At 41.9% G+C, this 72,089-nt stretch overlaps 1 protein-coding gene and 1 long non-coding RNA gene across 2 annotated transcripts; one reads left to right on the top strand and one right to left on the bottom strand.

The window, feature by feature from the left end:
• Positions 1-6,614: 6,614 nt before the first annotated feature.
• Positions 6,615-20,960, bottom strand: LOC146767231 (uncharacterized). Its single transcript, XR_014955281.1, has 3 exons — positions 15,228-20,960; positions 15,083-15,146; positions 6,615-14,967 (listed from the first exon to the last, which is right to left on the bottom strand). It is a non-coding gene; the product is annotated as an uncharacterized LOC146767231 (long non-coding RNA).
• A 132-nt stretch (positions 20,961-21,092) lies between these two features.
• On the top strand, positions 21,093-34,168 carry RCN1 (reticulocalbin 1). Its single transcript, XM_021536711.4, has 6 exons — positions 21,093-21,330; positions 26,041-26,234; positions 27,807-27,985; positions 28,515-28,575; positions 31,164-31,363; positions 32,252-34,168. The coding sequence occupies exons 1-6, from the start codon at positions 21,119-21,121 to the stop codon at positions 32,357-32,359; spliced, it is 954 nt and encodes a 317-aa protein (XP_021392386.3). The 5' UTR covers positions 21,093-21,118; the 3' UTR covers positions 32,360-34,168.
• Positions 34,169-72,089: the final 37,921 nt, after the last annotated feature.

The following is a 72,089-nucleotide window of genomic DNA, read 5'->3' on the forward strand; positions in this document are numbered from 1 at the left end:
TGAGCCCAACTAATCCAGACCATCACACCCCACAATGCCTGTCCCTACAATGACTGAGCTTAATTTTGAAAGTAATTTGGATTTTTCTCTTCTTGAGGATTTACATGTTTGGTGTCACAGTTTCTTCCATGATTTGGTGTTCCCTCAAAGCTAAGCGGTCACTGTCCCTGCAGACTCCAAAGGGACACGAGCAAAAGAGGTGGCAAGATGTTTAACACGCCTGCATGGGCTTGTGGGGGTCTCACCAGTCACATTTCAGACACAAATACATTGCTGAAAGTCTTTTGGCTGTTATTTAACCACCCAGAGCTGCAGCTCAGTTGTAGTTTAAAACCTAAGTTAGTGCAGATGCCTTGAGTTATTTATATTTGAGATTGGGAATGAGCCTGGTTAACAATGTTATAACATTTTTTAATCTCAGCTGAACTATTATGGGTTGACCAGATGATTCTGTACATTTTTAATTGCAGACAAGAACATATAGTCATGGTTTCTCCACTCTAAAACCTTTCCTTTAATTCCTCAGACCATCTTTCACACTACCATTCTTTCCAGACTGATGAACCTTCATTTCATCATTTATTAGAGTTTTTCCATCTTCAGTTATTTCCGAGAGTTTTCTTGGTGTCTAATCACAGTTTCCTTCACAATTTTTGTAAAGCTCTCTGCATAAGGTCCAAAGACAAACACTGCTTCTAAAAGTCCTAGTGCTTTGCCTTGTAGATATCTCTTTTATAGACTCCATTGTAGACAGCATTCACACGATCATTCTGGGGTGAAACCCCAAATGGCTGCTCACAGTGTGCTGGCATGGTGAATTCAGCTTATTCCACAAAGTCTGCCCCCTGTAAAAGGGGCAGAATAGTTACCTACCACATAGGATGTGGTAAGGCTTAATTTATTAGTGCTGTAAAGCATTTTAGACCCTTAGAAGAAGGGTGTTACCAAAACAAAGCGCTATTGCCATAAAACATTTGTCTGGCTGAAAGCCCTCACTGGTCTGCTTGAGGAACAAAGAGGGATGTAGGGAACCAGAGCATTTCCCATTTAGAAAAAAAAAAAGTGCTGCTTTCATTTATTTGGTGTCAGCATACATATTCACAGACTCCTGGTGATGGAGGAGGAAGAGCAGTAAGGCTACTGCATGAAACATTACTATTTGATTAAAAGATTACTAGGACATGGAAAAGCACACAACCTATCTCCTGTCACCCAACCACATTTACCAAGAGAAACAGATCTGCAAATGTAGGAACTTTAAAAGTTTTAAGTCCTCCTGATCAAAGCAATTCATAATGAATAATGCAAACTGTGTAAGGAATGCTGTGCAAGGATGTGAAAATGAAGAAAGGTTACAATATTTTTGATGGCTCATTGTTGGCAACTGCTTTGTTTGGTTGGGATTTTTGAGAAGCAAGAATTCCAGCAGTAAATGCAATCATGTTCACTGGCTGCCACCAAAGCTCACTGTGTCTGAAATCCTTTCTTACATGCTTTGCTGAATCAGGACCCCAGTACATGAAATATACTTTGATCTTGACAGTGGTTCAAGTATTTTCCTTAAAGTCAAAGCTCATTTTGGCTTTTTTGCTTTGATGCACTATCAAGCTCATGCACATCCTTTGTCAAAATACATTCACATAATAGGGTTATAATAAATAGTTCTTTTAACAGTTCATTTAGGATTCCAAAATGATGAGGTTTGCAAAATGCAAGAAAAAAACACACATTTTTTTAAAGCAAACAAACTGTAGCAACCCCTGAATTAATACTAGAACCGAAAGAAAATTAAATCTGAGATAAGTTTACGTGACCAAAAGGCTTTGGGGCAGGACACTGCAATATGCTAAAGACACACTCATAACTACAAGCTACATCTAGGACTCAAATCACATATGAGTGGCACATTTCAGATGTTCTTCTACTACTTAAAATAGATATGAACTTCCCAGATGCTGACAAATGGCTACAGAAAGATTTCTTCTTGTTCATAGTTCATTTTCTTTTCCATTCTATGTCATGTCCAGCTCCTGCTCATTTGCTACTGAGTCAAAAATAGAGTTACTCCATGAGAAACGCTGATATTTTTGATCTGCCCAGAAGAAAACACAACATGTGACAGCACATATTTCATACAAGACTTTCATTGAGTTCACTGGAAATCTCCATATAGGTGGTCATAATTTGGGCTCTACATTTCAATTCCAGGAATCAGAGGTTGTAAGCCTCAAATGGACCTTTAAGACCTTTTTACCCTTCAGCAAAAAAACTCCATCACAATATTCCTCCAGCAAATTGGAAAGATTCAGAGGAGCATCTCAACTTTTGGGAATATACTTAGATCAAACTTCCAAACCTCTTCCAACAATATAAAAACAGAAATAAAACTGGCAGGTGCATCTTCTGCTATGTCCTATAACATAAAAATCATGGGCCACTCCATTGAAGTGATTGGAAGTCAAGAAGATAATCTAAATATATGTTATATAAATATATTTATCTACAGCGATTCTGTGATGTCTGCTATTTGCAGCTGGACTTCCAAAACTTTGCTAGGAAACTGGTAAAATTAAAAAGCACAAAACGAGCTTTACTTTAAATTAAATTTAAATTAACCAATTATTGCAATAGCTCAGGTGAATTCACTGTGCAATGACCAGCTGCACAGCAACCCGTGCTCTGCTCTCCCTCACTGGAATTGTGCTAGTACTGCTCTAGGAATTTATATAAATAAATGTGTAATACTCCATACCTTTCCCTGCTGCACAGCAATGTATAAAGGTGCCTGGAGAAGGGATTATCCTCACAATCCCACGGACAGACACTGACCTCAGGGCATGGACATGGAGCTACTCCTTGCCAGTAAAACCATGGCTGGCTCTAGGTTGAACACGGGTTTTGCTACCAGGGAAATGCAGCACCAAGTTCCCAGGGAAGCTGCAGAATTGATGTCTGTGTCACACCGCTCAGCAAGTGTCTGCCTCAGTGACAGCAGATCTCTGACAAGATTCTAAACCATGCAAGGGGGGCAATTCTGCCCCCATGGCACAGCTCTTCCCCTCAAAGTATTGTTTACATAAATAAATTTAGCCCCTGATTTGACCTGCCCCGTATCACCAGCCTTACAGTGTCATTTCTGCTCTCATGCGGACTAACAAATTTAAGAACCGCCCCCCCAACTGACTTTAGCCTTGAAAATCTCGATCTTAACAGAACAGTTTCACTGATTGCAGAGTGCAAATGGGAAATTGTCACTTGTTTTTAAAGTGCTTGCTTTTTACAGTGAAGAGCATGAAGTGCACCAGCAACGTTAACCTTCCGGAAACACACAATATTTAAATTACACTGCTCAGAGCGCAGTAATTGAGCCAAACAGACATAAGTTCACATCCACTGAGCTTTCAATGTAGCAAATGCTGCCATCAATCCCTCTCAAGTGCCCAAAGGAGGGCTCATATGCCCAGAATGCTGTGTATTTTTTCCCCAACCCTAGCTGTAGATTTAATAAACTAAAAACTTCCTCTTGCAAATCTTACCTCAGCCATGTAATCTAGGCACAGCCAGATTGTTGGCCAACTCAGACCTTTCTAACATGCTTAGCTGAAACCCTGGGCAAACAATGAAATACCACTCAACACACTTTCTTTGCCACATTGTTGAGCGAGCAGACTGACAGGAGCTCGTGCATAGACTTGATCATACATTTGTTTAACTGCCATGTTTATAAAAAGTCTCCAACTTATTAACAAGCATTTGAAGAAAAGATTAACCAATCACTTCAAGTCCTCTGTTTGGTTCCGAGCTGTGCTTAGTAACAGAAACAAGACTTCCCACAAAGGCTGTCATGAAGCTTCATCCTTCAGAGGTCCAGACTCCTGCTCATCAGCCTCTACTACATTACTTACAACTATAGTAAAGGATGACCCGCTTGCCTAATGAATTCCTTGCAAAAATGTACTTTTTTCATCCCTTTTGCCATTTCCCGAACATCTGAATCTACTTTGCACTCATATAGGAATATTACAGACAAAACACGGAGTTGCCACATAGCTGTTGCTGCCAGATGTCTCAGCCTGGGTGCTGCTGGATCTCAAGATAAAATAATCTAATATTCCTAGAAAGGGAAGGACTGTCCTGCCTGTAAGGTAAAGCCAGGACAAATACTTTTACACACCACTGCAATGACTCTGGCAATCAGAGGTACCCAGGAAGATCCTTTATACTAAGGAAACAATTCAAATTCCAGTAACCTAGTACTGAGTGAAATATTCTATATATCTATATGGGTCTATCATAAGTAATTTCTAATGTGTAAATGTGACCTATGGTCATATTTCAAAAGGCACCAAGAAAAGCAGCAGCTACATGTTTCCCTCTCCTCTTTATTTGGTACATCTTGCACTGAGTTTCTGGACTCGCTGCACTTTGTGGCAGTTGTGACATTTGGAGTTCTCACGGGGTGAAGTGTAACCTCTGTGGAGAACTTGCACATGGCACACAAACCACTGCTGTGCCTCCCTCATCTTCAAAGCAAGGTGCATTCACCCTGTCTGAGAACACCGAAAGTGCTGTGCTCTCCCTGCTGGGTTACACAGGCACAAAGCAGATCAGGCAGAGATGCTGGCAAAAACATTTACTCATCTAAGAAATCCAAACATCCTTTTTAAAAATTAAGGTCTAAACTGTCTTTTGAGAGGAAGTGCCTTATATTCATGAATAAAAGAAACACCTTTGTTATGTGTTCAGAACCTGTGGTTAAGCATTTTTTGTTTTACAATATTTTAAAATCTGGCTTCACTGATTAATCCAGCTCTCAATATGCAGAAAATGAGCAGATGCTCAACACTGTCTATTAACTGTCCTATCAACCCATCAAAATGACATATGGAAGCTTAATAACAGATTTTTATAAAAATTTTATAAGTCCAGGTGTAAAACACATGCTATAATACAAATAAAAAGGGTTTCCCAATGTCAGCTGGAGCCTGCTCTGCTGTGTTTTTGCAGATTAGGTATCCTGGAGGAAGCTTCATCCATCTCAGATAATGCCTGAATTTTAATTCTACTTGCTTTGGAAACAAATTATATCAATTATCCCCACACTCCAACCTAAATAACAACACTTTTTCACTCTACTTCTACCCTTGAATACCATATCCTACAAGAAGGAAAAACAACACGTGCCTCCACTCTCAATTCCACATTTCTAATGCACGAATCTAAAGTATCCTCATAAACAAAGTGTTTGGAATCTCATTCTAGAGGCAAGCATTGCTGGCTCGAATCTCTCCCTGCTCTCAATGCAGTATGCCTCACTATAGGCTAACAAACTCTTCTAAAATACGATGCTTGGGGAGATAGTGATCATTGGAGCTATAAGGCTTTTTTTCCTAGGGGAAGTAAAGTTGATGGTCTAGATCCTGACCCAACAATATCCAAATTGACTAAAACAAAACTGTTGTTGAAAACAGGCATGAGCTGAAGTATGTTGTGGAATTTATCCTTAAATATATATAAATTATATATACACATATATATAAAAGCCTGTAGACATAAAAATCCTTTCCTCCTCCAAAAGCATCCTCATCTCAAAGTAAATCTGTGGTGTAAATCAGACTTATTCTTGATCACTGTACTCATCTCAAATTCATAAAAGCAGTAGTACAATTTAGGAAAAAGTACCTTAATGCATCGTTTATCACCCTATACTTTTTACAAGCACTGTCAATCTGTCCAGGTTAAGAAAGACAATAGAGTTTTTAGTTAAGTAGTGCAGTGTTCTCATTCCCAAAGAGGAAAAAACTTCAAAACACATGAAGTCACCCTCCCCAGTTTAGAATAAAACCATCTCAGGAGCCTTAGCTATATCTTTGCCTTCGTAACTTTTTCTTCACGGAGAGCTCTTGAAATCAAATGCTAGTAAAACACAAGATTAGCGTTGTTATCACTATCGAGCACTCGGGGCGTGTGCAAATTTACTTAGCGCTTTACAAGCGGAGATAAGATATCCTTAGAGTCAACACAAGCGATGACAAACACGAGGGCGGCAGGGAGGGTGGCAGAGGGCGGCAGGGAGGGTGGCAGAGGGCGGCAAGAGACGCGCAGCGAGGCGGTGCCACGGCGGAGACAGGCGGCAGGGAGGGAGGGAGCGCGTCCTGCCCGTCCGACAGCAGGTGGGGCTGCTGCAGTGCGGCTGCCGGCTCCGGGGAGAGGATGGAGAGAGGGGCATGGAGAGAGGGATGGAGAGAGGGATGGAGAGAGGGATGGAGAGAGGGGCATGGAGAGAGGGGGATGGAGAGAGGGGCATGGAGAGAGGGATGGAGAGAGGGATGGAGAGAGGGGCATGGAGAGAGGGGGATGGAGAGAGGGGCATGGAGAGAGGGATGGAGAGAGGGATGGAGAGAGGGGGACGGAGAGAGGGATGGAGAGAGGGATGGAGAGAGGGATGGAGAGAGGGATGGAGAGAGGGGCGGAGAGAGGAGGATGGAAAGAGGAGGATGGAAAGAGGAGGATGGAAAGAGGGGGATGGAGAGAGGAGGACGGAGAGAGGGGGACGGAGAGAGGGGGACGGAGAGAGGGGGACGGAGAGAGGGGGACGGAGAGAGGGGGACGGAGAGAGGGGGACGGAGAGAGGGGGACGGAGAGAGGGGGACGGAGAGAGGAGGACGGAGAGAGGAGGATGGAGAGAGGGGGATGGAGAGAGGAGGATGGAGAGAGGAGGATGGAGAGAGGAGGATGGAGAGAGGGGGATGGAGAGAGGGGGATGGAGAGAGGGGGATGGAGAGAGGAGGATGGAGAGAGGGGGATGGAGAGAGGGGGATGGAGAGAGGAGGATGGAGAGAGGGGGATGGAGAGAGGAGGATGGAGAGAGGAGGATGGAGAGAGGGGGATGGAGAGAGGGGGATGGAGAGAGGGGGATGGAAAGAGGCTGGGGGCTCTGGAGCTCCCAACCTCCAGGGAACTGACGTCTCCAGCTCAGAACCAGCCTGGTTTTCTCACAGCTCCTCTTGGCCTCGGCAAGTCTTAGCCAAAGTCCCGAGTGTTTTTATGTGTGTGACTAAAATACTGATTCAGAAAGATCCAGGCCAGACAGTTTCCCCCAATCTGGATCACATCTTCTGTGGAGAGCTAGTGACACACAGCCAGCCTACGCCTATGGGGAGCACACTTGAATGTCGCTGTTGGGGCAGGACAGGAATGAGAAGACTGACTCAGAAGCTGCTGAGAGTAAAACTCTGGTTTATTCAAAATACACCTCTCTTTTATACAGAGCTTTGTGAGGACCAATTCCTTTGGTCCTGAAGTGAAAACAACCCATACTATTGGTGCACAGTGCTTGACAAACAGTGATGGAACTTAACTATAAACAATGTGAACAACAAGAGATAAAGAATTATTTACATTCTTCAACTCTTTCCCAGGCTTCTGCCTGGCTAGAAACTCTCCATTTCTCTCTTTGACTGAATCTGAGACCCACATTTGAATGACTCCTGAAAAACTGCACTGCATCTCATTTAGAGAACATGGTAGACCAAAGCCAGATGTTTTTAATACAAGGGCCATCTCCATGTGCAGGTCATTCCCACTGCCCTATCAAATTTAGGATCATGTAAAAACGATGCTCAAAGTAGAATGCACGGAAAAGTCCTGAAGACAAATCTTGTTAACTGAAAGTCTGATATTATTTTCGAGTTCAAAGGTCCAGTTATGCTGGACTGAACAGGAAGCTGACACTTTTTTCAGGAAAGAGAATGGGGATAGAAAGTTGGTGCCTGGTTTAGCATCCCAAACCCACTGCAGAGACGAGGGAAGCAAGCTCTGGGCTTCGGCAGGCAGGCAGAGCTCAGTGAGAAGCACTGGCTGGCAGAGGAGAGCCCAGGCACTGTGCTCAGCTCTCATTACCCTGGCAGGTTACATGAGCCATGGCTCAGGGAACACCAGGAGAGCCCAGGATCACTCCATGCCAGGTAACAGCCACACAGCATCAGGTGGGCTTGGAGGCCTACTTTTCATGCTCTACTTCTACCACTTTTGAGGCATTGGCAGGATGTTCTGCAGCATGACACAGGCTCTGCCAGCACTTTGTATCTTCCAGAATCAGGCACCATGGGAGGGCTTCTGTCGCAGCATAGGTTGCAGTTGAGATGGCCTCCGCACACAGAGTGTCAGCACACATTTCAGAAAGCTTTAAGCACTCCCCAGACACAGTAACACCTTACCTCAGCAGAAGGCTTCAGGCATCTGCCCACACAGATTAACCCCACAGCACTTGAGGAGGCTGCAGGCTCTGCTCCCTTGTCCTTCAGCCCAGCCTTTCATCCCCTCCTGTTGATGCACTGCCCCTGTGTGCCTCTGGGCCCTGTGTGGTTGCCCAGCACACCTGGGCACTCCCTGGCTCCTTACCTGCAATTTTATTCACCTGTCCTGCACAGCTGTAGCCACTGGGGATGGGGTACAAACTGTGTACCTACAGGTTTAAACAGTTCTGGTCATCATTTTTCTGGCATGGACTCATACTTCCAGCACTGCAATGGAAACACTACTTTGTCCCCATCCCTCCCCTGACAGCAAAGTTGCTCTAGATAAAGCTGCTTTTCTCTATGTGTGCCTCATTTTCCATCTTTAGACTCTTAGCATTGGTTCTATGTGTGCTGAGGATGTGACTGGATGGATATTCATATTACCCATGTAAAACACTATCCCTGTTTCCTAAACTAAATGAGGGCACCCCATCCACAGCAGCATGGTACTCGGGACAAGCTGCAAAACTCACCCAAGGCACAGAATAAACCCTGTGACAATTCTTGAACTCAGTCATTGCTAAGTAACCATTCAGTCACCGTGAAATTATTAACAGCTATCTCAAGGTATCTCTGCAAGCAGCAGTTGCTGCAGTGTCAACATATCTTGAGATACACACATGAGGTCTCAGGGGACTTTATAAATGGGTTGCTGGCCAGTACTGCTGCCTCTACCTCTGATGGTTAAATTAAGACAGACCAACATGCTACAATCACACTTCTATTCTGTCAGGTAGGCCTATGGTGATAAAGACAGATCCAAACCAAAAAAAGAGTCTGATCACAGCAAGAGACAAATACATAAAGACAGGCCAAACTGAATTTTTTCCAGAGAACCTAATAATTCCACTCCTTGAAGAGCAGCATACAGGATCAAAATATACAAGAGTGGGACTGGCCACATCTCAGCCACCCCTGAGGTGGTTACAGCTGCTTCTTAACAAGTGCACAGCACCTGAACAGGCCCAGGGTCCCTGCCTGCCAGCCACAGGACAGCAAGGGGATGCAGGGAACAAGAGCAGTAAAAGGGCATGATGCTAAGTTGGGGACTCCTTGACTTTTCTTCTTTTCACTGCATGATGCCACTTTTCCACCACTTGTGCAATGCCCCTTTGCAGGGCCAGGCACAACTCCCTGATGCCCGCAGTGTCTGAACTTGGAGACACAGCAGGGTTTTCCACTCACACAGGAAGAAATGGTCAGACAGAAGCATGAAGGAGAGCCAAAAGAAAAAAATGAATGGTTAGAGTCACTTTCAGAAAGAAAACAGAAGAAAGCACTGCTCTTTGCCCAGCAAACTTTGCACTCCGAGTAAGATGCTTGGCTACAGCAGAGGCACGCCTCTGGGACAGGAAGAGGAGGAGGAGGAAGGTGCTGTCTGGAGGATGGTAAGGGCTAGAGACACTTTCAGATTTGCCCACACCCTCCTTTGACCTCAGCAAATGTTCTCCCTCCAACACATGGCCTATTTTCTCACTGACTTGTGTTGTACTGGGACTGCAAGAAGCCTCTGAAGCCAGGGGGTCTGCTTCTCCCCATAGCCATTTTTACACCAAGACAGTGTCACTTTTCACAGCAGGCTTAGTGCCAGTTTGCACTTTGCTTGAGACCAGCATCTTTCCAGATGCAGCAATGCTGAATTAGTGTCACATTCTTTCCAGAAGCATCATTCCAAATAGATGCCTACCCCTCACAGCAGAAGGGCACGCTCTTAAATGTGGTAATTAACAGGCACCACTACAACAAGTGCTGAAAACATTAATAACAGGAAATCTTTCATAGATTTCCTGCATCTACTAGTAGAGGGTTTGTTTTTCATGGGAGACAAAGCAGTGACTGTGTGTAAGTTGTTCTTATGTCAAGTGTTAAAATGCAATAATAAACCACCCTAGAACATGCATAGAAATGACTGCATTGCTATGTATTTTGCACTAAAAGCAGTGGCTTAATCATCAAAGTAAAGCTGAATGGGCTGTTTTACACCCTCATCACAGGAGCTCTTACATGTTCTTATTTGGAATCAGCTATTTACATTTCCCTCAGAAAACCAAGACCAAAGAGCACAGAGAAGCTTCCTCACTCACATCAGATGAATGCCTGCAATGAAGCCCAACTACACCACCTAGAATGAAGTCCATGCTTAGTGCCTGCAGCAGTCAGAGCCACCATATTCAAACCACAGACCTGTCTGTCCACTCTCTATCCAGCCTGGATATTGCCTGCCCTACCTGTGCTGGACAAAGAGCCTCATCTGTGAAAAAAATTCCTGAAGCATTCCCTCCTCAGGACACTCCAAACTTTTTTGTGCACTTCAATACAGAAATCTAAGATGATGCCTTTGCAAACAGAATTTCTTCTTTCTTGTCATTTGTGCTTTGAAGCAGTAAAGAAGAATGGCATAGTCTAAACCTGGCTTCTGAAGGTGCCTCTGCCCATGGCAGGGGTTTGGAGCTACATGATGTCCTAGAGGTCCCTTTCAACTCAAACCTTCCTGTGCTTCTATTGCTTCATGATCTGCCAACACAACAGCTCTCTTCCTCCAGGTGTTTTGTCTTATTTCTCTAACTGTCCTCTGGAGCTGCCAGCACAGGACAGACATTTCTGCCACTTCTGGGGAAATTCCTGCTGGGAAGGGTTGCAGCATAGGTCACATTTGAGTCAGCCACAATACACAGAGGGTCACCATACAGTTTCAGAAAGCTTCAGCCCACACAGAGTCACACCATGGCACTTGAGGAGGCTGCAGGCTCTGCTCCCCTTGTCCTTCATCCCAACCTTTCAACCTTTCATCCCCTCCTGTTGATGCACTGCCCCTGTGTGCCTCTGGGCCCTGTGTGCTTGCCCAGCACACCTGGGCCCTCCCTGGCTCCTTACCTGCAATTTTATTCACCTGTCCTGCACAGCTGCACCCACTGGGGATGAGGATCAGCCCCAGCCCCACTCCCCATCACCACACACTGTGTGCCAACAGAAAGGGTCAGGTGTGGTTTGAGAAGTGGCCCAGGCAGCATCTGACATTTCCTCCCTGAGGTCACCCTCCCAGGGGGAAGTTGACTTTGGCTGCAGCACTGTGTGTTCTGGCTAGCCCAGCTGGCAGACAAATTCCCAGGGACTCCTGGCAGGGTGAACCAGAGCAGCCTGAGGCTGCATGATGATATTCAGGGAAGCCTGGGGCAGAGACACAGAGCCCAGTGCTCCCATAGCAGCCTGAGCCAGCTTACAGGGAGGTTGGTGCCAAGGCTCCTGTAGGACAGGGAATCCAGCTTGCTCAAAACAGCATCTTCTGTGTCACTGCCAAGCCCCACAGCATCTCGGGTCCAGTGCTAGTCGTGCTGCTGGTGGCAGTACACATTTATGGGGTCTGTTGATGAGCCTCTGCCATTTAGTGCTTTGTTCAGTCAAGAAATCCAAGTTGGCTTAATCTTATCGTGTTAATAGATCTAAATATGGGCATAAAGAACTTGAGCATACATAAGCACAATGAATATGAGTCTCTCATTCATTCCTGCATAGTACACAGTAAATTGCCAGTGCAGCCCTTTGAGCTAACATCTTTAGACTTGGCCTCACAAAGATTACACTCCCCGCTCAGCAATTCAACCTCCTTCTAATACTTTTAAAACAGAGGAAAGGCCAAGACTTCTAGAGAAGATGCCAAAGATTGAATGGTTGGCCCTGAAAGCAGACAAACTGCAGCAGGCAGCAAAGCAAAGAGGCCATGCCAACAGTGGTGCTCTCAAGGAAAGGAAGCACAGTTTCTGTTCTGGCATCCACAGCACCCAAACACTTACACACACAGTGCATGGCCCTGCAAGGCAACAGCCAGCATCTGCTTGGAAAGGGTCTTGACTACTTGGAACTTTGTCAGGCTTTCTTAATGCTGTGGGTTTTCAGAGGATTCCCTCACCCTTGTGATCATTATGGAAAAAAAAAACAAAATCACTGGAACTCAGGCTCCCACACTTACTGGGCCCCAGAAAACTGGAACAGCTAAGAGCCAGAATAGGAATATACTGCATGATAGTTTGTTTTCTTTCTAACAAGAAATAACTTTTGTTTCTCTCCAAACAACAGTAAGCACATATCAGGAAATGAGCATTTGCAAGGCTGAAATCTCAACATAGAGCATTATTTAAATTTGTAGGGCTATTTAATGTTTGTCACACATTTGATCCTAACAGTGCAAATTATTTTCTAGCCGAATTTTTTTTTCCACTTCAACAAGGAAAACTGCCCCTCCAAATATAAGCACTGCTTGTTATTTTGAGGCAGTGAGGCAAAACATACAGCACATAGACCACATTTGGCCTGCTTAGCAGATGTCTACAGATCACTTGATGTTAATTTCAACATAAAAGCTATTATATTTCTGGCCTCACCCTATTAGTTGTTAAATAATTATTTATGCTTGGCATATAAATTCTAGAAACCTTGAATAAAGCCCATCAACCCTACTAATCTAGCCATATTTGACACAACAGTTTTCACTCACAAGATGTAATGTTTGTTGCCTGTATGATTCTTCTCACAACCTAAAAGGCAATCCCATATTTACATTTAAATACAGACTGTATATAGGATGTGTTCCAATGCTACTTTACAGGCAAAGAATGAGCTTGTTTGCTTCACTGACATTTGCAACTATACTATAGCCAGTTTCAGTTCATAACACAGTTTATTTAAATCTGCACGTCACAATTCTAGTTAACATGTTTTTCTATAGGTGTTTTGGCTTTGCCTATTGAATTTGGCCATACTTGTCATTGGTTAAACCCAGGTACACTGTGACCTTGTACAAAACAAAACAATAACTGGAAATGTAGACTTCCCTTAATTAATATTTTTAAGCAACTAACCTAACTTGTAGGAGTGATATTTATATACATTCAAAACTGTAGTTCTTGTGTATTCTACTTGAACAGTTTGTAAATTCCAAACAGTCAATCTACAACAAAACTTGGAAAAGATATTGAGTGCAGAGCCCTGTATGAAAGGCTTTCAACCAAGTCTTTGGACATTCATATACTGTTGTCTGAAGAAATTTAGTTGATGTGTTGTCTTTTGAAAGCACATTTTAGTGTAATTATACTTTTTTTATCCTTAACAGACAAGTTAGAATTTAAAGATTTAGAAAAAATAAGGAATTTGAACATTCCACTGAAGAGAACTTGTTCAATATGTCTATTTCTATTTCATCTGTCTGGTTAAAGGAGCACAGCTTCTCTATTATCACAGTAATGTACATTATTCTGCATTTAAGTTTATGTGCAGTTTATGATTTTGTGTGATAAATAAAAATTAGTGATGCAAAAAGGAGCAAAAGGAATTCGCATTGCTTCCAGCATACTGCACTTCCTGCCCTAAAAGCTGCGTGGCTTTGCTTTGCATCATTGGCAAAATAAAGTTACAGAGATGCTTTCAGCTGATTTTGGTGGACCTTGAACAGACCCCTTTGCCCTGTGAAAGAGCCAAGTTCCTCTGTTCCCTTGGATATCTCCATTCCAGGCTGCTCTGCAGCCGCAGCACTTATGCATCTCTCAGCCCTGTGATGAGTCCTTTCTGCAGCTGACCTCTGCACGGGGAGATTTTAACCCTGGGTTAAAAACGTTCAGCGAGAGCTCTGGGCTGTGTTTCACTGCTGCATCCAGGAGGGAGAGGTCATGGCCAAAAGCAGGGTTTATTGTAGGGTTGGTTTTACAGTTTTTATTAATGACAAGCCAATTTCTCTCCACTGCTGTCTGTGATAATGCAATGTATCCTTGAGGCAGAAAAAGTGAGGAGAAAAGACTGTAAATAAAATAATGTACATCAAATAATTCTTGTTAAACACTCGCCTTTTTGACATACAACTTTGATGTTATTATTTCCTTTGATGCTGATAACACATGCCCACCTGTTAAATACAAACTACCCAGCTAGCTAATATAGCAGGGTTTCACATGCTGGCAGGTTCCCTTCGTGTGGTTAGCTAGAAGGAAACCAAAAAATGTGGTGGAGGAAAGCAGCACCCTCACCAGAGCAGGGAACCAGTCACTAAATCCACCACTAGCCCTGCATGTGGCATTACCCTAGACAGATCTTTTCTCATGAACACTTTTTCCCTCTGTGTTGGAATGGTATTGCAGCTCTGACAGAAGCTTTGCAATGTCAGCAGATTCTGAGATGAACTTTTAAGATCTTCAATTGCTATGAGTTTCATTAACAGCTGGCACCATTGCTCAGACATTCCTAGGCTGCTTGAAGCCTTTTTGCTCTTAAACATTGTTAATCATACCTTGCTCTATGAATAACAGCAATAAATCAAAACCATAGAGAGATGCACTTTCACAACAAAGCCAGGAAACAAAAATTATGTCGGTGTTGATCCCCACTATTCCCTAGACTTAGGAGGAAGTCAGTTCAGTCCTGAAGAAGACATTCTAGCCACGGGAGGCAAAGGACTGGATAACTGCAGTTTAGTGTTTTCTCTGACTCTGGTACTGGTCAGAAGCTGGCCTATGAACAGGGTTTCAGTAGGTCTTGCACTGCAGGTATTACAAATTCTATTTTGAAGAAGTGTGTATTTAACTTTCCTCGGCCTCAGGTATCCCTGCAATTCCAAGGCACCTGTTGTTCTCTTTGATGTGATTTGGGTTTTAAGGAGATGCCATTCTTAGACAGTCACATGCTGAAAATAGAAATGACAAAGAAATATCCATTAAATGCAAAGTAGGCAGACAGGCAAGATCTTCTGCACGATAATTAGGTTCAATAGTTTCTGTCAGATGATTAGAAAGCCTGACCTTATATACTTCTTTCTGGTGCATTTTGTTTTTCTTAGATAGGCATCCTAACAGGCGGTTTCCTCTGAAAGAAATACTCCAGTGTAGACCAGGGGTGTCTATAACTTCAGGTCCTGTGGCAAAGTTTGATGACAAATTGGCTTACCAGAAGATGGGCACCTTTCAAATTGCAGTGCCTGGGAGGGTGGCACAGCTGAGCTGTGCTGTCACTGCTATCACTGGGGACAGTACTGAACTGCAAAATCACAGAGAAATTAGAGGGGAAAAGATTAAACTTTACCATTTGGGATTTGCAGGCAGACCTGTAAGAGTGGCAAACTCTCCTGTACAGATATCAAGGGATACAGATTAGCAGTATTTTAATCTCCAGTTAATTAATACTCTCTATTGTCTACTACCTTTAGCACAAATAAAATTTCTCAGTGACTTCAATACTTTTGTTTGCACTCTCCCCCATGTTTCTGTTTGAGACAGACCACGTTTTTATGATGAAGACTATTCAGTGCTGGCCTATTGAAGAGCTTTGGGATCATGTCCCTTACAAACTGTGATCTAGCTGTCCCTGTGGTTGCCTGTACCAGTCTTTCTGTCAATCTCTACAAATCTCCACTCTCTTCTATCAGGATATTTCCTCATTTAAAGGCTGAGGCAGTGCAGCTTTCATTAACCAGCAACTTCAGCATAGATTGCAGCACTAAAACCACAGTTTCACTATTTAGCTCCAAAGAAGAATGAATTCAGCAACAATTTCATTCTTCACTTAAAAAAAATCAAAATCTTTACTTAACCAATTTCCTTGTGTGTTTTTTCTCATTGTTTAACAAAAGACTCCAATTACAGTTCAGAGGTGTACCTTACTTTCATACATCCAGGGTTCTAAGGTTACACAAGGACTAGTGTTTATGCACATCAGCTTTCCTACAGATTTTTTTTAGTTGCTCTTGCTTATGACCAACAAATGGATAAATGTTACTAGCTCCTACTCTGCTATTTCCCTATTTCACTAACAATGCACGGGCCCTGATAAGTATTCAGCTACAGCAGTGTCTGCTTTGAGCAACGAAGCTCCTCTCCCATATCTTCAGTACCTGATTTGAGGACGTTTACACTCAGCCCAAACATCTGTGGCTGCAATTCCACCCCCACGTGCTCACACTCCGTGTTTGCAAATGCAGGAACTTGGGTTTAAGCACAACACGCCCCAGCAGTGTATCCAAGTCTCTAGACTTTTATGCCCTACATACACAGTGGAATTTCCACTGTGATACAAAATTATTCATGACAGAAGCATTGAAGGACCATCCTCCTCCCTCCCTCTGTGAATACCAATGAGAAACATAGCAAGAGGTTTTCTTTTGCTTCCTGATCATAGGGAGGAAAGGAAATTTTAAACCAACATGTTTTGCAGGAGGGAAAGGGAAAGTCACTGCAAAATGTTGAAGACCAGGGGTGCAAGTACCTACTGTATTAATATCTCCCATCCCTGGAGCTGCAGTAATTTGCATGCCATTATCTACCTGGGATGTTGCTATGGTTATCACCATACATAAGTAATTACCAGGGCAAATTGAACATACAGCACACGGATTCACACTGTCAGAAGCAAAGGATCTTTTTATACACTTGAAAATGTACATGTTTTAAAAAAACTACTGATCATGAAGATTCCTAATACAAGAAAAACTTCAGGAGTGCTCCAAAATTGCTGTTAGCTATGCTTATTGATACCTTAAGGATGAGTCTAACCATGTCCAAGTGAAGAAAGACACTGCACAGGCTCAGTAGAAAATCAGCAGCATGTCACCAGTAGTAGTAAGCAGAAACCAATCAACAGGAATAGTAGAAATCCCTGCCAAAGGGTTCAAGGTATAAGCAGATGAGAAAGGCATAGAGAAGGAGAAGAGGTGTAGCAGACAGAGCAAATGAGTTTATCAGCTTTGTTGATAGCACAGGCCATGATTATTTTTGGTAGATTATGTAATGAAACTTTCTTCTGGCAACTAGGCACAAAAAGATGAACAGAAGAGAAGGAGGAGAGAGAGTGATGTAGACTATACCCGTGTTAAGAAAAAGACAAGAGATAGGGTGTTGTGATGAAGCAGCTAGTCAGGACAAGCCAAAACTAAGTCTAATCAAAATGGTTCTCTGTAATTTCCCCTATTTCTTCTCCTGCAAAGTTTCTGCTGCTCTTTGCAGTTTGGGATCTGATCTGCTCTGAGTGGTTTCCCATGGGAGCTGAGAATAAAGTTACAGTCCATCTGCACTTGTACATCCAAGCTGAGGAGAGCAATTAACACCCAGCAGAATCTGGATGAGAGTAAAAATACAGAGTATATAATGCTATGTCCTACAAAGTAAATTAGACATTAAAGCTCATTCTCAGTATCATCCTGATACTGTTACATTTCAAATAAAATACAGCTGCACTGTAAACAAACAGCTTGAGCTGCAGTCTATTGGTGTCAATTAAAACTTTCCAACAAGTTTGAACTAGGTGTTCTGCATCCTCAGGAAAAGAAAAAGCTTTAAAAATAGTGCTGACACTGTGACCTGAATAAACCATATTAGGCTAACTGGAATGTAAAATATAATTCTGAAAAGCACAAAATACATTTCTATAATTTAATTTGAGATGGGATACACAAGTCTCATATCCATTCATACCAACCATATTTTCCATGTACAGAGAAATATTGCTATTATTTCAGATTTACAAACTACAGTAGAATTGAGGAGAAAAATGTCCTATTTTCCATTTGTAGTTTCTCTTAAAAACAAGTTCTTTTGTTTACTTAGAAATCATCTGCTTCTCTCAGGCATATATTTTTACCTCCTAGTAGTACCTGAATACTATAATGCCATCAAATATTTTGACTTTAAGCAGACAGAACTAGAAAAACATAGTGATAGAGGTATGCTCTGAGAAGAGCCTCAGAAGTGTGACAAGAACAGGTATGAGCGAGCAGGCACTCAGAAAGCACAGCAGCCCTTAGGAACCATTTGCATGGCCTCAGGGAAGTCACAATTAATGATATCCAGAAACAATGGCTAAAGATGCAATATATGTGTAACTTCATTAGGATAAAGGCAGACAGAAGACAAAGAGAGATGTGAAATAAATAATCTCAGGCTTTATCCTGGTGACTGGATGCCCACGGTGACACAAGGATTGCAACTCTAGATATATTTCATACAAAATAGTTTGTTGGCTTTAAATATATCAGTGAAAGGGAAAGTAAATATGTGAAGAGTGAAACTAAAAATGGAAAAAGTGAGATAAATATTGTTAGATTCAGAGGAAAAATGCTATAAACAGTAAGCAAAGCTCTTCGATTTGCACTGTTTTCCAGCCCATAAAACCCTAATATCTGCCAGCATTTCATTAAAAGCTTATGAACTACCCAGCATGCCTGCTCCTGCATAAATGTATTGCTAAAAAAACATTGTCGATGTTGCAGATCTGGTATTTTGCAATATTTCAAAGAAACCTTATGTGTATAAAACTCAGATGCATTATTGAAAGAAGTGGGGATGGTGAAAATAGCCCCCAAAAATCTAAAACTAATGAATCACTCACAAGCAGTGAGTTTCTCTCAGAGATGTTCAAAGTAATATCTCCAAACCAGAAAATAGAAATATTTTAAGGAACGGGCATTGTGGATAAAGGACTTAAGAGTAAACTACCATTTTTTTCATTGAGTAAAAGGCATGTCTTCATGGCATGAGTCGAAGGCATATCTTCACAGAGGATTGAGATTCAGGGGATCGGATCACAGAGGTTTCAAGGTCACGACAGCCCAACAGCAAAATCTGTAAATGTTCATGTGAGTGATACAAAGATCTGGCAATGCTAAGACTGACCAGATCAACAACTGTTCTGATTGAATGTGCAGCCTATCCTCAGCATTACCATCTCAGACTTCAGCCTTCTAAGGACAAGTAATTGCAATATCATTCCTTTCCCACAAAAAGTCATATTGGATCAATCAAATCTTTATTGTTCTTACCAATGGTCCCGAACCAAGTCTGGAGGGATCAGGACACTTTCCCATCTTTCATAAGACCACTGCATTTCAGGGCTCGTTCTCACTGGAACCCAAACACGGGGCAAAATTAAAATGTTCCGACGGGCAGAACCCATATCCCTGAGGCAAAGCCTCCCTGTGTCTGGAGGCTTTCCAGTGAACGACCATGTATGCACTTAGCCCATTCTGCATTGCTCTTACTGTAGCTCTCCTCACAGAAATGCTTCCAAATTGTTCTGACAACAAAAGATAGAAATTCATTTCCCACATCCCTCAAATAACTTCATATCCCTCTGCTGCTAAGATCAAGCATCAAGCTGATGTTTCATTACAACACTGATGAGGCGAATGGGCAGTAAAGCCCACCTGTTACCCATGCAAATGACGTGTCTCTTAACTAGCAGCACATTCTGGCACTTGTGGATATGCAAGCTAAAAATTCAGCACAAACCCAGCTCTGGAATAACGTTAATAACAATATTATAGATGTAGGAAGCAGAGACAGGAATATTAGAAGCTGGATTCAGAAAAAAGAGCCATATCTGAATTATTGCACAAATATGAGATTCCTGAATACGTTAACAAAAACTTGGTTTTGAAGGCAGATGCTTAATAACAGACAAATAAACCGAAACACAGCAGAAGGATTACATCTCACTAGCTTTGGAAACTCAAACACAGCTGGTCTGATCAGCTGAGCCATTTTCAAGCTGCCACATGCACATCAGAGCTCTCACCAAACGGCACTGAAGCAGTTGCTCAGTTGTGGATGCACAAACAGCCCCAGAGGACAGACTGCCTGGGCCCCCCGGGCAGCTCGTGTGACTGAGCTCCAGGGAGCGCATTAGTGCTCCTCTCTGTCTAATTAAGTAACAAACCAGCATAGCTGACTGTTTACACGTTTGAAATGTGCTGTTGTTGCCAATGGCTCTGAGGCAAACCAGCACTAGCCCCGCACGGCTCTCATTCACTCTTTGCACGAGTCACAAAAGGCAGAGGACAGCACACGTGGAATTCTCCATCACATTTCTGCGGTCATTACAACCAAATCCTGAACCAGGCACAGCTCAGCTATGTGTGAGGTTTAGGTCAAAAGGAGTTCTACCCGTGTAACAACAGCACAGGGGGAAGCTGTGGTCTGGGGCAGCATCCTGCACATCCGTATTAGCAGTACACCCAAAGGCCACATCAGACGTGGTTTATACGCCCTGTGGGCTGGGTTGACAAACCAGTTGCTGCAATTTGGAATAGTAACACCCTCAGGACCTAAGTAACAGTGGACAAACCAGCCTCGGTGGTGGAGACGGTTCACCACAGCAGCCCTTAGCAGCAGGGTCGTTATCCTGCAATGGCTGCGCACAACGACAATCTTCTCTACGCTCCGTTTTTCGAGTTGTGAATGACGCCTGTGACACAGGAAAAAGAATCATACTGGGAAAAGGAATCAATTACCTCTGCCTAGAAACTTTCACAACTGTGAACAAAATCGATTTCACTTTAGGCAAAAACAACCCAGAACTTTTTTCTTTGCTATATGGTTTGGGCTTCCCCCCCGTCCCACATTTTCAGGATCCCAAGTTCGGTTCCCTTAAAAGTGACAGTGACGGTGACCCCATCTTGATAAATATCCTTCGTGAGAGTGCTGGCAACCTTTCCCCTTCACACTTTTGGGGTACCAACGCTCAAGACAGCGTGCAGGGGTCGGTGTGTTTGTGTTCTTTCCCGAGCGATTCGGGATGACAGCAGCAACCACCATCAGCCCGGCGCCCTGATGAACGAGCAGCAGCGGCGGGACAGCCCCGCGCCGCAGTTTCGCTGCCGCGGTGTTCATCGGCTGGGCGCTGCCCGAGCGGAGCGGCCCCGCCGCAGCCGCGGCGCCGCCGGGCCCGTGCGGACGTGGCGCGGCCGGGCCGGGCGCGCTGCCAAAGCCGGGCCGGGGCGGAGCGGGCCGGGCCGGGGCGGTGCCGGCCGGGCGGGCAGCGAGCGGGGCCGCGGAGCCGGGCCGGCGGGCATGGCGCTGAGGGCGCTGCCGCTGCTGCTGCTGCTGCTGCTGGCGGCGGGCGCGCTGGGCAAGCCCATGGCGCGGCCGGAGCGGGCCCGGCCCGGAGCCGCGCCGCACGAGGACCGGCCCGGCTTCCAGTACGACCACGAGGCCTTCCTGGGCAAGGAGGAGGCGCGGAGCTTCGACCAGCTCAGCCCGGAGGAGAGCCGGGAGCGCCTGGGGTGAGCGCCCGGCCCGGCCGGCAGACGTGGCGAGGGGGAGGGCCCGCGGGGCGCGGGGCGGAGGAGGCGGCCTGGGCTGCCTGAGGGTCCGCGGGGGCAGCGGGGCCCTGCGTCCCGCAGTGGGGCCCTGAACCCCACAGTGGTGTCCTGAACCCCGGTGTGGGACCCTGCACCCCACAGTGGTGTCCTGAACCCCACAGTGGTGTCCTGAACCCCGGTGTGGGACCCTGCACCCAGTGTGGTGTCCTGAACCCCACAGTGGTGTCCTGAACCCCGGTGTGGGACCCTGAACCCCACAGTGGTGTCCTGCACCCCACAGTGGTGTCCTGCACCCCACAGTGGTGTCCTGAACCCCACAGTGGTGTCCTGAACCTCACAGTGGTGTCCTGAACCCCAGTGTGGGACCCTGCACCCCACAGTGGTGTCCTGAACCCCAGAGTGGTGTCCTGAACCCCGGTGTGGGACCCTGCACCCAGTGTGGTGTCCTGAACCCCACAGTGGTGTCCTGAACCCGACAGTGGTGCCCTGAACCCCAGAGTGGTGTCCTGAACCCCAGTGTGGGACCCTGCACCCCAGAGTGGTGTCCTGAACCCCACAGTGGTGTCCTGCACCCCACAATGGTGTCCTGCACCCCAGTGTGGGACCCTGCACCCCAGTGTGGTGCTCTGAACCCCACAGTGGTGCTCTGAACCCCACAGTGGTGTCCTGAACCCTAGTGTGGGACCCTGCACCCAGTGTGGGACCCTGCGCCCCAGTGTGGTGCCCTGAACCCCACAGTGGTGTCCTGTACCCAGGTATGGGACCCTGTATCCCAGAGTGATGCTCTGTACTCCAGTGTGGGACCCTGCACCCCTTAGTGGTGCCCTGAACCCCAGTGTGGGACCCTGCACACCACAGTGGTGCTCTGGACCCCACAGTGGTGTTCTGCACCTCAGAGTGGTGCTCTGCACCCCAGTGTGGGACCCTGCACCCCAGAATGGTGCTCTGAACCCCAGTGTGGGACTCTGCACCCCAGTGTGGGACCCTGCACCCCAGAATGGTGCCCTGAACCCCAGTGTGGGACTCTGCACCCCAGTGTGGTACCCTGCACCCCAGAATAGTGCCCTGAACCCCAGTGTGGGACCCTGCACCCCAGTGTGGTACCCTGCACCCCAGAATAGTGCCCTGAACCCCAGTGTGGGACCCTGCACCCCAGAATCGTGCCCTGAATCCCGGTGTGGGACCCTGTACCCCAGAGTGATGCTCTGTACCCCAGTGTGGGACCCTGTATACCTCAGAGTGGTTCCCTGAACCCCAGTGTGATGCTCTGTACCCCAGTGTGGGACCCTATAACCCAGAGTACTGCCCTGTACCCCAGTGTGATGCTCTGTACCCCACAGCGGGACTGTGTTCTCCACAGTAGTGCCCTGAGCCCCAGTGTAGGACCGTGTACCCCAAAGTCACCTGCAGGTCGAACCTCTGGGTTTTGACTTCTCACACCCTGCTGGTTTTGCAAAGGAGCAGCCAGCAGTTCATGGCTTTGGTGTTTTTCCCTGCTGCCTTTTCTGGCCCCACAGCAATGAGGCTGGTGGACAGAGGCGTGTGTTGGACCTGCTGCCGGAGGGCTTTGCTGCTGCAGCTCCCTGCCTCTGGGACACTTGCCCACACCGTATCAGTGTTAATCGAGTTTCAACCATTCCTTCTCTACAGCTACGTTTACAAGTTCACTACAAGCATTTTCCTGCAGCTTCTTCACTTGTGACTTCTTTGCTCACAGTGTTCCAGTTGTTAGTACTTCCACGCTGCTCTTTATTGCAAAGAGCAGGGACCATGCCTTACTTTACTACTTCTCCCTCCTTTACACCTACAGGGAGCCAGATCACTAAGCAGAATAAATTTAATAGGAGTTAAAGAAAGATCCTTTAATGTAGTTACCACGAGGAAGATTGTTTAAAATACCTGCATGTTCTCAGTAAGATTCCCCCCCAGCCTTCTCTTTCACAGGGAGTGGCACTTGCTAATTTTCTATCTAGTCCTACCATAAGCAGTACCACTGTAATCTCACTGAGTAACCTCTTGATCCTTCTCAAAGCTGTCACTACTATTTGTGTGTCTCACTGAGTAAACAGATGAAGTGATTACCAATAATGGTCGACTTCATCCTCATCGTTTCAAGAAGAAGCAAAAGAAACCATGTTCTCGGATATATGACTGACATAGATTCTCATGAGTTGTATCACCAAAATGGACATGCCCTCCTAATATTGGTCTGCACTTACTAGTACAGATAATTCAGTCAGGGATATGATTTAACAATACAGCTGTTTTTAAACAATTTTTACAAATGCTAACTCAGGAAGGGAAGAAGTTTTAGCTTCCATTGATCTCACTGATTGCCATTTGGAGAGGTGACGCAGGCATGTTAAAATGCAGCCACAGTCAATAATTACCTTTTAAATGGAGGTGACTGAAGTGGCCCTCTGAGGACACGTTGTGGGGTGAGCACTGTGCATCTCAGCATCAGGGATGTGGTTCCTGGGGGGCCTTTGGGGAAGTTTTGTAACTGCCAGCATTTCCCAGCCTTGTAATTTTGGACAGCAGCACACTGCGAGGTAAAGAGAGAATTAAAAAAACATCTTGTGGCTTAATAGTCACATGCTGAACCCTCTCTCCCCATTTTTGTTATGGGCAACCTCGTAGTGGGTTACAGAGTCACTTCTCAGCAAGTAATTGGCTTTTAGGAAGAAGGCAGATTGAATTAAAAGCTATCTTTAAATGATTTCTGGGAGAAAACAAAAACATACAGTCTGCTGTTCTAACCAGTGTATGCTGCTGTATTTATAAGGCATTTTACCTTGCTTAGGAAATGTGGCAGCACACTGGTCATCCCAATAACAGTAAAAAGTGAGATCCACAGTCCATACAACAACTTTTTACCTGTGTCTTTGGGAGCCTGTAGGCAAGACTGTTTCATTGTCCTCATCTTCAGCTGAGAAGTGGGGTGGAATAGTGCACATGGATGCACTGGACCTATAAAAACTGGTGAATAGGAGAAGGCATGAAACATTTTCTGGTACACAGTCTGACTTCTTTCATGTTATACATTGCCAAGACCTACCAGCTCTTATTATTTAATAATTTAAATTATTAAATAATAATAATTTAATACCTTAACAGTAGAAAGAAATACCAGTTAAGCAACTGAAATTAAAGTCATTGTGGGGAAAATCTGATGACAAGTAGAGTCCATCATGCAGGGAAAGGGACTACTGGCAACCGATGGATACAGAAGAGAAAAGGTTTTCTAGTCAGTTAATTCACAGTTCACTAATTCAGAAAAGAAATTCAGCAGCCCCTTTTTGCCCCATAACACAGAAGCTGCATGTTCATAGAGTCAGTCTGATACTATCAGACAAGATTGCTGGAAGTTCAGCAGAAGCTGCTGCTGTTATTTCAGCAACAACTTTTGTAATTAAGGCTTCGGAAGAGAATTGCTTCACTACTTGAGCAGTTCCAGTTGGCCAAATGTGATTTCTTTGTGGAGAACCAAGATGTGGAATTTGAAAGAATGTTTAAAAATGCAGATCTTTTTCCCTGTGTCCTGTGGCTGCCTGGAGGTTTCGAGAGCTCACCTGTTGAATGTCAAGTCAGGATTTAGACAAGTCAACTCCTGCTTTTATCCCTGCATTCCAATGGCACGTTTGTTTTCCATAGGCATGGCATGAGCTGGCCACTACATGAGGCACAGGGGACCTGCAGACAGGCTGGCCCTGCACCTCATGGGCAGGGTGAGGGGTGCTGATGTGCCCAAAGCCAGTCTGGATGTGCCAGAGAGCCAAGGTGGATGTGCTCAATTCTAAGAACAGGCACAGAAGCCAGTTTTACAAGCTTGGCCCCAAAATGGTGGAGTTTATCAATTGCAGAGAGATTAATTGCAGAGAGATTAGTTGCAGAGAACATAAATGGTAGAGAGAGCATTGTCCTTATTTTTTTTTTTTTTGAACTGCAGCTGTGTGCAGAATGTTTCACTCCTGCTGATTTCAACAGTGCTTGAAACAGTGCTGGCAGCTTTACACTGGACAGAGGTTTGTAGCCCAGCTGCCAGCAATGCCTGGAGACCTGCTGCAGACTTGATACTGCTTTAGTGAGTAACAGGCATTCCTGGCAACACCAGCAATACTGCTTTCCATTGGGAATGAAAGAAAAGAAACAAGTGGAGGGACAGGCATGGAGGGGCATGTACATCCCCAGCATTACACAGTCATATAACTCACTTCACCTTGGTGTCAGCCTGCTGGAAAGCCAAAGGAGAAACTGCAAGTGTCCACCAAGTCCTGGATTTTTGCCCTGGTTGCCTCCAGCAAGTTTGGGTACAGGCTTTGTCCTGAATGCTATGAGCCAGCATGGCCACTCCCTGTAGGCAGTGAAGAACAGATGCCCCTATGACAGGAGGGACAACCTAAGAAAAAGAAAGCCAGGTGTTCTCTGCTCACTGATTTTGGTTGTGCAAGTTCTTTTGAATTATTTGTAGCAATGCTGAATAACAAATAGAGACGCATTCCTTAAGATGATGTGTGAAATGCAGGAAAGCCTTAACCAGTAGAACAGCCTTAGGAGTTTGGTACACTCTGTTTTTGTGGAAAATCAGGGCCAGGTAAAGATTACTAAAATTGGCCTGGGATGCAGTTTTGTTTTCTGCCAGCTCTTAAAGATGCTGATCTCTTTTTACAGGAAGATTGTGGATAGAATAGATGACAACAAAGACGGCTATATCACAACAGAGGAATTAAAAACCTGGATTAAACGAGTACAGAAACGCTACATCTATGAAAATGTGGCTAAAGTTTGGAAAGACTATGATTTAAACAAGGATGATAAAATTGCCTGGGAAGAATACAAACAAGCCACATATGGTTATTATCTAGGTAAGAGAACAGATTGTGTGATCAAGGATTTTTGAGATTATAAAATATGATTTCTTGCCTTGCAGTCAACTGGAGTTTGGTGTCACATTTAGGACTCTTGAAGCTCACATTAAATTTTATAGATGCTCAGAGGTCAAAAGCACTTTTTAGTTATTTATTGCAGCCCTTTGCACATGGGTCACCAGCACACAGAAGGTTTTGTAGAGGTATCATTAAATATACTGACACAGCTGAATAAAGTCTCCTCCAGTTAGAAATATATTATTTTTTAACATTGAAAAGGGTACTTTAATTAAAAAATAATATATTGTCTAATTAACTGTATTTGTGAATTTAGTCTCTAAAATCTTAAGTCTAGATGTTAAAAATTTAGTCCGTGTCTAAGCTATAGCAAAGTTACTGATTAAAATCATTCTTGCAGAATAACATGCTTCAGACTGTGATCAACAGCAAATGAAAATCCTTAACAAATCAGGCAAAAGAAACATTTGTTAAAAAATATACCTGAATTTCCCCCCCACCTCCACCTTCCCTTTGCTTTTATAAGTTAATAAAGGAAGAGGAGGAAAAGAGATCACTTAAGCTAAAGGGCAGTACTGACAGAGCAACAAATCACTATTAATTGACCATTTATACTTACTGGAAATGAGAATACAATATTTACCTACCACAGAAGCAGTTTGTAGAGCAAGCTTCCTGTAGCAGTAATAATTCCAAAGTCTACCTTAGATTTAAATGGAGCTTGTTACATTTGTGAAAAGAAATATTTGACATGCAGTCCCTGCAGAATTATCCCTGGAACCCTTCTCAGCCCTTTGTCCTTGCTCCCTATAAGCCCCAAGATTTGGAGAGCAGCATTGTGGGCTTGTATTAATGAATACTTAAAATTCCCATCTGTAATTCCCAGCCCAGTCTTTTTCACCTGTGTTTGTCTCCCAACACATGAATTGCGAAATTGTTATGAGTATTTTTCATTTTTAAAGTCAGTTTAATTACCCTATTTTAAGAATTATATCAAATATCATTCCTTTTATGCCACTGAACGCTCTGAAAAAATGCCATTGTTTTAAACTGAAAAGAATTGTTAGGTTCCCTGTAGCAGAGGCGTAGCACTGACATAATTTCAGTCAGTCTGCCACCTTCTGAAAACACATTTCCTTGGTTTGCTCTTCTTCAAACTGAAAAGTTGTGTGGGTCATATTGATTCCTAAAGAAGAAGAAAACTTCTGGGAATGAAGTCTACCCTAAACATTGCCTCAGTGGTGCTTGTAAAGGCAGATAAAAAAAATCTGTGAGGGATAATATATAATACTGCAAAATCCATTATTCTGCATTGCAACAGAAGGCTTGCTCAGAAATTTACCTCTACTACTTATTTGCCTCTACTGTCACCTTTAAAAATCAAACCAAGTACTTGACCCCTGAATTTAAAACTTCACGAGGAAGAGAATTTCCATTTAGAACAACAGCTATTCTGGCAATAAAACTTCTTATTTCTAGACTCAGACAGCATTGTTTTGCTAGTATGTTTTAAAGCAAAACACCTCTGAGATCATCTTGATTCATTTGCAGAAAATCCAGAAGAATTCCAAGATGCAACTGATCAGCACAGTTTTAAGAAAATGCTGCCCAGAGATGAAAGACGATTCAAAGCTGCAGATCTGGATGGGGACTTGGCTGCCACTCGTGAAGAGTTCACTGCTTTCCTGCACCCAGAGGAGTTTGAGCACATGAAAAACATTGTTGTCTTAGTAAGCAAAGCAAGATCAATGCTGTTGTTTCTACTTTCATGGGTGAACTTTGAAGGCTTCTCTAACCTTTCCAGGCAGGGTTTAGAAAGAGACACACACATAACAGCTAAGTGGGGAACAGAAAATGGTACCTTTCATGATACTCACTTGGTTTAGGAGTCTCAATGTAACAAAGACTTTTTAAGTGCACTTAAATGGCTCCTAAATGGAATCAAGAAACAATCTTGGGGCACAGAGAATTTTATTTCAAATCAAAATAAAAGGAGGGCATGCTGATATGCAGCAGCTGAGTGTTTCATGCAAGCAGGTATCTGCCACTAACATAAGCAGTTCATTCATATGGGGAATTCTTTCAACATGAAAGGATATTTGTATATTCATTGTGTAAACAGCAGTCCCATTTGGTTTAGTGAGACTATATTCACTTGTGTGCAGGGGCAGGTCAAGGCCTCAGAACGTTAAATGATCAAAAGCAGGTAGTCAGAGATCTATTTTTTCTTGATTACCTTCATGCAAAATTGTTTTCCAGGAAACCTTAGAAGACATAGACAAAAACGAGGATGGTTTCGTGGATCAAGATGAATACATTGGTAAGTATTGTTACTTGTTTCTTATATAATCTCCAGTCTGTTTTTTCAGTTTTTTTATCTACTCTCAGATTTGCAGAGCATTAACAACCCAAAGTGAACAGTTCTGTGTTCCAGCTCAACTATTTTATACCAACCATCCAACTCAGTCATTTTAGGTATATAGCAACATGACCAGGAATTTTCCTCATGCTTCACAACACAAAATTATCCTCTTGTTCTTATTTAACTCAGCTAAGAGATACATGAGAACAAAATAAGAGAATCTGGAATAATATTTTTCATGGCAGGGATATTCTTTGTATATCACACCATGTTAACTGCTGTTTGAACACTGTTTAGAAATGCAGGAGGATCAGAAAATGAACTGATCTTTTCCCAAATTTGGATGGTTCTCAAATATCCAAAATACTTGGGAAGCAAGCATTGCAAAAAGAGAAAATACACCTTGTTCTTTCTAGGTTTTTTTCCTATTTTAATTAGTAAGTAAACCCCATACTTCTGTACTGATGATACCATTGTATTTTGATGAGTTTTAAATCCAGAAAGTAGCACTAAGAAGGCATTAGTGCAAAGTTGGATGAAGCTTTCTGTTTCTAGTGGTGCTATAAAGATCACTTCACATAGAATCAGGAACAATATATACACGCTAATTAATGGCAGGGGATTCTGTTCCTTGTAAATTATATTTAGCCCAGAAAGTGAATGCTATTCATCTATGACTGAAATAACAGAGCGGCATAATTTCCACAGTAATTTCAGTTCATTCAGTGACATTACCTACATATAATTATAAGGTAATTGTCAACATTTGTTACCATGTGAATGCTGGTTTTTCTTGTCTTCTATAGATAGGAACATAGAATGTTCTAGTCACGATCACCCCACATTGGCAAGGATGATAAAAATCAAATTGACAGGACATGTCAGTTGCTTCAAATAAACAATATAATTTGCGCTTTAAAAAATGAAAAAAGAAAGTGAATGTGTTGTCTGAAGTTTTCTTCCTGAGTTGAGAAAACTATGCTTAAAATATTCCTGCTTTCCTTTTTCAGATGTAATTTTTAAAAATTTTGATGAAGTTGGGATTAAGAAACCAACAGGAAACTAAATCATTTCGTTGGTAGTTTATGAGGAACAACAAAAAGAAGTCCAGAAATTTCAGTCTCTAGATGGAGTATTTGTTGGGGAAATTTGCTGAAGCTTACAGAATGATCTACCCTCCTTTCCCTTCTTTCCTCCCATTTTGTCTTTTACAAAATTTGGTTTAGATTTACACAAGCAAAATACCTATAAATTGTTGAGCAGAAAGAGCTAAACTCGCAGTGCGCATGGGCAGGTAACAGAGTATTTCAGGGACACTGAGGACAGTGACAATGGAGAGCTTCAGCCCAGTGTACAGCCCAGTGTAATAACCAGGGGGTTATTCCTGCCTTTGAATTCAACATTTATGTTTCTCACAGATACCAGCCAGCCTCTGATCCTCACACTATCCATGTGGGTACACTTTTCCTTAGCACATTCCTGAAAACCAAATCCAAAAGGCACTGAAGAGGAGAGGAATAGTAGCACAAAGCAGGCTTTAATTCTAAATAGAGAAGTGGAAGGCTTGAGGAATAAGATGAGTAGGAAGGAATTAGTCACAGTGACCAGAAGAATGACACAGATGAACCACTCATGATTTGGAAAGCCCTGTGATGTAAAGAACATTTAGAAGTCAGTTTGGTTTAATAATCATTGCTGCTCTCTTGTGTTTATGCAGAAAGCAGCTGCCGCTGTGGTGTGGTCCTACCAGTGCTTCCAAAATGTAGCACAGGAGTGATGTGCAGAGCAGTTCATGTGTGTAATCTGTGCATCCTGTCACAAACAGTGCTCCCTCCCCAGGTAGCAGTCTGTGACAAGTGCACTGTGCCTGTGGCTCCTCACAGAATGCACCATGACTCCTGACTTCTCCAGCTCTGTCTTCCTGGAAGAGTGTCTTCTGCTGGAATGTGCTGTAGCACTGCATGGTTAAAAGGGAACTGATATACTAAGCTGAATGTCTCTTATACAGACTTCTCTAAAAGCAGTACAAATGCATGTAGGTTCCATTTAGCAGTTTTTGTTTGCCTAAATTCCCCCAGTGTCTTTTTTTCTGTAACCACTCTGCTGGCTGGAGTCTGATCTTATCCACAAAGACATTTGCTGGCAGGGACGAGATAAAATGGCTGAGTTCCTTCCTTCCCATGTGACAGAGCCTAGCACTAAAGCTTAAGACTGCTGTTCAACCAAAGAGCCATCGAGGATTTTGTTGATTCTGAAATCCAGATGATGGCCTTTGAGCAGGTTCACCTCTCCTGTTAGCCCCAACAGCAGTGCACAGGTGTGGTACAGGGTAGTGTGAGAATGGGCAGAATCACCAGCAGAGAAGAAACAGGCCTGAGAGAAGATACAGCTACTCTATTTACATCCCACATTTCTTTTTCTATAAGAGACACTGTGAAAGAGTGAAAAGTTCAGTCCCCTCTGAGGAACGCTGGGAAAGTATCTTTAGTTTGTACTTAATTTGCAAAGTAAATAGGACTCAAGTAAGACCCTTATTTCCTCTCCAGCTGATATGTTTGCAAATGAAGAGGGTGGACCAGAGCCTGACTGGGTGATTACAGAGCGTGAGCAGTTTTCAGATTTTCGTGATCTCAACAAGGATGGAAAGATGGACAAAGATGAGATCCAGCACTGGATCCTCCCCCAGGACTATGACCATGCCCTAGCTGAAGCCAGGCACTTAGTCTATGAATCTGATGTAGACAAGGTATGTGGTGCTCCAGTATTGTTTCTGAAGAAGTTATATAAGGTCTTGTGGGTTTTTTAAAATACCAGCTTGCAAGAAATTATTCTTAATAACTTTTCTTTAGAGTCCAGAATTGCTAGTGGAGTAATGCTTTCATACCAGTTTCAGTGGGTATTGTTAGAATTACAAAGTAGCAAAATACAGTTTGTCAGCTCTAGAAGGTCCTCTGGCTTTCAGTGATGGGAAACTATCATCTTAAGCCTGGACATTTTAACACAGCAAAAATACTCTTTTTCCTTTAAGACTGGTCATGACTTTGGTATGTTAATATACACTAAAAGAGGAGAATAAAGCTACATTTAGATATCCCTTGTACTGAAATGTAGGAGTAGAAAAACCACTCTCAGTTCTATATTCAAGCACATATCTTTCACTTAAACACTTGCTGTGATGAGGGACAGTATATTCCTGATGGTGGTCTTCAGAAGTGTAATGCAAGTAAAGTTGGAACCTGGAAGCCAAAATACTCTGAACACAGAAAGTGTAAACTGCTAACATAAGCAACCACCTTCCACAAAGTGCACCAGAGGATTTTTGTTTTTACAGTCAAGAAGATGAAACAAACCACAGGGCAAAACAGTGTACCAGGTAATCCACTTTAACCTACTGTTGCTACTGCTTGGCATTACAAAGAACTTTCAGTTAGCAGTTTGACCTACCTGGAGCCTGTGGGACTTCTGTCTTCCACTGAGGTCCAAATTTCACTCACTGTGACAGCTACATATGATTGCTGAACCTGCAGCCTGCTTATCTGTTTCCCAGGGCTCTTGCAAGTCTGTGCTGGTGTGTCTTTCTGACTTAGTTTTGCAAATATTCTTACAGAGGTTTTTTTTTTTTTCCTCCTACCAGGATGAAAAACTAACAAAAGAGGAAGTTCTAGACAACTGGAATATGTTTGTTGGAAGTCAAGCTACCAATTATGGGGAGGATCTCACGAGAAACCATGATGAACTATGATACAGTGTCCCAGCCAGTGTGCCAGACATCTTTCCTCCACTTTACTGAAATCACCGTGTCCATTCCCTCCTGGAGGGAAGATGGGCAGCAGACACAACTGAATGACTTGCATTAATATTATTTTTAACATGCCAGCTTATTACCTCAGAATCAATGTAGAAATAGCTTTTTTACTCTTTTCACATGGTTAAATTTGGTATGTAGTTACTACAGTTTTATTTTTGAAAAAATAAGGTAAATTTTCAGAATAGGTTAGAGCCTGACATGGAAAAGGAACTTCTAAAAACATTGCAAAAATCTTTTGTATCCAAGTATTTTCTTCAAATACCCACTTTCACCACAGTGAAATGCACCTAGGATTAGAACCCTAATGTTTAAACAGACTTAAGTTATTTAGTTGTCTTTTCTAATAGCATGTAACAGTTTAGAGGTAACCCTTTGAGCCTCCTACCCAGAGAAGGGTTTGATACCTGCTTTGTCTCCAGGCAGTTTCTGTGTGCCAGTTGGGTCAGTGCTGCTGCAGGAGTTTCCAGCAGCTCCCCAGCTCCTGCTTCAGTGTGCAAATGCACAAGTGGTCCTTGTCCCTGACCCTGGCATTTCCAGCCAGGGATGCAGAGCCCAGCCTGGCAGCTGCTCCTTCCACAACCCTTGGCCCTGCTGCTTCCTGGGAGGAACTGTGCCACATGGAGCATAATTTATCTCCTGCTTTTCACACTTCACCCCAGCCCTACTCTTGTTCATGCTGTGTGAATGGCAGCAGTTCTGTGATGGAGAAAGAATGAGACATATCACCCCTCTGGGCCTTCTGTCTCCTCTGCCACTACGAGGACAGATTCTTGTGCCTGAAGTTCTGGGTTTGTGTGTATATACCTTTAAGTACATGTTACTGAAGCAACTCTAAAGACAGCTCTCCTTCCAAAAAAGGGGGGAAGCTTTCCACACAGGTGCTTTCTTTCTTACTGTATAATGTGAGTTGTTACATGTATATTTTTATATAAACAACTTCTCTAAGTTTTTGGTTGTTTTTAACTGTACTGGTTTTAAAATAAGGACAATAAAACCAATACTTTTTGATACTGTGAAGGTGCAATAACACTAACACAGATTAGCAGAGAGGTGATGTGAAAACATAAACCAAGCCTCTAAGGCCAGTAGTTACCAAAGCACTGGGATGGTCATTTCCAAAAGCATCTGGACATAAAGCCTCAACTGTTCTTTGTTGCCTCATTAAATAAAAAGAAAAGCCAAAAAGAAGTGTAGTATGCATAGCCAGAATAACCAGAATTTGTTCTGGACACTAATACTGGGAGATAGGACTCCACAGAAGCATTCTCTGGGAGGTTCCTGGAAGGTTTGGTGTAAAGCATCACACCCTGGTCCCATAACCATCCAGAGGGGACCTTTGAGACTGTGAGACGTTCCTGCAGTTCAACACGTTTGTGAAAATCATCGGGAGACAGGGCAGAACTGTGACCTCTGTAAACAGTATCATTTTTATAAGGTCATACAAGAACAGTGGTGGAATATTTTACATCTTACAGTTGAAGATAATGAAATGTAAATTGCTGAGTCTGACAGAGAGTACATGTCACTACTGCTAAGTAGTGGTACCACTAAGCTTTTGGGGTGCACGTCTCGTGACATTGCCAGCAATGTCTCTGAAAAATCCCCACCTCTCCCACTAACATACAGTAGGGCAAATGTCATAAAAGTGAACTAGTTTTGCTTTTACAGTACCCTCAAGTTAAATAAGAGCCTAAATGCCATGTTATCTGGGAAGCAATAAAATTGTATCTTGGCACATGTAAATGATTATATATTTTCTTTATGGCTTGGATTTGGAAAGGTTTACTGTACTCAATAATCCTGACAATCTTTATCAAACTAACATATTTTGCTAACAGATTTTCAGTAGTCTCTGTGTACTCAGATTATCTTCTGCTGTTTCAGGAAACAATACCTTAAAAGACCTAAAAATCCTGCTTGTTTCCTGCAAGTGAAACTGCAGCTCAGACTGGATGGTAAGCCAAGGATTTTCACTGGAGCCCAGGGGAAGGTTGTTTGTTCACTCTTGTTGAAATTCAGTGGGAGTTGGGTGCTGAGACACTAAGCATTGTTGCCCTCAGCTAAACATGACACTTCTGAGTGCACTGTGCACCGTCCCAACAAAAAAACCACATCTGTGCTTTGACAAGCAATCACATTTTCTTCCACATTACTAAATGAATCTGGAACAGAATTAGCAGCACGCAAGAGAAAAATTGTGTTCTCGTATTTGTTCTTGATTCCTGTTACTGCTTGGAACACATTGGTATTTTCCAGGATAAAACTGTACTTACATGAGTAAGAATGCTGAAATCAGAGTTTTTCACACAAACAGGAACTGAAAATTTAGATCCATAAAAATATTTTCTTTTTTTTCCAAAAGAATGATACTCAGATAGCATATATCCAGCTAGGCAAAAAGCATGCCAATTAGAATTGGCATGTTTAAAGAGGTTTAAAATAATAAAGTTATTTATCAATAGTGGGTTATGGGATCATATTAAGATTAGTAGCTTTTTTCAACAAAGCAGAATGTAGAAAGGGTTTTAGAGAACATAAATCTCCCTGATTTGATTTCATTTTAAAGGCTCCCCTGTTTTTGCAGTTCTCCATAGTGCTTCTCTTACCAACATTCAGTAATGGCACAGTACATTCCATGCACTAAATTTCCCTTTCAAGCTCAACGCACTATGGAAGAGTAACTCCAAAAGAGACTAGAGCTTCTGGGTTTAAATTTAACACTATTTAAGGAAAGCAAACCTTTGCTAGGGGACATAACTGCTAACATTGTGATTTTTCAAACCTAAGGTTTCTAATGGAGTTTGACTGTTCCAGAGATAACATTTTTTTTCCTAGGTAACATATTTCAACTCCTATTATGAGAAAATGTTACAAAATTTTAGTGTAATGTGAAATACTGAAATGTCAGATAGCATTATTTATCTTCTTAATATGACTAAAACCATTAATTGCTGGGAGCCATACTTCATCCCAGCAACATGGAAATCCATTTTGTGCCTATCTTGTCAGTTATTGCCAATTTTCTTAATCAATTGTGACACATTGAAATTCTGTTGGGAAGCATGTTTATATATTTTCAACTGCAGATTCTGTATGGTAACTTATATAGATCCTCCATTAACTCAGTGTTTTCACCACCAGCCTGTGCCACAATATATCAAAGGTGCATTTTTCTTACTTAGATATCTGGAATAGCCATTATTATTGCCCATGCAGTTTAAATGATTGGAATGTATTAAATGAGCTAAGTGGCTAATGTTCATTGTCTTATAATTCCATTTAATGATTCAGTCAGGTTGAATCTGTCTCCTATTCCAATAAAAGGTTCTGTACATAACTCCCTAGAGAAAGGAGATCACAGCCCATACTGCTCTTGTTCCACAAGTACGTTACAATAGTTGCATAATGTTTTAATATTTGTTCTGCAGAAGCTGATCTTGATCCCAGTGAAGTTATCATGAACTCCTAGTTCTGAGGAGTATGAGAACTACTCTAAGGCCTACTCTAAGGCCTTGGCCACCCAAAGGCAAGCAGAACAATGGAGTGATGGGACTGGAGGTCAGAAAGAACCTTACAACCATCAGATCCTGATCTCCGTGCTATTACTGAGCACTAACATTTAGGGGTTGGACTGATTCATGCTCCTGTGGGATAGTTGGGGTGTAAGTGTAGTTCATGGAAGGCAGTGTGTAAAGTCTTACTGGTCTGCTCAGGGAGCCTGAAGCATTTTATTGAGTCATGGTGGCATCACCCTTAGCAAACGAAGTGAGTTTCACAGGGTGACAGAAGGATCTACAAAAGAGGATTTCATAGCAAAAAATTTTGCAAAACCTGACTTGGCCTCTAGCCAAGCACTTGGGAGCCTCTGCCACCTCTCTTTTCGTGGCTCCAGTTTAGCTGTGCCATGTTCCAGCAAGCATAGGCTTATTAACCATATTCACCAGTCTCAAAGGGAGAACTGAGCATTATTTCCCGCTGAAGTTTCAGGCACCAGTAAGGCTGATGTCCCTGAGACTCAAGTGCTGTATAAATTATTCCAGTCATGATGGATTTCAAAGCAACCTCAGAAGCACAAGCCACCAGCTTTCCCCTAGAGTGAAACAGTGAACAAGGGGCACAACAGCCCATTTCACACCTGCATTCTGCCTCCTCACAGGATAAAGGAAGGAACAGCATTTCTTCACTATGGCAGCAACAAGGATAGAGTTGTCCTGGTATGCATTACAATTCCCATTGATAAGGTAGGGACAGCCATCCTCAGCATAAGAGTTGGCTCTCAGGGCAGCAGAGCTCAGTTTCATATACAACACATTAGTTGTTTTCCCTGTGGAAGAATTTATTTCATAACCATAAAGGGTCCAAATATGGTCTGGCTGGCTAACTTCTGAAGTTTTGTTTTTAAATGAATTATTTAAAAATGTTTCTTAGCTAGCCTTATTTGTAAAGCTGGCCACATTTGTGGTCTGGAACTAGCACATACCTGAAATTCCAGAACAGCTGTACAGAACAAGTCATGGCTCGATCCCAAATTTGAGTACTAATTAGAATGAGTACTATTAGAATCTGAGTACTAATTAATGGGGACACATACATTAGAAATTACAATGTTCCATCATATCAACAAGAATTTAGATATGCATCGAGATGTATAGGAAATATTTTCTTTATATGGGAATAGCCCTGACAGCATTTAAAAAGGACCAATGGGAGCACTAAAGATAAAAAATTAGTATGACTTTTGAAAATGTACCTTGAAGCAATTACTGTGCTTACTGAACTCCCAGGAGCCTGATGTCCTCAGGGCTTCTCAGGACATACCTTCTGTTTGGATAAAAGTCAGAGAATTTAATGTTTCAGGAAGAAATAAAAGTGGGGATGAGCTTTGATCATTAGATCAACTGTAATGTAACACAGACACACAGAACATAATATTGATGAGATGGACAGGTCAGAGACATCCCCCCAAATGTCACCCAGTGCCCCCCTCCAGCTTTAAATTTGAATATGGCTTTCACTGCACCACACAGGTTGCTGGGACACAAAAGGAAGGAATGCTAGTTGAGAACCCATAAAATGACAAGTGCAACAGATTTCAGATGGTAAAACTTCCTGAAATCTTTACATGGTAACATGTAGGCACGACATTTTAAAATCATAGGGAGCGTCTTTTTTAAAGAATGAATTCACAAGGAAATTCCATGGGCAGCAGGAATGAAGCAAAAAGAGTGCTGGGGAGGTATCCTTCTCTTCATTCCTGCTCTTAGTTTAGCAGATTTTGCATCAATTCCTTTGCCTTTTTTCTTTGTGCTTAAATTTTAAATTCGATTAACAGTACAGGTGTAACATTTCTGGGAAACCCCAAACCTCCCCAAATCGCTGATAACTGATAACTTTTAATTGTTTTCTGCCAGAGAAATGAAGTTTTCACAGCTATTACATCTGTTCCAAACTGAATACAGCAAAGTATTTTTAAACAATCAATTAAAAAACTCCACAAATACAAGGGACTAAAAAAGTATGATTCCATTATTCCCATATATACTTATAATTTTAAATATATAGAACCTGAAACAGACTTATTTAGGGTTATACTGAGTTGGAATATTTATTTTCCTACAAAATAATTAAAAAGTTAGCTGTATACCAGAAAAATATTTGTATACTTGCAGGCTAGAGAGTACAGTTTTCATGGAGACATTAAATGCAGTTACTTACACTTAAGTTTAGTCAAACTGCCAAGTATTTCCTGCATGGTTCTTTCTCTAAGGTAGAGTGTGACCTATTCCTGAGCTACCATTCAAACCCCATGGCTCTGTGCCAAGGCTGCCTACTCAGCTTCTTAATAAAAATATCTAATTTAGATCAGCTCTACACGTGGTACATGTTCTGAGCGTGGAGTTTGGCAATTTACAATCATCACAAACCCGTTATGAAATTATTTCAGTATTAAAGGACCTTTTTTAAAGCCTTGTTATCCACTTGCAGTAGACAAGGGACAATTCTGTAGACATCTGAATGGATGTGATAATTTATTTTTCCTCTTTTGCAAGGAAATCCATTTTCTGCACTTGTTACTCCAAAGCTGGCAAAAAGTAAACTTGCATACAAGATGTTAAAATAGGTCCACAGGGATAGGAAACTTGGGGGTAAAGTAGGTTTTCCCCTGAATCAGACTCTACTCATGGTCCAGCTTTGCAGAGAATTTTCTAGGCATGTAGCTGTGATGTAAATAAACAATAGTTTAATAGTGGAAACTTGTGTCCAAAATGCAGCCAACAGGGACAAGTAGGGCCCTTCCACTGTGGCTTCAGAAGGTGCATAAAGCAGCCAGTGCAAACACCCCTCTTTATATTCCTGCATCCCTTCATAACACACACAAACACAGCTGAAATGAAACAGGCAAGATGAAGAGCAATAAGAAACGACATGAAATACTGTCTTTAAAATCTACTTTATTCAACTGGAAACAAAACATTTTAAAAGGTGATAATGCTCTAAAAGCTATTTAACTCACCAGCCAAATCAAACTGACCAAAATCTAATTTATTCCTTGTCTTGTTTAGCAGATGCTTAAAAGATCAATATAGTTGTCTCTGTAGATCGACATGAAATATTAACCAGCCTGAGTGTTCTGAAGCTTTTTACAACATATTCAGCCTCATTAAACATTAAGCAGCCTTGAAATATAAATATAAAATAACTATCAGCTTCCTATCCTTCAGACACAGAACAAAGGTAACTAAAATGTGGGAAGCATGAGGAAAAATATATTAAATGAACTGGGAATTCACAGAGAAGTTAACTTAGGAAAGCTGTCAGTATAAATTGGCTCAGTCAGATACACTTTACCATAAGGAAGGAAAATTCTGTAAGATCAGGAGAATAGCTGCTAGAGAATAGAGCAGTAGTGTGGCATTTATAGCATAACAAATTAATAGAAATAAGTCTTTGACCACAACTACACTGATCTGGGGCCCAGTTGTTGTTTATACTCCAGCTCCTTCCACCCCTCAGATTTGCTGTACCCCCTCCCCAGGTTCAGTGAGAAAGGAGCCTTCTCTTCCCTGCTTTTCACTGCTGCCTGGTATGTTCAAAATATCTGGGCAATCCAGCAGAAAGGAGTTTCAGGTTCACGAAAGGGAAATGTCAGCTTTGCAAACCACTGAAAGGAACCGGACGTCAGCTGTCAAAGCAAGTCAGTGAGGCAGTGTGGTTATTGTCAGCGTGGAACCCCAACCTGCAACCCCAGCTCTGCCTAAAGGTTACACACAGCACAGCAGCACACTCCTACCAGGGCACCCAGACCAATGAATTTACCTAAAAAAGCTGTTTAATTTTAATATCTGCGATTAAAAGATGCAATATGCAATATAAGTTTATATATGCATGATGCAATATATGCGATATGCAATTAAAAGATGCACTAGGCAATTAAAATAGGCACTCTGCAATATATGTTTAATACCTATTTCTCCCATTTATCTGCTCACTTTAATATTACCATTGATTACTTTAATATTAGAATAAAATCCAACCTCTCACTACTGCTGAGTCTGACAGGGTTCCCAGAGAAGCTTTTGGTCTTGCTTTCTTCCTGCTCCTTCTTGTCCAGCATTGATGTCAGAGCAGACATGATGCAAGTGCAGAGTGCCACAATTCCTTGCAGCCACCTTCTCTCAATTTGGCATGAAGTGAAACTGCATGGGATTCATTCCCCTGGAGAGAGATGAGATTTTGTAAACAGGACATGGAGCAGTTAACTTCAAATTCTCTTCTACAACATGAAGGTAGGAATGCCATCAATTAGTCAACACAAAAACCATAAGGAGTTGAGAATGAAACCAAGAAACTAATTTGGTACACTTAGAGCCAAAAAAAAAAAGATTAATATAGGTATTTTTGAATTTTTGCAGCATAAGCAAAATAGCAGTGGGCTCACATAAGGAATTAAGTGTATCAGACACATTAAGAAGTGGTATCAAATAGCATTTGACATTGGGCTATTTTTGCTGCATTCTCAGAATAGAACTGGAAAGATACTTTTTCATTCCACTGCATTACACCATATTTTTATACTTTACCTGTATGCCATGCTGTTAACAAGCATTGGTTTGAACAGCATCAAATCAAATGTTTTACACTCACTTGCACGCCGAAATTTCAGATGTGCTTTGTAGACAGCGTTACACTATCTCCAAACATGTACTTTACAATGAAATTAAAAATGATGTGTAATGGGAAAAGATTACACACACTGTGAGCAAATTTTTAAGTCAAAGGGACATATCATTGCCAACTGTGACAGGCTAGTGAAGGCAAGCAAAGCCTCGGATCTCCTGTACCTTCTGCTTCTGGTGAGACTCAGAACCCCAGTTGAAAGTCAGCCCTGCACTACCAGAACAATGCTCATCCCTTCCCTGTTATATCTTTCTTTTTCCATTTTTTTTTTTAATATATTTTTTTTTTTTTTTTGCTGCCTGAAGATTCTCAGAGCTGAGTTGCAGTTAGCAGAGGCACAAGGAGTCACTCCCATTTCTCACAGCCAGGCTGGTGGAGCAGGATGCAGCCGTGACAAGGCTCAGGGATGAGGCTGCACTATGAACACAGCAAAGCACAAAACTCTCACGGCAGCTTAGGGAGCAGCGTGGTGCCTTCCTTGCTTCTTTAATCAGAGTGCTTTGTCTCAACTACACGTCCTGCAGGTTGTTTGGGAACAAAGGTAATGTGACAGCTGTGCCACGCATTTCTTTGATACCGTGGTACAACGCAGAGGAATTGAGCAAGGCTGTTGTCTTGCTGAGATTGTCACAGCTCTTTTTTCCAAAAATCCTCTTTTCTCAAGAGTGTGCTCACTCATGTGTCATCCTTGTATCTCCCTGAGCTGCTGGCGTGTAGGAAACAAGCCAAAGACCACAGTTAGAAGGTCACCTAAGTGTTATGAAATTTGGTACTAAGGCTTAGGGCAGAACAAGCAGATGGGGATGGACAGACAACAATAGTACTGTGAGGGAAGAGGAGTTTTCCGTGTCCCCTGCTCCCCAATCAAACCTGGAAATCAAGCACAGATGAAATCCACTTGGCTTTTGGTGCTTTGCTCCCCTTAAAAATCTGAGTAACATTAAAACCAAAATGAATGCCAAATTTACTGTAAATGTTTGCTCAGGCAAGGTCTAGCTGCTTTCATCAAGCTGCACTTGCTCTTCTCTTAAACGTCCATCCAAACCCAGTTTCTGGAATGCAATCTCTGAAACCTTGGAGGTTCTTTTCATACAAGACCTTACAGCTAAGCCTTTTATCCAGGCAGTCCCTCATTACTTATAACTTTATTACTACAGTGTTTTTCCCCTGAATGCACAGCTCCCAGCATTTGCATATTGCTCTGCAAAGCACAGCAGTAATTCACTCCTGCCAGTCCAGACAATTCCATGGGACTCATCTTCGCTTCCAAAAATCCTCAGTCCCCAGGATGGCTGAACTCTTGCCCATTGCTGAAAGTTTTACTACGAAGGCAGAAAATGTGCACATGCTGCTATGCTGCTCCTCATATTTCAGAGGGTTTTCTGAATTTCTAGCTAGCTCTCAGTGCTCTCCTCAGCCACAGCTTTGAAGGATGTAACTGGCAGCCAGCACATTAATTAGGTTTCCTCTATCAGCAAGACTAAACAGAGAGCAAGAAATGAAGACTTAATAGAGCAATTGACGTTGCAGAGAGTGGGGAGGAAGAAACTCCCACCAGTCCCATGCAGGGCATTGAACTTGGGCTGTGCATTCCCCTCTTTGCCTCCACCCCTGTGCTTTCCTTTTTTTTTGCTGTAATTTCTTTGGCAATCTCTTCTGGTTCAGCACTGCTTGCAGTGGTTAGGGCAGTGAAATTATGCCTCATGAGTTGGATTCCTAAGAAGTACAGTAATACAAGTAATAAAACAACCACAGTTTTGTCTTTATTTGACTGAAATTCACACCTCGAGAGCACCAAACCATGAAGAGATAGCATACAAGGGAAAGAGAAAATAATCACACGGATCAGAATGGCACACCACGAATGCATCCACCCTCAGCTCATATTAATTGTATGGTTCTAAAAATGATATTTTCTCTCTCTCTTTCAATGTACATCTACATCCACAGGCACTGTTTACAATAAAAAAAAAATTAAAATAAGTTTGTTTGCAAACAGTCCTCCTAGAAAAAAAACCCACACTGAATGAAACATCTCTGCACAGGTTTTTTGCTGCTGTAGAGGACATGTAATGGATGTGCAGCAGTACATGAAAGAAAGATGAAGAAGCAAATTATTCAGTTGTTTGGTTTAAAAGAGAACAAAAATGTTAACATATATGCAAATTTCTTTTACTGAAAATTATAAAGCTATCTTGGGACAGCTCTGGTTCTCCACTGTCTCTGGAAAAACTGAAAACCTGTTTAAGATCAAGACAAACCCCTGCCCACACGTGTGGACAGGTAGAAAGTCTTTAAAACATGCCAATAGGAACGTGTGCTGGTTTTGGCTGGGATAGAGTGACTTTCCCATGGTAGCTGGTGTAGGGCTGTGCTTTGGATTCGTGCTGGGTCAGTGTTCATAAGTCAGGGATGTTTTTGTTATTGCTGAGCAGCACTTAGAGCCGAGACCTTTCCTGCCTCTCAGCCCAGCCCAGCAGGGAGGCACTGGGAGAGGACCCAGCCGAGCCCAGGCAGCCCCAGGGATGTCCCAGAGCCTCTGGGCCAGGCTCAGCCTACAGAGCTGGGGCAAGGAGGAGGAAGAGGGGATGTCTGGAGGGTGGTGTTTGTCCCACCAGGTCCCTGTCCTGTGGGATGGAGACCTACTGCCCTGGGCATGGAGCCCTGGGCATGGAGGATGGATCCCTGGGCATGGATCCCTGCTGCCCTGGGCATGGAGGATGGATCCCTGCTGCCCTGGGCATGGATCCCTCCTGCCCTGGGCATGGATCCCTCCTGCCCTGGGCATGGATCCCTGCTGCCCTGGGCATGGCTGAGCTCCATCAGGAAGGGGAAATGAATTCCTTGCTTTGCTTTGCTTCTGTGGGTTGCTTTGGCTTTCCCTGTTGAACTGTCTTCATCTCAATCCATGAGTCTTCTCACTTTTACACTTCCAGTGTGGTGGGAGTGAGTTTCTCTCAGCTGATGATAGAACTTGTGAACTCTTTCAGAATACCCCAACTGAAATCTATGACCTACTCATAAGCCTTTGAATCTCTACTTGCTATAGGCCATTGAAAAAATTAGTTTCTGCAGCAGACCTTTAATAGAATTAATTTTTCCTTTAGGAGTTAAATGACTATATATAAATGACTTATATAACTTGGTGCAAGCACACACAGAACATAGATGAACTACCAGCAGCGAAGTCACTTGATAATTTATTTTCTTCAAATGTCAGATATTCTTCAGTAAGTTTGTTTTCAAAAGATATTGTGCTAGATATTGTGCTATATTTGCAAACAGGCTGGAAAAAAAACTAATTAGAACTAACTATTGTTGAGAAATGTTAATGTGGAATGTAAGGCATTTAAAGAACAGTAACAGAGTTTAAAATATAAGTTCATTCCAGTAAATCAGTGTCAAAATGACAAGAGAAGCCAGCATAGCTCAAGACAGATATATGGAACAATATGTAAGACAAACAAAGCTGCTTTTGAACCCATCCATAGAATATTGGAAGTGAAAGATTTGATCAAGTATTAAAAGAAAAAGGCTAGACCAAATGAAACAAAACCAAAAGTGAATCAGACAGTCAAAATCTCTCAGTGTGAGGTTTTTTTCCTGGTTTGGGTTTTTTAATTTTTTTTTTTTAATTGGGTCAAACCCAAATATTTAAAAACTCACTCTCCAGAATGAGAGTGAAAAGCATCAAACTAAAATGCAGTCTGTGCTTGGAACATTTAAATAATTAATTTGCCTTAACTGAATGATTAAGATAATATAGATAGATAAGATATAACTGTATCTGATGCCTCCTACCTGAATACTGGTGCTTTGCAGCAGGGTACTGGAGGAAAGTGGCTTTCTCAGTCCTGTCTGGCTCCTCACCCTGTCATAACAATCAAAACTGCAAAGGTGGAGTCTTTCATGCTGGCTGATCTCAGGTAAAAACCCTACGATAGAATTGGGTTTTCTTGCTTTTTCTAAATTAAAATAACCTGCTAGGAGAAACAATTTTAAATTACCATCATACTGGGTGTTCTACAGATCTCCCTTAATCTTTCCCACAAGGCTTCCCAAATCTCTGACTACATGTAAACCAGAGCTACAACCTGAAATCTTCACTGGCGCTTCAGTCTGAGTTTTCTAACTTTGGTTAGACAGCTGAGGATGCAAGGACCATATGGGCACATCCTGAATATAAAAAGTCAAAAGAACTCACTGTTTGATCCACTGTTAATGGCATCAGTGCCAAGTTTCTCCTCATAAAATGCAGTTTCCCTATCAGCTCAGTGGCAGCCCGTGCAAGAGAGAAAAGCAGTGACTTACACCCCTTCTTCTCTTGCAAAAGGATGCACAGCTATTCACAGCTGGGCCTGAAGGAAGCCCACAGCCCAGACATCAGATATCCAAGAGAGAAATAAAAGTGGGAACAGAAAGTGAGAGAAGTCTTCACTGACACTTTACGAGTTCATGTAGTTCAAGAGAGATCCCTGAGGGCAGGAGACCATCATAATGCCATTAGTTAAGGGAAAGGCTGGGGAAACTGGAAACATGTGTAGGGAAAGCTTAAAAATCATTTTAGAAAGCCAAGCGAGGGAAACACTTTAAACAAGCACACTAGTGGTTCAATTAAGGGTTTCAGAGATGCCTGTAGGAGAAAATCTCAGAGGATATTACTGCTAGGATAGACAAAGGGACGCAATGGGAACCTGATGTGGAGATGTTCAGAACCATTTCCCCAAGTTTCATATTGGAAGCTAAATGCATTAAAAAATTTAGAACAGCAAATGTATTCCAGAAATGTGGACAAAATGCATTCAGTAAGCTATTCAGTCATATATCAGCACAAACAGAACGGCTGAAGCTACAATTTTACAAACAGAAGGAAAGCAAAGCAAAGGAAGCATTGATTAATAAGATAGGCAGATGTGAGAACAGGTAATTTGCTTTTTAATAAGTAGTTTGGACATTTGTTAAAGAGAATATGCAAGTCCTTTTAGGAAGAGCTCTGCTGGTTGATCTATCAAAGAAAGCAAAATGAAGACAAAAAGGCAGAGAAAAAAGTCATCATGAAATCTGTTTTAAATTATTAATGAAGAGTTGACCAAGTACTTTCCAAAACAAAGAATACAACTCAGTGTAAATAATATAATGCAATTAGTGCATTTTTACATTAAAATAATTCCTTTATGAAACAATGGCAGGGTTGTTTTCTTTTTTGGAGGTGGTGCTGGTGGTGAAGTGGTGTTGAAACTTAACACTAAACCAGCGTACAGATTTAAAAAGATGAGCAAAAAGATGCTTTTCTTTTCCAAAACCAGGTTACATCTCCCCTAGAAGCACAAACTGTACACAGGTATTTTCCATCCACTGGCTAGTGTGCATTTTACAGCCCCAGTGCGAGCCCTACACTTAAGTGCTGACTTATTCAGCAGAGAAATCTAAGAGCTTCCTTCTCCTGCTCCACATACTCCCATTCTCCATGCTCACAGCTGCATGGCCTCCATTTAAAAGTAGGTCTGCATTTGCTGTTGGGAGGTTTTCACTGGAACTACAAGCCTTTAGCTCTAGCCTCAGCTTCATGCTTTTAGCTTGAGGGAATCCAGTTCGATTTCCCATGGGCTGGACAAATATCAGAGGTCACACAAAGAGAGAATATATGACCCTACAAGAGCATAAAGACTGGGGAGGAGGGAGAAGAATCAGTAACAGCTACTACCTACCACCACCAACAAGCTATTTAATGGGGTTTAAAAATACTGATGCAGAAACTAACTTTACCCTGTGTCCAGCAAGCTGAAATATACTTAAAGGTGTACTGCTCAGTTTTTTCAAAACAGTAAACATTTAATAGCCTTTTCCCAAAGACTGGCTTCTAAATAACTCAGGAAGATCAGCAGAGTCTGACTGATTGATTTGCAGCCATAGCAGAACAACGTAGCACAAAACAATCCCCACACTTTCCTTCCTCTGCCTCTTCATTTCAGAGCCGTGTTCCTAAATCAGCCCATCAGCTTGCCTGCTGCTGGCAGAGGTGGGAAGGATGAGGAGCAGCAGAGGATGCTGCTGTGGATATTCCCTGGCTGGGATGGTTATCCAGCACTCTCCTCGGTCCTTGGCAGAGATGGCAGCCTGTGAAATAATGGCCTCAACAGCTTTGTAGGCCACTTGCTGCTATAATCTGTATACTAAGTATTAGTTTAGCTTTTCATAAGGAAAGTTAATCCCCTAATAACATTTCAAATTACTGAACAGTGCTTGGAAAAAATCATACCTACTATTCAGAAACCTGTGCTGCGATCAGCTACACAAGATATACAGCATTCTGTAATTAGTGCACACCTTTCAGACATGACTAATTATCTCTTACAAATTAAAAATGTTCCCCCCTCCCCCACTTCTACAATTGCGAGGGAAGAGAAAAAGGAAGAAAAGATAAGCACTATACTTCTATGTTAGCTGAAAATTCAGTAAGATAGTGTCCCTGATGTAGTTATTTCCAGGTGAGCATCAGGTTATTCAACCTAAGTGAATTTAATGACTCTGGACAGGTCGTGCAATGAATTTTCCTTTAAATCACTTATAATTGCAAACATAAAATTTAAAAACCAGTCTGAAGAGAGAGATAACACAAAATAAATGATGGAAAGCAGTAATCTACAGATAGTGGTACTGCTGTTTTAATTGAGGCCATTCTGATGAGAAGCTGCTGAGCCTCACAGGGGCAGCAGTAGGATGAGAAGCCCAGGTTCTCTAACCTGGCAGAGCTTTTAAATTACCATACATGATTAATAAACATGCTTTTGATATACTGACATAAAAACTTTGGAGTTTCTCCTCTCTACTACAACATTCTTCTACAGGTCTCAGAAAGACTAGGCTGGACTTGGCTATCCACACTTTCTCCCCAGTTTCCATTAGCAGCTGGCTGCTACTGCTGTGCTGAGCCATGGATTAGGATTAGCTCTGCTTTAGATTCCAAAATCAGTATTTTCAATGACGCACAGCATTTCAGGTTCCAAATTCCCTGGTAGAGCCCACCTTTTTTTATATCTCTGAGTGCTGCTCAGATCAACACCACCACAACCTGGTCACAAACAACCTGGGTCAGTGGGAGATTTGTTCCCCAGCCTGACAGCAGCACTCACATCCTCAGTTCAGCGATGGAGAGAGGGAGCCCAGTGCCTCTGCCTGCCCTTGCCATGCTTTGGAGCACAAAGGCCTGTCTCATTTGTAGGTGTTTGGTAAAACAAAAGGTCTGGCACACCTCTCCAGCCCTGCCCTGCAGCTCCACTGTGCTCCTGGAAGCCAGCACTGCACAGCCCACGCAGGGCCAGAATGACAGCGAGCCAAAGGACAAGGGGCTCCAGACCAGCCACTGCTGTTACTCAGAAGAACAAGTGAAAAATACAGCTGTTCTCCTCCCACTGGAAATGGGAACACAAAGGAGTCTGTTCTCCTCCCCTTACCCACTTAAGGGCCTGAAGCAAAGGGCTGGACCTGCAGCCAGAAGAGTCCACAGAGCTGGTGTAAATATATCTCATCACCTTCCAGCAGGGAGCCCAGTCTTCTTCAGGGATGTTATCTAATGAAGCAATCCTGCCCTTTTAAATATAACTCTGCTTTAATTTATCACCTCTTTAGGGTTTTGGAAAGGTTTTGATCCCTTTTATTTTAGACCAAAGCTTTTAGGGTTGTTAGCTGCATCAAAAAGGAAACGTTGAAAACCACATTACAGATTTTCAGAATTAAAGATGACTTGAATTTCAGCCTAGGAGCCAAACTCATCTGCTTTGTCCTGTAAAAGTTTGGAGCCAAGATTAAACCCAGGCCTTTTCTGGTCATAATTTAGATAAAACTGAATATTTCAAACATTTTCCATTTTTATCAGATTTTGGCTCCACATGAAAGAAACCTTGCAGGTACAATCATACAGCCAAATGACTAACTGCCACCCTTTGTGCCTGTTAATTATTTCTGGCCACAATGTTCAGTGCATAATGGAGTATGGACAAAATATAATGGCTTTTCTTTTTCTTTTTTTTCCCTTCTCCCCTTATTTTTTTCCCCACCTTTTTTTTTTAATTTTTTTTTTAATTTTTTTTATTTTGGCTTCTAGATCAGCATTTTGAGAAGTCAACACTTGCTTTGTTGAAAGTAAAGGGATAATCAGCCTGGAACATCCTGGGTTGTTTTGCATAGGTATTCAGTATTTGCTGCTTCCAAAGACTTTTAGTTAGAAATGGGAGAGTGACCATAATTATGAAATCAAGCCCAAACTGCTTCAAAATTAATCACTTCAAAAATCCAGAAACCATTAAACAAATATAGACATGATGTCAGGGCTAGGGAGGGTGAGAGAATGAGTTTCATCCCTGGGAAAAAAAACCCCACAAACTCCTTGTCCCAAGCCATTATATTTTATTTTATTTTTATCTTCTCCCTACTCGCCATGGGACAGAGGTATTGAAATCTTTCCATGGTATCACATTAATATAAAATCATTCTGCTTTTTTTCTCATGTGATAGTGAAGTGTAGTCACGTTAGCACATTTCATTGTAAGTTAGTAAGAAGGAACATTAATATGACCTGATACTAATCCACCATGACAGAAAATTCCTAATACGATAAAACTTTCATATCATATTAGTAGAAAAAAGTCAGTTCCTGCCTGTTCCAGGTCACTTTCAATGTTGCCTTTGAGCATAAAGTAATGACAAGCATTTGTCTATCTACAAAAGGGGTCTCTAGCACTGTTCAATAGCAAAATAAAATTATATTCAAATATGCCTTTCCTTTTTTGCTCTGTGTGATTTAGCCTATTGCAGGAGAGCCCTCAAATACCTCATCTGAATTCACCTTCATTTCCAGGCTTTAATTTTGAGATGCTCAGAGTGCCTTTTTATTGAAGTACCATCTATCTTCAAATGGCAGTTTCTGTGTATTGAAATCATAACAGCTGCAAAGACTAATTATCAGTCCAGCCTGGCTCCCCCACACATTTTCATGACCAGCTTTGGCAGGAAACAGTCATCCATGGGCAGCGTGGTCAGGGAGCCCCTCAAAGCCAGGTAGACAAATACTTTTGTTTTTTTCCTGCAAGAACTGGAGGTGTGGATGAAGCAGAGCCAAGTCACAGCTGGCTCCAGAGCAGCGTTCCATGGGGCAGCTCCTGGAGGCTTTGTAAGCCAGCCTCCATCCCAGTTACACCAGCTGATTTGAAAGCTGTCATCAGTTCTTCAACTTGTCTTTTGTAATTACAAAAGCTTAAACTCTGATCCCCCCATCACATGTTTGTCAGCTTTGGGTTACTTGTTTGGGCCAGGATTTAATGAACAATCATTCTTTTTGTAATACCAAAGTTGTAAATCTAATCTAAAATGTCTAAATAAGATGATAGGTACCACCTAAATAAGATATCCCACGTAAATAAAGATGTGCTTCCCAGAACTTGGGCATTTTCTAGAAACTGATACAGGACTTGAAAGAAGCACCACTAACTTACTACAAAGCTTTGCAAAACCTCTGGTTGAGCTGAGTCTAAATCATAATTAAATCCATTTCCTTTGTCCCAAGCGCTACTCACTTGGGTCATTCTGTCCCCTGATGTAAACTCAGGAGGAGGTCAATTTAAACCCAGATCTCCATGGCAATTTCCAACAAAGTGAGGTCTGGTTTTTCTTGCTGTACTCACCTTTCCCCTGAAGAGCTGCAAATGCTGATCTTCCCTTGCATAGGTTTCACAGTTCACAAGTTAAGGTTAGTGTTACAGGGAATTAAATTTTTAACACAAAGGTTCAATTTTATCTACTGGAATACATCCAGGCAACAGCAACAAAACAATCTACTCTTTTTGCTTTTCCTCCAGAAAATGAGAGGAACAGAGAGTCCAATTTAAATTGCAGTGGAACAGTACTGAAGACAGATCACACAATGGATCATCTTAGGCTACAGAACATCTCCCAAGCCAACAGTGTAATACTTAACTTCACTTGGTTCTTCAGCTCTGATTATTGGATACAATTTTATGTTGAAGATGCTTAAAAAGCCCCAAAACTTTTTAATAACTTCACTGCTCAACTTTAGAAGGAAAAAGAGTAGAAAACTGTGGTGCTGGTGGGGAATGGCCAAGTTACTATAAGCAAAAAAAAAAGAAAAAAAAAGAGTACTTTTCAGTTATATTATTGCCTGTGAAACATTACAAGTGCAAAATGTAATTACCTTAATGCTATTTTTGATATCATATCAGCAAATTACACTGAGTCCCTCCTGTGACACTTATATCAGGGTAAGAATTATCCTGTTGTGAGTGTCGATCCCAGGGGAAAATGAGGCAGCACAAATGGCTGTGATTCTCAAGCAATCAGCTGCTCCAAGGTTGCAGATACTCTTATTTAAAAGATACTCATGGAATGTTTAACCTGCAAGCATCTTGAACATTTACCTCCTATTTGTTTTTTCAGTAATTAAGCCTCCAGGGGATCATCCTATGTAACAAGCATTCCTTCCTTATTTTGCCACCCATTTTTCTTTTTAATCACAAGAAAATCCCCTTCTGCTATTAAGATACACACCGTGAAATTTGGAATTGTTTGTAATAACTATGTCTTTGCATTAGTACTAATACCCTAATGCCACAGGAGAGCCATGTAATGTGTTGAAGGATTATGTAACTTCACGTCGAGCAAAACTAAATTACAAGTTTCAATCACCTTTGGGAGTCAGGTTTTCAGTTTTCAAAGTTCTGTAGGAATTAAAGAGGGAAGAAAGAAATATTGATCATTGCAACTCATTTCAGATCTTAAGCTTTTGCTCTGGAACCAGAGGCATGAGCCTGAAAAAGCCAAAATACAGAGCAGTGCCTTGGGCAAAGGCTACCTCAACACATTCTGCAGTGGGCATCAAAAATACACAATATACACAAAAATACACACAGCTCTTCAAGGAAACTTGACACACACATGATGTTAGAGCAATGGTACCATGCCAAACTATTCAATAATCAACCATCAAACTATTCAATAATCTCTGTATCCTTACTTCACACTCTGAAGTCTGTAAGCTTCTATTCTGTAAGCAAAATTCTGGATGAATGTAAACCTTGAAGTGTTCTGTTAATTAGCACAGGTGAAAGCCATCCAGTTCAGTGACAGAAAGTATAAACAAAAAAATATACATTATAATCAAAACTATTTTCAACTCTAAGCACAAAAAAAATTTGTGCTTGGAACAGTCCTCAAAATAATAAAAAAAAAATCTTTCTTTAAGGTGGAGGCAATAACTTTTTGTAACATTAATTTATAGATAAAATACAGCTCACAAAGACATCAACTGATAATTAGGTGCTTTAAAAATACAAAGCTTCTTTTGCTGTTCGGTATTTCCTTTCTAGGTATCATCTCATTATCTTCTATTACACTCTTCTGATATACAAGCTCCTTCTCCTTGTAAAAAAAATATATTAGGTTCATGACTTACAAAACATCAGTTCAACATCTCCAAAATTCTGATTTAAGATAATCCTGCTAACAGCCATCATTTGAAATTAAACAAAATTACAAGTATTATGACGCTTTCATTATTTTAATGTAGACTGAAGCAAACTGAAAGTATGTGATTCGGGAAATGTGGAAATTACTGATTTTTAAATGCTTTACATGCAACATGCAAGGCTCACAGTATAACCAGTATACATGGCAAGTTATTCTGCCATTTTTTAACATGATTTCCTTTCTTCACTTACAGCTTCCACACAACTAGATGTTTTTCCTGTCCAGTAATTACTGATTTTTCTTCTGTAATTAACTCCTTAGAAAATTATGCTCTGTTTGGAAATAGCAACAAAAGGATTTTCTTTACAGTAGGTAGAGAGCCTTGAAATACATTGGCAAATGCAATAAGATCTGTTCCACCTGTTGGGAGTTTTAAATCAGGCTTTGGGCTGTTGTATTTAACAAGTTCTGTGTCACTACAGCTGCCACAGAGCAATAGAAATATATTTCTATTTCACTTTGTGGCTTCATATATCTCAGTTTCTCTGCTTGTGTGGAGTGTACCATGGAAGGACAAGGCTGCCTTGTCACTTGTAGGTGAACACTGTACATCCATACAAAAATGATTTGGTTTTTTCTCCCGGCAGGACAAAGGCGTTGTTAAAAGAAAAATATTTGAAAACAGCAGAAATACAAAACAATGCACAATTCTGACATCTGTTGAAACATTTCTGCATTCATTGCTACACCTGCTAATGGCATCAAACTCTCCTGGGTGCTATTACAATACAATAAGGAGTTGGGAAGCAGGGCAGATTTTTCTCAACACCAAGACCAGGTTGCTTTCACTGCAATATATTTTTCCAGTTGGTATATTAAAGGCCTCATATTAATTCTGACATCACTGGCAATAAAAATACAGGTTCAAATTCTCATTTTGTGATCGGTGGAGTTAACTTAGGCTATGCTGGCAGAGGAAAAAAGATGATTAAGTGAAAAATTGCTCATTATAATGCAATCCTTTGAAACAGTGCATACCTGCAAATATCAATAACACTGCCAATTACATTTAATGTACCAAGAGCTGTGCAAAGTCATGTTTAACATGCACTTGAGGAGAGAAGATAATAGCAAATGTTTGAGAATTATCCAAACATTAAGAGTATATTAATAAAGAATATGGAAAACTATGACAAATAGACATGAGACACGTGCATCTTGCAGTTTGAATTGCCTGGAAAGATCTGCAATGAAGACACACATTTTAACTTTATTAAATTAGAAAGAAAACGGATCCATTGCACATGCATTTTCTGTATTGCCCAGAGTGCCAGTGCCTCTTTTCTTGTGTGGAACAAGGGGCAGCCACGTGAGCCTGTTCTGGTCACTAAGGCAATGTTCCTCACATCTAATCTGTGTTAATGAGATTTCTGACAGGGAGATTGACAATGCTGAGAATAAACTCGCTAAAAACCCATTAAATTAAAATGCCATAATTCCAGAAACCTATAGAGCAAAAAGGATTAGGATGCAGCAGCAAACAGCTGGATTTTAACTGCAAAGATTTTAGAGGGCAATGTCTTCATTTCCTCAAAATTAGTGCTTAGTGCCACACAATTTTTTTTCTGGTTTTTCTCTTGCTGCTTGGTATTTCCTTTCTAGGTATCATCTCATTATCTTCTATTACACTCTTCTGATGTAGGATCTCTATTTTCAGATGAGACCAAAATTGAACTGGGAGAGTGCATTTCATGTGAATTGTCTGTATAACAATCACCAATACAAACGTAACAAAGCAGTAGAGGGGTCCACCAGAACTTGTTTAATCTTTACTATTTGCTGTGAAAGAGGATATAGGTTAAAAAGGAAGGAGAAACAGGAGACTCACACACATCTTTCTAGCACTCAGCTCTCTCATCCTCATTTTCTTACCCTGAAAATGATGAAGATATTATTATTTACAGGAAGTATTTTGGAGCAGTCACTCCCCCAGATCAGCCTAACTTTTTCTCTGAAGAAAACAATATGATAAAATGGAGGGTTTTTTTTTCCTTTTGGGAACTACATCATAAATCCAAGTGTAACCAAAATAATTAGTTGTAATGAACCTTGTGTGCCAGGGGGACATTAAAAAAAATAATGGGACAAATCTCGTAAGAAACAGAATCCTTTTGAATATGTGATGATACCCCTTTTTTATGATGCAGTCTACCTGAAAACAAGATGAGTAAGTAAAGCTTCTAAAAGTGTCAATATAACTTCATCACTAAGATACAGATTAAAAGAAAATAAAATGCTTTGCAGCAGTCGGCATTAGATCTAAAGTAAAACTGAAAATCACCCTGGATAAATAATACTCCTTTGTCCATAGCAAACATTCCTAACAAACACAGGGAAGAAAAAGCATTCATGCAAAGTTCTGAGATGACCTTAAAAACAGCTTTCTAATAGATAAAAAGAGAAAAAAGTAATATAAAGAAGATGCAGTTGAGGGTAATTTAGAAAAGAGGAATCTATTTCTACACAAAACTGAGTAGAAATATTTATCAGAGGCATAGATGGTCTAAAGATATTAAGAAAAATAATGAAAAATTGCTATTTCATTGTCATATACTTCTTGCAAATACATGCTGGGATAATGCTTCAACTATAATAAAACTGCTCATTATCTGGAGATGTAGTAACAGGAGAACAAACATCATTTACATCGCTGAGAACCGCTCTGTGGAGGCAGGAAAAGACTACAGGACAGAGATTCCTTTTTGATATTTGATGTTTATGTAGGCTGATGGAATTGGAATGATTAAAATCATTTAATTAGAAACTGTATGTGGAAGTTCTTTGTGAAAGAACTATGTATATATTTGTTCAAATTCACCATACCCAGGCTGATAGTGGTACAAAATCATTTTGGGGGCAGAAGGAAAGGAAATCAGGAGAGGATAATTGTGCTGCTCTGCAGCTGACCACAAGATATTTGATGCAGTCACATGAGCAGAATATTGGATGTACTGCTCTCCAGTCCTCACTGGTGACCCTAAAGGACTGGATCCCAAATTCCTCAGTTTTCAGTGCCCCACAGACACACCCTGTGCAGTAGCATCTATAACCCACACTCCAGGTTATTAATGGCAGTCTAATACTGAAACAATACCAGCCTAACCCCTCCAAGAGACAGTGTCATCTCTTAAGTAATGTGGATTATTTCTTTTCCCTGAAAATAAGACATAAAACAAAGATGTGCATGATAGTAAAAACCCTGTTTAATAACAGTTTCTGCCCTTCAAAGGCTTATAGAGGTTCTCTATTTTCTGTAGTCATCTTACTATGGATAACAGTAATTATTACCATTTTAATAATTGCTATTAACATTATTACTATTACTATTAATAATTTCTACTAGTAACTTTAGTAATTACTAAAATAATTTAATTTTTAATAATTTAAAAATAATTAATTTACTAGAATGTATTCTTTTCTCTAAGTAATGAGCATAAGAGCAGCAATGTGAAGCAATTTACCTGAGGAGGGCTGGTGTGAGCCAAAAGCTCAGGAATTCCTGGATGCCATTGCTGCACATCTCTCCCTAATGTGGTGCTGCCTTTGCTGTAACCATCTCCCAGCAGTGTCTGTAGGAATCATTTGGAAGCTGCAGCAGCCAGCCAGGCCTGCTACAGCAGTTCATGTGCACACACAGAGCAGCATCGAGGATACCTCTCGCAATAAAAGAGCTTTTTCTTCATTAAGGAAACAACAAAGGGAGAGAACAGGTAATAATCTAAAGTGCAAAATGAACAGTGCTGACAAGGCTGACTGTTACTTCCATTCCGTGATGAAATACCCAGAAAAAAAAATAAAATCTGGTTTACTACAGTAATATAAATTTATTTCAGGAAACTTTGCTAATTTAAAGTTCTTCCCTTTCTCTTTTTTACAAAGCAATTTTAACTTTATGATATCCAAAGCTATAATATTAAAAACAATTGTGTATTCTGTTTTGTATCAAATAGTATTTTTCCTGCTTTCTGGCAGAGCCATTCTTTTTGCTTTATTTTCAGGGGTCTTCAGTAGAGGAACTTAGCTTTTATAATATTTATATATACATAATCATATTAATTTGCAAGATTAGTGTTCACATTCTCTGCATTTTTTTCAGATATATCAGCACTATTTCAGTCAGGACCATTGAAATATTTTGCTTTTGGACTCCCAGAGGTTCAGACTGAAAATTACAGACAGATCAACACCATGTAAGACAAGCTGGGCTGGTTTTGGTTGGAGTAGGGTTAATTTTCTTCAGTGACTGATGTGGGCTACATTTTGGGTTTGTGCTGAAAACAGGGATGTTTTCAGTGCTGCTGAGCTGTGCTTACACAGAGCCAAGACTTTTCCTGCTCTTCACTCCACCAGAGAGGAGGCTGAGGGTGCACAAGGACCTGGGAGGGGACAGGGGCAGGACAGCTGACCCAGGGATGTCCCAGACCATCTGGGGTCATGCTCAGCACATAAAGCTGGGGGAAGGAAAAGCTGGGATGTTTGGAGTGATGGACTCTTCCCAAATATCACACACGATGGAGCCCTGCCTTCCTGGGGATGGCTGAGCACCTGCCTGCCATGGGAAGGGAGAAATTAATTCCTTCTTCCACTTTGTATGGCTTATCAAATAGGCTTTATCACAGTCCCTGAGTTTTCTCACTGCTGCTCTTCTGATTTTGTTTCCCATCTTACCTTGAGGGAATGAGTGAGTGGCTGACCTTGGGCTTGGTTGCTGGCTGGGCTTCACACAAACATTTTTAATATTTGTATAAAAAAATATATTTTTTCAATAATATACAAAAATACAAATAGATACAAAACATATTTTTTTTTTTTACCTATTACATAGTAACATTATCCACTGTCAGGAGAACTACAGGTAGCATCTGGGAGTATTCACATGAGGAGAAAGAAGAAGAGTGAATGTCCTCCATAGTAGCACTGTACAGTGGGAAAACTGCTGACTTTGTTCATTGAACCCAAAATTAGGCATGGAAAGCTAATAGGAGCATAGTAAATAACAGGTTAATTTCTAAGATTCTAATATTTTTCTGGCACCAAAAAAAAACCCCAAAAAAACAAAAAAAAAAACCCCAACCAAACAAAAAACAAACCAGAAAACCAAAACAACAACACACAACCAAACAAAAACATTCCTACCTGGAAAAATCCCTTATTTCTGCATCAACGACTATGGGGAACTGCCCAAAAATAAACTCTGGAATCTGGGGACCTTGTAGATTTTCACATGCAACACACCAAGGTTGTGAGTGAGAAGAAAAATATTTCATCTAGGAGGTCCTGGTGTCCCTAGTTGAGTGGAGCTGAAATAATTCACGTGCAATATTAAGGCCACAGGCAGATCCAAGCATTCAAACCCAATGCAGAGCTCAGCTCCTGCTTTCTCTGTGTCACGCCCCGTGCTTGGCAGAGCCAGGGGAGGGAAGGGACATACAAAAATCTCCAAATCTGCCTCTGACACAGACCCAGGACCAACCTCCTCAGCCCAGAGCTCACAGATATTCTGAGCTGAGCTGAGCAGAGTTCACTGAGCACAGCTCTGCCCTTGTCAGGCTTCATTCTGCTTTCACCCCTTTCTGGGACATTTTGGAGTTGCAGGGAATTCCCCTTGGCAACAGCTGGGGAGAAGTTCTTCCTCCCAACACCCTGAGGAGCAAGGGCCAAATTGGCTGCGTTTCACAGCTGAAAAAAGAAACAGCCCTCGGAGCAGATGGCAGGCAGCAAAGAGTGGTGTTGGAAACAATCTTTCAAGGCAATGCAATCCAAAAATCACAATTCCACACAGGTCTCAAATGAGACCCCAGCTACCTGAAAAACCCTTAGTGTCCTAGCAAAGAATTTTCTGACCTTTAAATAAATAAGTATAAAACATCTAGAATTATTAGAAGCAAAGGTGTATCAATAAGGATTAGTGCCTGGGTGCCACCAGCAAAGATACAACCCCACACCACCAATGCATTTTCCCCTCTGTGTGGGTATCAAAGGCAGCTCCAGACTGATCCTCAGCAGTAATATGAAACTTGCAGCAAATAAACTGTTCATTGAGATCGCTCTGGGAGAACACATTTTGCTGTAGGACTGGAAGTATCACATCCTCCTTGCTGACCAGACTACAACACTCTAAGGGTAGATACAGTAATATAACTATAAAAACAGGTAATAAATGGATTCGTTTTGCACCATGATAAATTGGTTTATCCTGAGACTAAAATTTCAGAGGGGAAACTAGTGGTAATCAAAGACTTTATTGCCCAGTTTTACTTAGCACAGCTCATGCTGCTATCTGTTAGATATCATCATCATCAGGGTGCCCCCTTGCCCATTCTGGCAATTGAAATAACCCGAAAAGTACAACATCAAAAAGATTATGTTTTCTTTAAGATGACCTTTAAAACTGAAGTTTACAATGCCCTGGTAAGAACTTAACATCTTAATTTACATAATTTTCTTCTAAATTACAAGTCATGTTTTATCAGAACAGAGTAAGCCAGAGGACATGAGCAAAGCTGTGAGCCAGCAGCAAAACATACACAGCCCAACGGGCCTAAAAGTTCTTATGGACAGGTTATACAATGCAGGAAAAGAGGGAAAAATAAAAACTCATCTGCTATTGAGTTACACATGCCCTCTTACCCTTGGGGATTGCCAATCATCTTCTGCTCTTTCTCAACATTTTAAACGATTACCCAAATAAGATGGAAAATAAAATTTAACAAGTGTTGAATTCCTAGGACTGCTCACGACAATCTGGAATGATCTGGCAGAGCAACTTCTTGGATTAAGAAAGGTTGTTTCCTTCACTTGCTGCATGGAAGAACATAAGAACTGAAAGTTGTTGAGTCCACTTCTAGCCCCAGCAACATCACAGAAAATTAACATCAATCCAGAAGGAACAGAACCATGACAACTGGATTCAAAGTGCTCTGGCTGGAGGAAAGTTTCCCTCAGCATGTGTTAACACCCAGCATCCATCAAATATATTATTGTTCCTTGACAAATGTGTGAAAATACAGAGTAAAGCCCCAGAACAGTCCAAATCTGGAAAGAACCTCATGCATTAAAACAAGTTTGTAGACTTGGTTGAAATGGCAGCAGTTAAAGACGTGCATTTGAGCATCAGGACATATTTTTAAGGCCAGATGCTGAACTTCAGTAACTTGAAATCATATCTCTGAGGGAAAGCCCTTTTAAAATTCTAAGGCAGGAAATACATGGCTACAGTCATGTCCTCTGTGGGGCTGATTATTCTCATTTAGAACACCTCTGCACAAAAACAAAATAGAAAATGAGAACATGCTTGGCACCCCTCCCAGAACACATTACACATGCTAAGAAAAAAGACTTTTTTTCTCCATATGAACCTGCTGATGATAAAAAGAATAGACACAGCTATTACACTTTTTACATGCTTGATTCCTGAAGCAGACAAGGTCCTGCTTTCACATCATACATGCTTGATGAAACATATATTCATGTGTCTTCTTAGCAAAGAAAGAGGTGAGTTTGCTGAGCAAATCTGAGTCAGCTGCTCTAGAGCAAGCTCTGCAAATCAGGTTTCTATATTATGCCTTAATTAAATCTGCCTGTGAAACTCCAGCTCTTCGCTGGACAGCCCTTTATCAACTTAGACACCAAACCTCCAAGAAGGAGATAAAAAAGGAGGAAATGTTTAGACTTAATCCTCCATTTCTTTTTAAAAATTACAATTCACTGAAAGAATTTAATATTAAAAAATACCCTCAAACTTTTCTACTGTCCTCTCAGGCTTGAGGGCTTCTGTCAGCCAAAGGCACTGGAGCAGCCACGGATATCCCTGCAAGAACTGTCCTTCAGCATGGAAAAACCAGCAAAGGCACACAGTTCTGCACCCAGCCAGCCTTCCAAGGATTATTCATGGTATCTCCAAAATCCTCAAGCTCTTCTGGTGAGTGGCTATCAGTGGCAATCAAACTCATTTACATTCCAAAGCTGCTCTCAAGGGATTACTGAAATCCTCCTGATTTCACTTATTTAATTTGGTAAGCAGATTGTGTTGCTGCAAAGTAGATTTGCAGATATCTGGATGAACTGTCACTGTGTGCAAAACATGATACTGAACACGGGCTCACAGAACAAGTGGGTTTTTGTAGCTGGACTGGTGCTGCCTAAGAGATGAACAAAGGGAAAAATCTGCAAAATTTTGATCTCACGGTTTGGTTATGGTGGGCAGAGCTGCAGAGCACCAAATCCTTGAGCATCTGTGTACTTCCTCTGTGCCAGTGTCACAGCCCTGATTTCAAAAGGCACTTCAGTAAGGGGAAAAAAGAAAATCACATTATACACTAATATTTACATCGACTTATTAAGTACTTGCTTCATTTGCCCAGCTATCCTGTTGGATAAAATCCCCACTGCAGATACAATCACATCTGAAGATATTTAAGAAATAAAAACACTTAGCTGGTCCACTGCATTAGATCTTTCCTGCAGTCAGTCTAAACTCATCCAGAATTGCGAAGCACGTTTATCAGCCCTCTGAGTGCTCTTGTGAAAGCTTTCCCTGTAAAAATGTCATTTGCCTTTTGTGGTGACAGCTATAAACATGAACTATGAGCCTGAGCAGGGAGCAGCACTGATGGCACAGACCTGCTCCTCTCCTGTCACCAGCCAGCACAAATGGGAGCTGCATTTCTGCAGAGGACTGCTCTGAGGAAGGGCTCAGAAGGCACAAAGTCACCTCTCAGCCTTCACCACGCAGGATGCAACTGCAGCAGCCCTGCCCCTCACTCACCTGCCCCCAGTACATCCAGCAGACCTGGCTGGCACAGGTGGGGAAACGTGAAATATGTTTAAAAAACGCTAGGAAACAGTTTAATGCAGAAAGTTGTCGGAGTCCAGGACATCACTCTGGCTGCCCTGGCTGTCTCCAGACCCTGGCAGGGGGCTTGGAGACCCCAGCATGAAGTCAAAAACATCTGTAGCTTCGATTTTAGCCTTTAGATAAAGCTGCCAACTTTGTATGAGGAATTAAAAGTCACAAGGTTTTTAGTAGTGTGATATTTGAACTAACCCAGGGTGGAAAAGTATAATTTTGGGATTTTTAGATTGGGGTTCAAGGGGGTACAAGATGGAGGAATTTGGGCATGTCCTAGCCTTCTTCTCCTTTGTCTTGTCCTCCAAGTCTTGGTGTGATGGTGACATTTTTCTATTGGCTCAAGGTAGAGATTCACAGTCTAACACAGCAATGGGAATTGGTAATGAATTGTAAACATAGTATACGTAACTTTTGATATAAAATGTAAATACTGCTCGACAGGGCAGGGCAGACTGCCATGGCCTCCTTGCCAGCCAGAGCTCAGCAGGTCAGAGAAAGAATGTTCCTTATCTATAAGGAAGAATAAACAACCTTGAAAGCACAATCAGAAGCATTCCAGGCTCCTTCTTTGGCTGCGTTGGGCTAGGGAGGCAAAGACTCTTTACGAGATTTTGGGGTCACCCTGACCCTCAGAGCCCTGAGAGAAATCAACAGAAAGGGAGAAAAATGGCACAACAGAGACAGTGCATGTCAGCCATGGCCTCACAAAGGCTCTGACATCTTCTCAAGCACAGTGCTCCTCCACAGCTCAGCACTGAAGGTGAGAGCATTGAGGAAATCTCTTATTTAGCCTCTAACTCGGACAAGAATAACTCTGCTCACCTTACAAAATCCAAGATACAAAAATTTCACTCACATGCACCAAAGTGCACAGAAGGTACAGTATCAACTCTGTTTTGGAAAGGTAAACAGAAGAACGTGACAAATTAATCATGAATGACTACAAAGGTGTGTGATGGGATTTCACGCCCTTTTTAATGTTTATAAAAGAAGATATACTTATGGGTTCTTATACAGACAAGATGAGTTTTGAAACCGAGCATTGTACTTGACCAACACAAGTAACAAGGCTCTCCCCCTTCAGGACAACCTACTTATTTTATAACATTATTTTATTTATTCTGGTAGGTCTTTGAGCCTCTTTCCATCACTCCTCTTCCTTCATAGAGCATTTCTAGTTTTAAAGAATGCAGAAACATTCCCTAGGTGAGGAAGGCCAGTATGGAGACAATAATTTTTACCCTTCATGCTTGCAATGGGCATCTGACTGTGGTGATTTTGACCAGCAAAATCCCTGTAATGATAAGAGGGCAGTGTGTAGTTCTCTGCGTTTAAACACAACAAGCAGTTAAACCAGGTGTGGAGAAGGTGTGCAGCCTGAACTCTACATATTATAAAAAATGAGATCCCATCAGTGGCAGGAAGGGCTGAGTGGTCTCACCTGACCTGTCTGTGCCACCCAGGGTCACTCAGCTGTCCTGTGCAGCGCACTGCCAAGGATGGCCAGGGCTTCACCCACCACTGGCACAACAACACTTAATCTTCCCACATTCCAGCACCTTCTCCCTCCTGCACAGATTATTTGTGAAAAGTGCACTGCAGAACTTTGAATTTTCCAAGAATGTGAAGCACCTGCAATCACAACTCAAGTTACAATCTGTGCTGGCCATGCCATGTAGCCCTCACTTTCAAGGGGGAGGTAAACAGCTTGAGGAGGAAGAAGGAGCTTTGAGGATTGTGTCATACAAGCATTAATATAATGCTCACATCAGCAGCACTGTGGCTTTTTAATTTAAAGCGTGTATTCCTTTGAGAGTTACCATTATCTCATTTTTTTGCACTCTACCTATTATACAATTCTTTTTGGAGATCTTAACGTGACTGTCATGGCTTCTGAAAAGCAGCAATCGCAACCCCCAGCCACCAGCAGCCCTTTAAAAGGGCCCAGAGGGGAAAGCCAGCACATCAATTGTTACAGCTTTCAACATGTCTTTTTTTTCTTTTTTCTTTTTTTTTTTTTTTTTTTTTTTAAGGAAGATTTAAGTGTTATTTTATATCTTTTTTTTTTCACGCATAATTTCAGTTATTTCTCAGTAAACATATAACCCTGGGCTCTGGCATTTCATCGCAGGAGTTTAATTGAAAAGCGGGTGGGGGATGCAAGGGGAGGGGAGGTGCGGGAAGGTGGGGAGGCGTGGGGAAGTGGAAAGGCTGGGAAGGAGGGAAGGGCATGGGAAGGAGGGAGGGAAAGGTGTTGGAAGTTAGGAAAGGCTGGGAAGAGCATGGGGAGATGGGAACTGCTGGGGAGGAGAGAGGGAATGGTGTTGGAAGAAGAGAGGGAAAGGCTGGGAAGGGGGGAAGGGTATAATGAGGTGGGAAAGGCTGGGAAGAAGGAGGAAAGGCTGGGAAGAAGGAGGAAAGGCTGGGAAGGAGGGAGGGAAGGGCTGGGAAGAAGGGAGGGAAAGGCTGGGAATGAGGAGGAAAGGCCAGGAAGGAGGGAGGGAAGGGCTGGGAAGGAGGAGAGAAGGAAAAGCTGGGAAGGAGGAGAGAGGTAAAAGTTTGGAAGGAGGAGGGAAGGGCTGGGAAGGAGGAGAGGAGGAAAGGCCGGGAAGGAGGGAGGGAAGGAGGAGGAAAGGCTGGGAAGGATGGAGGGAAGGCCAGGAAGGAGGGAGGGAAGAAGGAGGAAAGGTTGGGAAGGAGTGGAGGAAGGGCTGGGAAGGAGGAGGAAAGGCCAGGAAGGAGGAGAGAGGGAAGGCCGGGAAGGAGGGAAGGAGGAGGAAAGGCCAGGAAGGAGGGAGGGAGGGAAGGAGGAGGAAAGGCTGGGAAGGAGTGGAGGAAGGGCTGGGAAGGAGGAGAGAGGGAAGGCCGGGAAGGAGGAGGAAAGGCCAGGAAGGAGGGAGGGAGGGAAGGAGAGAGGGAAGGCTGGGTAGGATGGAGGGAAGGCCAGGAAGGAGGGAGGGAGGGAAGAAGGAGGAAAGGCTGGGAAGGATGGAGGGAAGGAGGAGGAAAGGCTGGGAAGGATGGAGGGAAGGCCGGGAGGGAGGGAGGGAGGGAGGGAGGGAGGGAGGGAGGGAAGGAGGAGGAAAGGCTGGGAAGGATGGAGGGAAGGCCGGGAAGGAGGGAGGGAGGGAGGGAGGGAGGGAGGGAAGGAGGAGGAAAGGCTGGGAAGGATGGAGGGAAGGCCAGGAAGGAGGGAGGGAGGGAGGGAGGGAGGAGGAAAGGCCGGGAAGGATGGAGGGAAGGCCGGGAAGGAGGGAGGGAGGGAGGGAGGGAGGGAGGAGGAAAGGCTGGGAAGGATGGAGGGAAGGCCGGGAAGGAGGGAGGGAGGGAGGGAAGGAGGAGGAAAGGCCGGGAAGGATGGAGGGAAGGCCGGGAAGGAGGGAGGGAAGCGCCGGGAGCGCGGTCCCGCTGGCGCCCCTGCCCGAGCACGGCTCCGCAGCGCCCCCCGGCGGCGCCGCCGTGCGCGGGCGCGGGGCGGGCGCGGCGGGGCCGGGGGTGCGGGAGGTGCGGGAGCGCCGTCTTGGCTTGATGACTACACAATGAGCGGTGATATATTTTAATTTAAACACCATAAACCTATTGAGTGCTTAATTAACTTTAACCGTCTTCAGTGGAATGAAGCCAATTTGAGGGGGTCAAAAGGAGTTGTTTCAATATCAAACAGTTTTACATAGTCAATCCATTCATTCGGCCTACAGCTACTGATTAACACACAAAATTAACATGTTAGTAAAAATTCATATTCGGGTCTCTGGGGAAATTAAGATGCACATGCACAGAGCATGATTAGCACAACTATTGTTTTCCCCCAACAATATAATTTAATGGGTTTTCAGAATTACAGAAAGAGAGACTGGGTCCTGGTTTGAATTGATTATTTACCACAAAGCTTTGAAATACAGAGAGGACGGAAACCATCCTGAGCCAAGAGGGCAGCGACAGAGAAAAACACGCTTGGAGCAAGAGCAGGCGGGCGTCGTGCCCTCCCACATCCCACAGAGCCCCACCGGCCTCCCCAAGGACTCTTCCTTCTGCCCTCACCCACTGACACCTTCCTTTCCTCCTCCCCTCCTTCCCTTTCATGTCCCGACGTTATTTTTCCATTGTGTCATTTGTTTTAGTAAGAGAACAAACAGCTCAAAGCTTCTTCCTATGCCTCAAAATGTTGCACTTGCCAATTACTTTGCAGAAATAAGAGGATTAGGAAGGGCGTCAAAGAGACAAAGCAAATAAAAGAATAAAAGAAACTATATTTTAAAAATTTATCACTGGCAAGCCAAATGAAAGTGACTTCCTGGGTGACTTGGCTTAAGCAGTAACAAAAGAAAGAGAGAAATACTCTGTGGCTTCAGTAGTTTTTAGATCAGGCCCCCACACTTGGGTGTTTCCCCCACATGGTGTCCCACACATCCGACAGGGCAGATCATCATTTCCAGTGCAGAGGCACCAGGAGAGTTACCAGACATGTGGGTACACACAGAGCTGCATCCTAGGAAGCCTGAAAGTCAACAGCAAGGCAGGAAGGGAGAGAGAAGCAAATGTCTGCTCTCTTGCATCATTAAACTATCCACAGACCTCTTGTTCACCACGTTAAAAAAACTCTGTGTAATATCTTAGCAGGTTCAGATCAACCATTTAGTGTAAAAACAGACCCCTTCTAACTCTTACATGAATGAGGTGACCAAGTTCTATACAAAGACAGATTAACTGTCATATAACAAAGGTCTTGTGACTGGCCAATGGTCCCAGAGCTTCCAAGGTTTCATGTATTTTTTCATGAAATAAAGACAGAGACAGGGAATTCTCTTATGATAAATGCAGGTGATCATACCTGCAGCTGGTTAGAATTGTTACACATTTACTGTGTTTGAGCTACCACACATCTCAGTGCAGTCTGTGGGGCAGGAGAAGCTACAGCCACCGTGCCTGTGGGTACCAGCAACATCCACAGTCATGGGAAGAGTCTGGAGCTGGAACTGGTGAACTTTCATGAGATAACCAGGACAGGACAGGTGCCTAGTCTCCATACACATACATTTCTCTCAAAACTCAACCACACAGAGCCAAGTGGAACCTGATGCAACTTTTACAATGATCGAGCCTTCAGCAAGAGATTGGATTAGATAACTTCCAGAGATCCCTTCCCACCTGCAGTGCTGTATCTCATACATCAAGCATTCCAGTAGAGTGGCTCCTAATCTGCAGAAGACAGGAGCCATGCCTCACACAGCACCAGGATATTGTAGGACAATGGCACCTGAATGTAGCACAGCCACCAGCACTGCAATCCCAACTTGGGATGAGTTCAGGAAAAGCCAAGAGCACCGTTCTACACAAGTTGACAATGTGCCCCTAAAACACAGCATAATAAAATGCTGTCCCCACTGCCACATCCACAAAAATGACAAATTCAGGATTATGATGAACAAGGAATCTCTGAATCCTTATGCAAAGTCTGTTAGAATCAGAATCCTAAATGCCAGAGCAAGAACACAGAAATCTGCTTACCTGGTGTTCCAGATGAGTTGGCAGAGGCAAAACAAAGCTTAATACAAGTAAGCATTTAACTGCTTGGGTCAGAATTTTCAGCTTAACCTTAACAAGACTTGCAGCTCTTCTTCCACCATTTTGCCATCAGAGCACACAGTCCTGTGTATCTCGATGTCTGTGTACGTGCCAGATTTGAACACCTGGCAGAACGGAACTATTACCATCACTTAACAGTTTTGAATCTATGTGATTGTTTTTGGAACGAGGGCAAACAAGAGCAATGGCATAACCCCACTTCTATTTGCATGTGGTTTCTGTTCTGCATCTGATATTAGAGAAGCTGTATATGTAGAAAATTTTGAAGACCAAAGAATTTGAAAGGCATCTGGGGTCTGTAGCAGAAAACAGATGAGAGTAAAGTATTGGGGGTAGTGGAGCAGGAGAAAACAGAGACAATTGGCTGAATGTCTCATGGGAGCACAGGTTAGGAAACTAAAGTTTAGTTCATCACCAGCCCATTTTTGCAAGGACTACGGTGAAGCACCTAAAAGTGGAAAGTTGAGAGTGATCTTGGACTGAACCCTTAATCAAACACTGGAAGGACTGCGAGAGAATAAGAAGAGTTCACCAGTGATCACAGTTAAGGTTTACCTCCCTTCAGTGTGAAAATATGTAGCAGAAATCCACATAATGGTTTATGGAAGGGAAATTATCATTTGTTGCAAAGATGGAAGTCAGAAACAGCTCATAATGGGAAACTCGAAAGAAGCAAAAACATATTTAAGGTGGTGGTAATAAAAACAAATCTGAAGAATGGGAAAGCAACATATAAACTTAGGATTGTGATGTTACAGAAAAAGTAAGAGGAATTTGCAGGACAGCCAAAGCTAGAGAAGAAAGGAGGATAACTAAGTTTCATAAAACTTCTAACTAGTTAAGCTGGTTAACTGGCAATAGAAAAGGTTATGTTTTATTTATGTTATGTTTAACATAAATAGAAAAGGAGAATCAAGAGGCTACAGAGACACAAAAATATTTCTCTTAACTGGCTTTAGCACAAAAGAATCCTGTTATTTGACAGATACTGGGTGCATGATTTCCCAAAAACCTATTCACATTTGGTAAAATACTCCAAAATCTGAGACGTCTAAGAAAATAATTTATTGTTTTCAGTGAATTTTCATTAAAAATTAGGATCAGACAAGGCTGACAAAGATTTCCAAGAGAAGGAGACAATGTAGTTATTAAAGGAAATTTTGCTTGAATATGGGTATACTTTTAAAAGGAAAGGGTATACTTTTAAAGGGAAAGGCCAAAAGGATGATCATACTTAAAACCAGCTTAACAGACAAGGCTTTATGGATTGGCCTGGAAATTGTGCATCACAGTACATTTCATTAGATCTGTCTGAGTCTATAAAATAGACATCTAGATGTGTTCTGGCTGTTGAGCAGGGCAAAGCAGCAGAGGGGAGGAGCTGAGAGTCTGACTCTGGCTGAGTCTTCTTTACATCACCATGAAGCCAAACAGAAACACATCAGCTGCTGTCCCAGTGCAGCATGAGGCTAAACAAGTCCAGCACCTGGGAAGAGGAGCAACCTCCTGTCCTACTCACAGCAATTGTCAAAACTACCAAACCAAGCACACATGGTTATCATTTAGGTGGCACTGAAAAGTCTTTTCATCAAAGTGCCGTGTAAGGATCTGCTAATGAAACAATCTAAATTGGCTCTAAACACGTCAGGATGGGTGTTGAGAGCAGGGAGTGTTAAGCTACTGTCAAAACTAAAGTGCTTGTCAGGGCACACCTGGAAATCTGTTAGAGAGTTCTGGTCCCCACTATTTAAACGAGTTGTGGATGACTTGGACAAGGCCATAAAGAGAGGGAAACCTGCCATGTGAGGAAGGCCAAAGAGAACTGGGTTTGTTCAGCCTTGGAAAAGGAAGGTTTATAGCTTACAGCAATACTTAATAATATTGTATTGTACCAAATATATAATATTTGGTATTTAAAGGGTTCCTATACTAAGAAGGTGGAGACTCCCTTTCTTCAAAGAGCTGAGGGGTAATTGGTACAAGCAATCCTGGGGACATTCCGGGAATGGAAAATTTTTCATTATGAGAGCATTCAGCCATTGTAATAATGGATAAATGGGGTAAAATAGCCAACTTGGGGCATTTTTAATGTTCAGCTGAACAGGGTGCTGTGGCATCTTGTCTAAACTGTGCTTTTGCCAAGACAGATGATCCTCAAGGTCACCTTCCAACCTGAAGGCCTGAGTAAGGCTCAGCAAACAGTCCAGGAAAAGGTGGAAGAAGCAAAGTACTTGCTCCAAACCAATTTATATATTTATTTTTAAATAGCTGGGGGAAAAAAGTGGGCACATATTGTTGTGCAGATGATGGACGTCTGTACATTCAACATGATAAAACATTGGGAAACCCCAGAGTTCCTCTGTGTATCCTTGCAAAGGGCAGTTCAGAAACACAATGGTATTCAAATTTCAGGCAAAACAGGGCAGGAACAGGAACATCCAGTAAATAAGCTGCTTAGCATTTTAACACCAGATACTAAAAAGTCTGAAAATCAATTTCCATGGCTCATGTCCAGGGACTCTAAATGTGTGGATAACATCTTCCCACTGGAGATTCACTGTAAATAAAAATCAATTATATGACCAAGAGGAGTACCAGCACACAAGGCACTCCAGGTAAGCAAGAAATAAAACCACTGCTATAACATCAATTGCCTATTTTATCTTTAGCTTTGGCTGCTACAAATCAAATGATCCCACAACATTTTGTGCATGGAGATACTTTTTTTCAAGGAAAATAAATCAGGAAAAACAGGATGATTACCAGCAAAATGCTATAAACTATAGGAGCTAGCACACATGCAACAAGAGAATTTCCCACTGGCCTTTCTCATAATCAGTGAGACAAAATCCCAAGGAGAAATCTGAGTGTAATAGCAAACACACTAGAGAGTCTAATATGTAACAGAACCTCTTACACAAAACCCAAAAATTTACATTTAAAAAAAAAGAGAAAAAATTATTCAAAAATCTGCCTAGAAAACACCAACACTTACAGCAGACAATCAAAAAATACTTTTATCACATACATAGAAGCAAAAAAAGAATTAAATTATAATAGAGCAACAGATCCTTCTGAGAAGCATCTCTCATAAATAATTCCAGAAGAAAAGGTATTTACTTCATTTATATAAGACTACGTCCTATCAAAAAGTAAATGATAAATAATGCTGAAATAACCTTAGCAAATATTTAGTTAAACCACACAATTATATTTCATCCCTATAATTTGCTTTTGTCACAACAAAATAAACCATGAGTAGGTGGTTCACAGATAAATTCCATGCAAAGGCCAAAATGTATATTTCCCATCTTAGAATATGTGAGCAGGTCTGCTTTCATAATATAAATTATTTGGTCTATCTCAGACTGAGCAACACAAGTAGTATACAAAGTTTGTAGACTCTGGGTTTAGATCCTCAAGCTCATACAATACTCTTAACCAACACATGAAATATTTGTGAGTTTAGCTGATATAACTCTCCACAAGTATTCAGAAAGTTCTGAAGCATTTTTCGCCAACTGGTATACAATAGGTTATAAACTCCCACTGAATTTATTTCACATCTTATGCTGTCTGGCAGCTCCTTTACTTCAAATAAATAAATGGTGAGGGAAAGAAAAGCCCAAACATCCCTGGAGAAACTAAGTCCATTAACAACCTACATCACTAATTCCACCTGAAGTGCAGGAGCTCACTCTTCACCTGCAAGGAGAGTGTGTGTTTTCCACCAAAACCACTCAGCTCTGACAAGTGGCTTGTGGCAGGACTCCAGGACACACATTTTACAGGGGTTTACAGCAATACCTTCTACAAGGCTACATGGCTTTGGAGGGGCCACAAATGCAATCCTTTATTTTATCGATGTGGTGAAATGAGCACTTGATGCACCTGACGTTTTTCCGTGAACTTTTAGTATTTCACAAGTGATGGTCTCCATTCAAAAGTAGAAGAGCAAAAGCGTTTCTTATTATGATCTTATCAAGCAGATTAACTGAAGAGTTATGGCAAGTTGATACCACTTCTAAGATGTTTAACACAAGTATCATAATTGTCACTTAATGGGTCAGGAAACAAAGACAGACTTGTCTCAGTGGTGCTGTCTGTTCCCTATAGATCACACTTATTTTCTCTTCATATTTAGGAAATGTAATTAAGTCTAATTCAAATTACAAGACACAATAATTACACAAAGCCATTTTTTTCTTTATAGTTAATCCTCTGAATATTTTATTTGCCAAGGCATACAATTTTCCAAAAAGAAAACATTAACTTATGTGGCCCATATGGAATTTATTTAATTACATGATAATCCAATATGGTTCCCTGCAATTTATTATGTTAATTAGTTAGATTGTGTGTGAAATATTTTGTAATGAGCCCATTCCTTTTCTTTCTATGACTTAAAAAAAAAAAAATCTTTCTAATGAACCATTTTTCTGCATTTATAAAAAATATCTAGGCTTTGCAACTTAAACAATGTCATATAATTTATATCAGTGTAGACTTACTAAAGATTTTGAGAACCATAAACCACATTTTGTGAGACTGCAATATCCTTACTACAACCAAACAGAATAATTGGAGAACATTGTGCATTTGATATTTTAACTGAATCCTGTACTACTTTGTCGGTAAGTGCAATATTGTTGATTGCAAATGGAGGAAAAAAAAAGGAGAAGACCTCAAATAATTCTTCAACCAGGAGGGCAGAATAGGATTAAAAGAAAGCCTTTAATAGTCAGCATGTGCAAATCTCTTTTGGAAATGAGCCAACAGACTAGATCAAAAAGGATTTTTTGCAAGAAAGCAAGTTACTGTTTGTTTTGTACAAGTTAACTACAAGTTTCTACTACTATGTGAGCAATCGGGTCATTAAATAGAAAAATTCTTCCGTGACATCTTCTTAGGAATACGTTTTCCAATAGTCCTGAGGTGCTCTCTCTTGAAATTTCATTTTATACATGCAATTTCCCATTCTTTCTAAAATGAGATATGCACTCCCCTTCCTTGCCTGAGTTTTCAACAGCAAAAGGTGAGAACCTTCATGTTTGTGCCAGCAAATCCCTGTGTGTCAAGGCTGGAAACACAACCAGAACCATGCTAGAATCCCTCACACATTCTGCATTTACCTGGGAATCTGTATCTGATTCTTTAATCTCCAAATACACCCTGCAGGCAGTGTACCTAATAGAGAACCATGAGCTAAAGCCTGATGGCAAGAAGGGCCCAAGAAAGCGGCTTGATCTTCAAGGATCCTCTCCTCCAAGCTCAGGAATGATGCATCCCAGCACAGTGGAAATCAGGCAAAAATGGATGAACAAAGAGCTCCTGAGCAAACCCAAACACAAAAAGGAAGCCCATGGATGCTGGAGGTAAGGACAGGTAACATGTGAAGAATAAAGAGTAATTTTTTAAGCAGTCAGAGATCAGGTGAGAACAGCCAAAGCCATGACAGAATTAAATCTGAACAGGGATGTCAGGGCAGCAAGAAAAGTTTCTGGAGTAAGT

The sequence above is a fragment of the Lonchura striata genome, chromosome 5 (genome assembly GCF_050655825.1).
Source record: "Lonchura striata isolate lonStrDom1 chromosome 5, ASM5065582v1, whole genome shotgun sequence".
NCBI lineage: Eukaryota > Metazoa > Chordata > Aves > Passeriformes > Estrildidae > Lonchura > Lonchura striata.

Bases quoted from the DNA above. Each gene is read 5' to 3' on its own strand.
- RCN1 (XM_021536711.4), top strand. From the start codon at position 21,119: ATGGCGCTGAGGGCGCTGCCGCTGCTGCTGCTGCTGCTGCTGGCGGCG. The intron at 26,235-27,806 runs GTAAGAGAACAG...ATTCATTTGCAG, and splicing joins CACATATGGTTATTATCTAG to AAAATCCAGAAGAATTCCAA. The intron at 27,986-28,514 runs GTAAGCAAAGCA...ATTGTTTTCCAG, and splicing joins TGAAAAACATTGTTGTCTTA to GAAACCTTAGAAGACATAGA.